This window comes from Peromyscus maniculatus, chromosome 7 (genome assembly GCF_049852395.1).
Source record: "Peromyscus maniculatus bairdii isolate BWxNUB_F1_BW_parent chromosome 7, HU_Pman_BW_mat_3.1, whole genome shotgun sequence".
Lineage (NCBI taxonomy): Eukaryota > Metazoa > Chordata > Mammalia > Rodentia > Cricetidae > Peromyscus > Peromyscus maniculatus.
The window spans coordinates 33,612,614-33,684,702 of NC_134858.1; the positions used below are offsets into that span (position 1 = coordinate 33,612,614).

General features: G+C 41.1%; 2 protein-coding genes and 2 pseudogenes across 2 annotated transcripts; 1 reads left to right on the plus strand and 3 right to left on the minus strand.

Moving 5' to 3' along the window:
* Positions 1 to 12,061: 12,061 nt before the first annotated feature.
* LOC102909907 (prostate and testis expressed protein 14-like) lies at positions 12,062 to 17,918 on the minus strand. Its single transcript, XM_076576006.1, has 3 exons — positions 17,810 to 17,918; positions 13,096 to 13,209; positions 12,062 to 12,615 (listed from the first exon to the last, which is right to left on the minus strand). The coding sequence occupies exons 1-3, from the start codon at positions 17,868 to 17,870 to the stop codon at positions 12,491 to 12,493; spliced, it is 300 nt and encodes a 99-aa protein (XP_076432121.1). The 5' UTR covers positions 17,871 to 17,918; the 3' UTR covers positions 12,062 to 12,490.
* Positions 17,919 to 20,410: 2,492 nt separating this feature from the next.
* On the minus strand, positions 20,411 to 29,119 carry LOC143274393 (prostate and testis expressed protein 14-like; annotated as a pseudogene).
* Positions 29,120 to 29,881: 762 nt separating this feature from the next.
* Positions 29,882 to 35,224, plus strand: LOC102904702 (cholinephosphotransferase 1 pseudogene; annotated as a pseudogene).
* Positions 35,225 to 37,714: 2,490 nt separating this feature from the next.
* On the minus strand, positions 37,715 to 56,538 carry LOC143274106 (prostate and testis expressed protein 14-like). Its single transcript, XM_076575557.1, has 4 exons — positions 56,433 to 56,538; positions 41,017 to 41,130; positions 39,056 to 39,212; positions 37,715 to 37,877 (listed from the first exon to the last, which is right to left on the minus strand). Exons 1-3 carry the CDS (start codon positions 56,497 to 56,499, stop codon positions 39,088 to 39,090), a joined length of 306 nt encoding a protein of 101 aa, XP_076431672.1. The 5' UTR covers positions 56,500 to 56,538; the 3' UTR covers positions 37,715 to 37,877; positions 39,056 to 39,087.
* Positions 56,539 to 72,089: the final 15,551 nt, after the last annotated feature.

Consider the following 72,089-nt stretch of genomic DNA (forward strand, 5'->3'; position numbering starts at 1 on the left):
CCTTTTACACAACCTGCTGCAAGAGTCAACTGATGCTCAATGGGAAACACATCAAATCTGGGCCTCTTTCTGCTGTTCTGCATATAAACTGGTAAATGTTTGGGTGGTGGTTTGATAATGGCTGAAGGGTTACTTTAGAGTGAACCCTGACATGTTTTTAAGTAGGCCCTGTGTGTTCAACAAGTTTGGATTTGTGAGCTTGAACTGGGCTTCAGAGGGATAATGTCTGGTTTGACATAAAGTGAAACTCCTCTCTGGAATACAAGACTGCTTCATTGTTTTTAATTTTATAGATCTTTCCATAAACCTATCTGGAGACCTGGCATGGCCTCTAGGTTTATTATATTCCACCAAATGTGGTTTATATGTGGAGTAAGTGGCAGAGATTTCCAGTAACCCTAAGGAATGATGCCTAATCATAACCTAGACATTTAATCCAGACTCAGGTAACTTGGGAGAGGTTCTGTGCTTTTCTTTCTACCTATAGTAAGTAACAGTGGTAAGGTAGAATGTGAACCAAGGGCAATGTGGTACTGTGCAAAATACTGTCCCCCCTGCCTGATCATTTTTTCCCCTGGCTCCTTTTGGGAAAGGATTAGATCATCAATTTGCTTCTGTGCTGTCTGTGCTATTAAGATATGCTGTTGCCTGGAAGATAAGCATAAGGCAACAAACCTGGAAGAAATCAAGTTGCCTGGAAATTTGGATTTTTCTTTGATCATCTCAGCATTCTCTTTTTTTATATACCTTTCTCTCTAAAGTGTAGAGATGTAAATTATATGTATATATTGTATATATAAGAGATGTGATTATGGCATTCAAAATATGCATTGCAAAAGATAGTGTGCATATTTTGAATCTTGTATGACTGCTAAATTCTGCATTTCACCATTCAGGAGTAAGTGTGTTCAGTTAACATTGGATTGACCAGTAGACATGCCCCTTTCCTGTCAGGTTTCAAACTGTTTTCCTATCACACAGTCACTATATAAATAGAATGAGTTGAGGTCACAAGTTCCACAGAGCCTTGAGCCCAGCAAATGTTAAACAAGTTCTTTGCATCTGCCAGCCTCAGAAGGAGAAGCTGTTTTTTGCTTGTAAATATACCATCTCTAGAGCTTTGGGGTCAATGGAAAGTATAGAAGAAAATTTTGTTTCGTTTAACCTACCATTTTTCTATTCTTATTTGGATTTGTCACTTATATCAATCAAAGCAATGTATTGATTCTACTTTCATCTTCCATAGTGAATGATCCAATGGAGGCATTTTCTATGTGCATGAAAAATTGCACATCTGATGATTATGATTATGGTGAGCATGTGACAATGATAAGCTATTGTGATATGGTAGTCTTAGTGATGATACAGGTCTTCTTCCTGTGACAGTACAGGTTATTCTTACTGTTTCTCTTTTAATCAACATAAACATAGATGACCTTTGCTTTCAATAAATCCTTTCACTACTCCAAGAACAGATGCTCCTATGGATGATGAGAGAAAAGATACTTCAACTGTGCAGAGCATGAAGACAGCTGCTAACGGGGATAAGAAGACTTTGTACACATGTTTGGGAACCTAGGATTCAACACACTGTGTGCATATTGAATGGGATGATGTAGAAGGCAAGGGTAAATATGATACATATGGTAATGAGAGTGAGAAAAACAGCTGGATTAGTTATTTAGAAACCAGGTACTAGAGAAAGTATTAATGTGCATGACTGTAATTGGACATGTCCTGTCCCAACTGCCTGCTCCCAAATACCCAGCAGCCACTTCCTAAATTACCATACAGAGGCTTATATTAATTATAAATGTTCACTGACAGCTCAGGTTTATTACTAACCAGCTTCTACATTTTAAGTTAACTCATATTCCTTATTTACACTCTGCCACATGGCAGTACCTTTATTAGGATGGTACATTCATCTCCTGCTCCCTCTGCCTCTTGCTGGTGTCTCCTGACTCCACCTGTCTCCTTCCCATCATTCTGAGTTTGATCACCCAACCTACACTTCCTGTTTGGATACTGGCCGATCAATGTTTTATTAAACCAATTTGAATGACAAATCTTTACAGTGTTCAAGAGGAATGTTCTACAGCATTTCCCCCTTTTTGTCTAATTAAAAAGGAAGGTTTTAACTTTAACATAGTAAGATTATATACAACAAAAACAGTTATTAATTAAGAATTACAGTAACACTATCTAAGCCATTTGCATTTGGCAAAATTAGAGAAAATACTTAATTATCTGTCTTGTCTTGGTGAGTCTAAAGTTTTGTATCTAATTTGCTTTCTATTATAACTAATGAAAACTATAATTATAACTATTTAGTCTTCAACTCCATCAAAGACCCCAGAAGGATGAAATGTTATTAATGACAGGGACATCATGCTGTCTGGATAGTCACTCAAAGTTCCTCTGCAATGTTGGAGCAACCAACTCTGGCCTAAAGGCCTAGCATATCTGACAGACTTTCCTGTGAAGCAGGTAATTTTGAAGGACTGTCCTACCTTGACTTGGAAAAGTTCAGCAATTGCCTTTCTTGTTCCTGCTGGTCTAGTTTGGATAGCAACTATCAGCAACTGAAGCAAGAACAGTTTCTTTGCCCACATAGCTAGATTTTTGTCATGAAGAAAGCAAACTCCATATGGAGTTTTTTCAATGTCCAATATCTTTTCTGAAGTAGATTAGTGCTGCCAGAGTAGATATGTCTCATTGTCATGAAAAGTCTAAGTTATTAAAACATTTTAAATGCCTTATTCTGCAGGTCTTTGAAGCATTTAAAGATTTCCTATCTATCTGAAATACATCTCTACATGATCTTGAAAATATACCTAATGTGACTATAAGTTTGTTATTATAGATGACTATTAATCTGTATTTCTTAATTATACACATTTTTAAATGAGTTGCATAAACATAATATCTTAAACAAAAGTAGAAATATACATATAACAAAATTAACTTTAAATTTGTATCAATAAACCAAAATCCATACCAATGTAAATTATTTTGAGATTAAAAGTTGATTTTTGGATTAAAGTAGATTCAATAATCTACCCTTTTCTCCCCATCATTTCTGTATCATATCCCCTTTTCTTCATTTAGAAAGAGATTGACCATGACAAACAACAATTTGTAACCAATCCCCTTAAATTAAAACAAGTATTCATAACCAATATTTTGGGAATGTGGGCATAGTTTTCTAGACTGCTTTCTACTGATTGTGGAGAGGGTACTGGTAATCTTTGAGGGGCCCTAAAAATTCAGGATAATTGTTAAGTCTTGGCTGGAGTATTTCATGAGGCTGGATCATCTCAGTCAGCAGCCTTGAAGCTGTTTTGGATGTTGGATCATCTAGGTCATTTTTATTGGTATTTGGTTCCCTTGTTCTGAAAATACATAAACTTTAAAAGGTAACATACACATCTGTATTCATATAAATATAAACTGTGCATTATATAGAAGCCAGCCAAAGATAATATTTTGTTTTATGTTTGAGCAGGTAAAATATACATTATGTGTCTTGTAGTTACTTTAGGTTTATGTTTCCATGTCTATAGTCAGGATTTCAGGGAGTCTTCCTTGATCAAACCTGATCATCTTTAACTTTGAATGAATCCACAGTCTTTCATTTCCTGTGGAAAGAAAAGCAAAAGCTCTCCCCTAAAGCAACATATCTTTTGACTTAAATTTGGAGTCAAGATATTTTTTAAATATATAGGTTGGTTTAATTTAGTAGCTTTTACAATCAAATGTCTCTTAGCAGGTATCATTCACCCATTAACAGTCAAAAAATCCAGACAAAACAGTAATATATAGAATCCAGACTCTCTATGTATTTCCCATCTTTACGTGGCTTATTATAATTTTTTATTACTCTATTCCTTTTTAAGGACTTTTTCTTTTCTCTCCCAAGCCTACATATATTATATTCTTAACACACTGTAAATCATTTACAGGGTTGTTGTTTTTTTTTTTTTATCTGAATCCGGTCTTGACTGCATATATCTATCTTTTTCAGAGCACATGAGACTTTAAACTACAAAGTGGCATGGCTAGGACCAAAGTGATGGCTTTGGAACCTGGCTCTGTTCTACTCCTTTGTTCCCTGAGTGCCTAGCTTCATGGTAGAGGAGCCATATTTATCACTGCAAATCTGAGAAGTTTCTGTGGCCATGCCACCAAGTATTATGCCACCCACTGCTCATAAACTCCATTTAAATATTTGGCAGTAGGGCCTCTCAAAAGAGTGATGCAGCTTTTCTGCTAATACTGAGTCAGGAAGCTGTCTCTTAAAGGAGCCATGCCTCTGCGTGCCATTGGCAAACATAGCCTACCCAAGAAAAAGTGGTTACCGAGAAGCTGAGTTTGACTCAGCTTTTGTGTGTTTAGAATACCTTTTAAAGCTTTTTCCAGGCTTTCTGTGAAAATTCTTGCTGAACATTTGGGCACCATATGTAATATGTTTTGATTATATGCTTTTCCTTCTCCCAATTCCTCCTAGATCCTCTGCACCTTTCTACTCAACAAACTTTCTGTTCCCTCCCTCTCACCCTCCCTCCCTCCCTCCCCCTCTCTCTCTCTCTCTCTCTCTCTCTCTCTCTCTCTCTCCCAATCTTTCTCCACCCATCTTTCTCTCCATGTCCCCTCTCAAAAGAAAGAAGAAAAAAAAACTAAAAAAATGAAAATCATAAGACAAAAATTACCAAAAGAAAAGACAAGCACATGGAAAAAAACCCAAAGTCCATTCTTTTTGTTGGCCAACTTCTCCCAGGCAGTGGGTCTGTGGTTGATATATATGGTGACACTCCATTGGAAAGAATTGGTTTTCCTTTTCCCATCAAGTATTAATTGCAGATAGCTTCTTGGTTAGGGGTGGGAATTTAGTTTCTACTTCCTCTTTCAGTGCTGAATTTTTGTTTGGTGTGAACATCTATAGGCTTTTTGAATCCTATCACTGTCCCTGTGAGTGCATATATGTGTCATTCTGTTGTGTCTGGAAGATAGTTTACTTAGAGTCGTGCACTGTCACTCCCTCTTGCAGTCTTTCTAGCTCCTCTTCCAAATACATCCCTGAGCCTTGAGGGGAGATTGGGGTTGAAAGAGATGTCCCATTTAGGGCTGAATGCCACATAGTCTGACACTTTCTACACACTGTTCAGTTGTGGATCTCTTTGTTAATTACCATCAACTGCAAGAAGAAATTTCTCTAGTGACTTTGGCTGGTGTTCTGGTATATAAGTATAGCATTGCATTATTAGGAAACATTTTATTGCTATGTTCCTTTGTCAAAATAATAGTATTAGATTTTCTGCTAGGCCAGTGACTCACCTAAACTCAAGTTTTTGGCCAATTTAGTTGTGTCATTTATTGGTCCTATATCATAGAGTAGGCCTTAAATCCAATCAGAAAGTTGCTGGTTATGCCCATAAAATTTTTGCTACTATTGCACCTGTATATCTTGTAGGCAAGTGACTGTTATAGTTCTCAGGGTTTGTGGCTGGATGATATTGATGATTATGTTTTCTTCCAGTAGTATGCAAAGTACCTTCCTGCACCATGAACGCTAGTTAGATAGGGGTCAAGCTACTAGTTTTGCCCCAGCTTAATTTATCCATGTTTGTTACATAAGTAAGTTGTGTCTTCAGGAACAGGAGTTACCCCTGGGTTAGGGAGAGTAAATAATAGCCTTAGCAATAGCCAGTTATGTCTGGAGCAGGACTATAGAACTCCTTGAGCCAATGACTCAACAAGATGGAACCCATTCCTAGCACTGGAAGTTTTATATGATGGTGTGTGACATGTAATTGGTACACTGTCTCCTCCTTTATAAGATAACTCCATTTAAGTTTCTTTCATATGTGTGTGTGTGTGTGTGTGTGTGTGTGTGTGTGTGTGTGTGTATGCTTCTACAGTATTGGGTTCCCACATTGCTTTTCAAAAGGCCTCCCCCATATTCCCTCTTTTGCCCCCTCTCCCTTACCATTTAATCCTCTTTTATCTCCTTATAACACTATACTCAATTTCTTCTTCATTGTAAGATCTCTTCCTCCACCCTGGCCCCTTAATAAGTACCTAACCTCTGTACTTATTTTAATTATAGTACACATATTGAAAATTTAAAAGCCAATTTTCATATATAAGAGAAAACATGCCTCTTCCCACAGTAACTAAACATAAAGCTGAATTCTTTCTGGACTGGGTTAGATTAATTATCTGTTTAATTGCCTGTTATTCACATAAAGTCCAGTACTGAAGGTAAACAGTTAGTAAACTGAGTTTAAAATCTAGGATCATAAACTGAGGTTAGAATGTTCGTACAAGGTGTTGGTTGTTATAAGATCAGAGTGAGTAAATGCTGTGGGTCCCTTTATCGGCTGCCTGTGGGGGATGCTCAGGGCATATTAGGCTGCTTTTATTTTCTGAAGGACTTTGATTCAACAAGGGCAGACACTTGCAATTCTGCTCATGGGTAAAATCTGTGAAAATTCCACTTGTGATCTATCCACAAAGACACTTCATCTAGCCATATTGCCCTGTCAGTAAGGCTAATGATAGAGAACAGACCCCAAGTGTCTTACAGTCCACATGGAACAATAAATCTAGTTATGAAGTATATTTTAGTATGTTTCTATTCATCAAAATTACACAGCTTAATGAAAAGTCATCTTCCTGACCATCCCCAAATATATGTGCCCATAAGACTGAGATGTAATCATAGGATTACATATACACATTACATGAAAATGCATGGTAATGGGAGATATCATAGGTGTTTTTGCACATGTGAAATTACAGACAGGAGCAACAGGTCATTTACAGTCAGTGACCCCATGGCCTTACCAAGTGGGGCTTCCCATCAGAGAGTCATTCATCTGGTGGGTTGACCTGCTGAACACTAGTTGTCACCTGCTGTATACTCCCACAGCCTCTGGTAAAAACATTGCTATCAGCAGCTCTCTGCACATTTCCAGCCCTAAACCTGATTTATTGTTACATTAGCACTCTGATTTGAACATATTTCTGTGGCAATGCATTGTGAATTAAAAAAAAAAAAACTCTTACATTCTAAGAGATGGGAACTTTGCTGGACCTCACAGCCAGAGTTAATGATACATTTTGAGGTCACTTAAGAGTGCTATTCCATGGTGGGTTGGAGGACTGAGAAGAGAGAAAGAAGGGGTACAAAATAAATAAATATTTTTTTAAAAAAAATAAAAAGACTGCTACCCTCCTGTGTGCTCAGCCTGTTTGTTTAAACTGACTCTAAGGGAACTACATAACAAGCAGTTTCACCTTATATGCCCCATGGAATCAACTTTTAAAACCTAAACAAATGTATGGCTTTAATTTCAAGTGATTTACTCTTCTATGCTCATGAATCAGAGAACAATGCATGTATGTTTCTATATACATTATGATAATAAATAGGGAAATGGCAAATAGGCTGAAAGCCCTTATAAAAATGAATATCCTGGGGCTGGAAAGATGGCTCAGATGTTAAGAGCACAGGCTGCCCTTCCAGAGGTCCTGAGTTCAATTCCCAGCAACCACATGGTGGCTCACAACTATCTGGCGCCCTCTTCTGACATGAAAGCATACATTCGGACAGAGTACTGTATACAAAATAAATAAATCTTAAAAAAAAAAAGTTTAAAAAAAAAGAAAATTGCCTTAAAAATAATTGATTTTAAAAAAATGAATACCCACAACAAATGTTGGATAAAACATATGGATAGTGCTTGATACACAGTGAGTGATGTTTATAAATTGTTTGTTATCTGGGTCAGTTGGGTTCATTTGGAGTCAGTGAATTAAACCTTTTAAAACTGTTAAAGGTTCCTGTAAAGTATCCTTCATTCTTTCCCCCATGTGATGTTTTCTGTGTTATTCAATAAAAGAGAGAATAAACCTTTTCATTTAATGGGACACACACAGAGAGAGACACAGGGTGGGATAGACTCACATGACAGCCTGCAGACAGGCATAGATTCACACAATGGACAGAGATGACACAAGACACAAGGAAAGAAGTAGAGAATTCAAATCTGGGCGCACTGTTGGTTAAATGACACCAAGGGGAAGTGTTGTGATTTGTTTCCTTCATGTGACAGTGAACAATTATTAATGCATTCGAACCAATGCATATTTCTATATTAAAAAATATATAGTCTCAATGTTGGCCAGCCACAGCAAATATTGTTGATTATTTTAGAATCAAGTATTCTTAGCATAAAGAGGTTTCAACATAAAAATAAAAGGGTGGGGTCCTAGAGATACATTTCAGTTAGTAGAGCCCTTGATTGGCATATACAAACCACAAAATTCCACCCCCAGCACCACATAATGTTAAGTATGGTGAGGTGTATTTGTAATTCCAGCACAAAGGAGTGGGATGACAGAGAGTCAGAAGTTCAAGGTCACCCTTAGCTACATCACAAGCTAGAAGGCAACCAGAGAAACTTGAGACATTGTATTACCAACTAAATAAGCACAAGTAAATCATTTCACAGCAGAACATAAACAGAAAAGCAGGAAGAAAGAAGCAGTCGATATCTAAGAGCTATAGACACCAAACAACTCTGTATATATGATTCATTGTCTGGAATAGAAGAAGACATGGACATAAAATGCACTTGTAGACATAGTAGCCATCATTTTTCCAAAAAATAATACAACATATAAAACATAGATCCAGCAAAATTGACAGAATCCATGATAGGATAAACATTGAACACTAAAATACCACCTTCAGTGTTCTGCAAAATAACCAATGATAAAAAGAAAGGAGCACTTTGTTACTGATCATCAAAGATGGGAACTAGGATATTCATCAGAAACTTTGTTATACAGGAGACAATGGAGTCACATTTTTCAAATGCTAGTAGAAAACACACACACACACACACACACACACATACACACACACACACACACACACACACACACACACACACACACATATCCTGGCCTGAATTCTACACCCCAAAATACAGTTTTTAAACTAAAAGTAAAATTTTTCTAAGCAGATAAAACATCATATCATTGATTCTTTGACAACAGAGTACCACAAATGTCTAAAAGTTCTGAACAGATTTTGTCTTGGCCACCAACTCCCACAGGCTCTCCCTAGAAATTTACTGGGCAAGCCAGCTGGGGAAGAAGTTAGACAATCTTCAGACCTTCACTCTACTGCAAATCCAACACTCCAGTCTCATGGCCAGTTTTGTAGTAGGCCACCTGCTGCGACCTTCTCTTTCTCTCTACCCCACCCTACCCAGTCTCCAAGTGTATCCTTTCCTGCAGCCCCCTCACTACACCATCCTTTGACTCTGCCTTGAACTTTGGTAGGCACTCCCTAGGAATCCACCAGCCATACTGGTGAGGGAAGCAGATAGGTGATCATCAGATCTTCCTCCTCTCCTCCAAACCCAGTTCCCCCCACCTCCTCCACTCCTGTCTCATCCCCAGCTCTGTAGCAGATTACTGGCTGTGGCCTCTCCTCCCTCTCCTGCCCTTTTCCCAGGGGTATAAGCAGATCCTGGTGGCACACCCTGAATTCCTCTCTCTTGTGGACTCCAACAGCACCCTCTCCTCTTCTATCCATTTCATCATTAAGTGTCAGCTCCCAATGCCAAGAAGCACATCTAACCAGAACCCCCTGTAGCCACACGTGGCAAGATTTTACAAGCATTCTCCACCAGGCAACCCATAGCCACCACACTCTCCTAAGAACCAGAGAGGGAGGTTAACAGAAACCAAGGAATGAAACACCCACCCAACAAACACAAGACCAGATATCAGCACCTAGAATTACAATCATCCCAAACCCAGATGCCTAGGTGAAACCATAAAAACACAGTAACAGCCAGAACAATAAAGTTCACTAAAACCCAGCCACCCCACCACAGTAGGCCCTGAGAAATGCAACATAACTGAAGCAGCAGACAAGGACTTCAAAACTCCTTTATGAATATGCTAGAGGTCTTTAAAAAGTAAATAAATAAATATCTTAAAGAAATCTGAGAAAACACAAATACACAGCTGAAGGAAAATGAAGAAAACAGTTCAACTTGCAAATAGAAATAGAATCAACATGCCAGGTGGAGGTGGGGGCACATCTTTAATCCAAGCACTCAGGAAGCAGAGACAGGCAGATCTCTGAATTTGAGGACAGCCTGGTCTACAGAATGAGCTCAAGGACTACACAGAAAAAAACATTGTCTCAAAAAAAGAAAACAAAAAGAAAAGAAAGAAAAAAGAATTACAATCATTTATCACCAGGCATACACAAATATTCTCCTAAGAAAACTAGGAACATATGCCCTGTAAAGAACTGCAGGTACCCCTTCCCTTTGATAGCGTGTGTGACAATACATTCATTCTTGGCTGAAAATCGCCATTAGCACACCCATCCTACCAAATATCATAGCTGGGCCTGGCCTAAGTTACAAGAGCCTGAACTATGCACACCTACAGTTGAGGGAACTATGGACCATGAAGGCCATTTGATGTATCATTACCTCAAAATAGCATAGCTGCCTGGAAGCTGGGGTCACTGCATCTACTCAGCATTCAGAGAGCCACACGGTACTCACTGGAAGCCAGGGAAAAGAACAAATTTTGAATATGGTTTCGGGATGGCTAATTGTCATTGTGAACTTGACACAATTTAGAATCACCTGAGAAATATACTGTTGGGGTGTGTGGAGGAAGATGTTTCCAGACAGATTCAACTGAGGAGATCCAGTAAGAATGTGAACAGATCCCTGCCATGGGATGGGTTCTTGGTCTGAACAAAAAATGAAAACTAAGGCAGACAAGGCAACTGGGCACTGGCCTCCATCTCTGTGCTTCCTGACTATGAACACAGTGTGACTAACCTCCTCCCACTCCCGCCACCAAGCCTGTCCTCCCAGGAAGGACTATACCCCCCTACACTGTAAGCCAAAGTAAACCCTTCCTTCCTAAAGTTGCTTTCGTCTGGTGTTTGGTATCATGACAAGATAGAAAAGACAGAAAAGTAACTGAATCGGGTTTCTACAAGAAGGCAAAAACTCAAATTATACCACTTCAGTTGGGGATTGTCTTATACTCCGAAATGTTTGCAGAAGTTGTTCCCACAATCACAGCAAATTTATAGCAATCTAACTATCCTTCAAATAGGAAATGGATAAATTGTGTAGTGATCACATAATAAAATACTATTAAGCAATAATGAAAAGTACCCATGAATGCAGTAAGATACATTAATCTAAATGGCATTCTGGAGGTGATACAAATACTCTGAATCTCAGTTGTGGTGGTTGGAGAAGATATATTTGCTAAATTATAAAAATTGCTTTAAAAAAACCAAAAATGTCACTGCATATAAATAATACTGAAACTAACTGATTTTATTTTTATTACAGTGTGTGTGTGTGTGTGTGTGTGTGTGTGTGTGTGTGTGTGTGTGTGTGTGTACCACACTGCAATGGTCATTATGTGGAGGTCAGAGAAAAAAATCTATACTCACCTTCATCAGGCTTGGCAGCCTGGAGCTTTACATACTAAGCCATCCCATCAGCCACCTGATTATCTAATTTTAAAATTTGAAAGCTAATGAGATGACTCAGAGTACAAGGGCACTGACTGCCAAGCCTGACCACTGAGTTCAATTTTCAGAACCAGCATGGTGGAAAGAAAATATGACTCTTACAAGTTGATTCTGACATCTGTACACAAGCCATTGTGTGTAAACATCAACCCACACACACAAAATGAATTAATATAAATAAATAAATAAATAAATAAATAAATAAATAAATAAATAAATAGATGTGAAAATTTTTACATTGAAAATATTCTGAACAACTGGCTATACAGAACTAGTAAAATAAATTTCATGAAGCGTATATTACACAGCACCCAACAGCATATGATAATATACATGTAGACAGAAAAAGCATCTACAATACATGATGCAGAAAGCAGGATGAGAGCTCCAGATATAATCAGTAGAAAATGCTTTCTGGCATGCTCCACGGCCATGACTCAATGAACAACACTGAAAAAATAAAAGCTATAATGATTTTAATATTTTAATTTTATGTAACTTTTTATATTTCAATACATACAAACACATATCATGACCTATTCAAAATTCTAAAAGACTTTAGTTTGTGATGCCTGATCCTAGTCACTTGATGGTACAAAGGATGTCTAACAGATTCATCAAGCACAAGTCTGAGTGTGCCTGTGAGACCACTTGCAGAGATGATTGGGGTAGACATCTTTGGCCTAACCATTGGTTTAAGCTGCTAACCCATTTGAAATTTGAATGGATTATCAAGACAAGTATGCCCTGGTTGGAGGAAGTAGAACATTGTGATGTCAACAGCTGGTGTCAAGTACATGCAGGTGTCAGGACTTGAGCGGCGAGGCTGCAGGAGCACAGGGAAGGGGTGAGGGCTCACTTAAAGTACAATAGTGTAAAGCATCAGGTTTACAGGCTATTGCAGTAAGACTTGTCATTGCAACAGTTCATTTTCATTGTCTTATTTCCATTCTTAACAATCCCATTGAAGCAAATGTTAGCACATCTCTGGACTCCAAACTTGACTTTGCCACCTGGAGAGGAAGAAGGGCAAGAGGCAAAATATAAATATTAGTGGAAGAGCCAAAGTCTCAGTAAATTAGAGCCAGGCTCCTAGATGAAAGGTACATCTACCACACAGACATAACGGAGGTGGCCTCTCTGCGGCCATCATCCCTCAACTCCTAATATAACCCACAGGTAGAACTTCATTCCCAAAGTGCTGAATGGAATTTTAGAATCCAGTTCCTATCATGCCAGAGTGTGTTCACCCAGAAAGGCCCTGAGAATCACCCAGACACCTTTCAAAAATAGTTTTAATTCATAATCTGTTTGTTGATCTGACCAACAGGCAGTGGCAGCCATTACCAGAAGCAAAGGGCCTTTTCCTTTCCCTATTCCTATAGGCAAATGTATCCTCCTTCAGTCTCTGAGTTTGCCAAGAGCATTCTGGAGATGGATTCATTACTGTAGGGCAAACAGGATGGTCCCTGGAGCTCCCAGACTTTACCTACCTTCGAGCACTAGAAGTGAGGCGCACTTCTCACCAGGGTTAGCCTTACAGCAACTTTCTTCTTTCTCACAAATCCTCTCAGAATTGAGCCTAGCGCACTTGAAACATGTCAAAGCTGAAAAGACAAAAGTGAGTGTTAGGGGCTCATTCAGGGCCCAGCCTTAACCATCAATGGTAGCTGAGCCTGTGGCTCTGGTTAATGAGAAATAAACAATAGCCAGAGAAAGAGCTGGCTGTGTGCTGAGCTAACTCCTTCAGGAAGGGTCATGACCATGAACTCTGCAAAGGGAAAGCTGGAGGAGAGTTGGAAGGTTCCCCAGCCCCATATCCTGAGAATGGACCAGGTTATCAGGATGAAAAATCAAAACTCTGATGTGGGGTGCCTAACCCACCACACAGTGTTATATTTCTGAGACAGCATAAAGAGACAGGAGGCAGAAAGAGACCAGAGTCTGACCTCTCCAGACAGGGATGTATTTATTAATACACACAGCAGAGGGAAGCCTCTCTCCTACAGGAAATGGAGGGGACTACTAGGAGGAAAAGCTGGCTGGAACCCTTTACAGGGGTAGGGTGAGAGTATCGGGGGTGATGAAATTGCTGTGGTTTAGGGGACGATGCTGGGTTGCAGTCTGCCCTTCCTGGAAGTATTTGCCCAGGGTTGAAAAAAGACTGTCTTGGGAAAAAGACTGTCTCAACAGCCATTCCTTCCTGTGCTGACTGGTGAGGGCTGAGCAAGGTCAACTGCGGTCTCAATCTTGAAAAGGAGAGAAAGAGGTAGGGAGCAAGCCCATACACAGGAGGCTTGTGGCTGAATTTTTTGTCCGATCCCTGTGTCTTTGGGCCCATTTCAGTTAGATGTGCTTGGTGCTGAAGCAACATCATTGGTAGAAGATGATGCAAACCCCCTTCTCAGCAGCAGTCAGATCCAGTGTTTTTCAATCTAGAAGTCGTGCAGCAGCCAAAGAATAGACTTCGTTCTGAGGGATATTAAGCTGATCTGAAGTTCTTTAAGGTTTCTGAGAGTTCTAAAGACAGAGAGGTTAACTGATGCAAAGAAGTCTTCAGTCCAGCTGTTTTAGTTCTGAGTCCTTAAACACACCCAGAGTGACAAGAAGAGGGGTGATTTGGGTGACCTGTGGCCCATTCGTCCCCACTTCAGAGGTCACTGAACTGCTTTCAGGGGCTTATGGTAAAGAGGAGATCCCTTTTTAAGAGATAAGATTTAAGTTTAAGATCCTCTCTTAAACTGCTTCACGCTGACAGAAGGGCCAATGTAGAAGGGGCATCAGCTAGCATGCCTCAGAGGAGGGTCCATCCAAGGGATCACAATAAAACCTAACAAATGGCAAAGTCCCAGAGCGTAAGTCAGGAGGTAATAACTGTACAACCTTGTGGGAACAATAAGAGACAAAGTTAATGAGGAAAATATTTTACATCAAGATTGAGTTAAGTTTTGTTTAGTGGCTTTAAATGCAATTGTAGGACTGGCTATATCATGTACCAGAGATCTTGGAAGGATAAGAGGTAACTGCAATTAGCTGTTTGTTTAATCAGACTTCTGCGTAAGGAACAAGCACCTGGAAGCTTTGTAAAGAAGTCAGTTAAAGTCAGTATCTTAGTCAGGGTTTCTATTGCTGTGATAAAATACCATGACCAAAAGCAAGTTGGGGTAAAAGGCTTACACTTCCACATAGTAGACCATCATTGAAGGAAGTTGAACAGGAACTCAAATAGAGCAGGAACCTGGGGGCAGGAGCTGATGCAGAAGCCATGGAGGGGTGCTGCATACTAGCTTGCTCCCCATGGCTTGCTCAGCCTGCTTACTTATAGAACGTAGGACCAGAAGCCCAGAAGTGGCATGGCCCCACAATGGGCTGGACTCTCCCCCATTAATCACTGATTAGGAAAATGTCCTAGAGGCTTGCCTCTAGCCCAATCTTTCAGGGGATGTTTCTCAGTTGAGGCCCCCTCCACTCTGATAACTCTAACTTGTATGAAGTTGGCATAAAACTAGCCATCATAGTGAGAATCTAGTTGATAATTTAAAATAGAATTCTATTGAGTCACTTTATAGGATTGCCTAGGAAAATATCCAAAGACACTGTTTGGATATTCTGGATAAGTTTCAAAAACTATGAGTTTGGTGGCAGAGTATCTGACAGCCTTTTTTAATTGGGGAACATGGGAGTAGGGGTTAGAATATGCACCCTGGAATTAGCTTTTTCTAAGAGAATTGAAAGTCAAGATAAAGAGCATATCTAACTGAACTAGCATGCCCACCCCATACCAATCAGTGGTGTAATGAGGGCTTTTAAGTGCCAGCCTCAAAAACCTTCTTTTCAGGGTTCTAAAAAGATGCTACAACAAGTGAGGAAGAACTAATATCTGAGAGTGAGGCAATGAATTTGCTCACGCTATGTGCTTTCTACCCATGTCTCTTTATTGTTCTGAATTCAGTTCTCTCCTGTTGTTCTCTTTTTGTTCTGACTGGAGTCTCTGAAGTTTCCAGTTTTTATACATATACAATCAGCAATTATATATGTATACAATCAGATAAGAACTGCACAAGATGATAACTGTCAGGCTTTCTTTATGACTCAAGGTGGGAGAGGTTTGCAGGAAAATATTTGGAACTAGAAAAAATCATCCTGAGTGAGGTAACCCAGACTCAGAAAGACAAACATGGTATGTACTCTCTCATAAGTGCATACTAGATGTAAAGCAAAGGATAACCAGACTTCAACTCACAACTCCAGGGAGGCAACCTAGTAAAGAGGACCCTACGAAAGACACAGGGATTGCTCAATGACAGAGAAATGGATGAGATCTACATGAGCAAACTGGACGTGACGGGGGGGGCGGTAATGGAGGACAAGGGTTGGGGGAAAGGGAGCTTAGGGGAATGGGAGGTCCCAGCTGGATCAGGAACAGAGTGGGAAAACAAGGAAAGAGATACCATGATAAATGAAGACCCCATGGGAATAGGAAGAAGCAGAGTGCTAGAGAGGGTCCCAGAAATCCACAAAGATACCTCCACAATAGACTACTGGCAATGGTCAAGAGGGTACCTGAGTTGACCTACTCTGGTGATCAGATGGCCAAATACCCTAACTGTCATGATAGAACTCTCATCCAGTGACTGATGGAAGCAGATGCAGAGATCCACCACGGCCAAGCCCCGGGTGGAGCTCCAGGAGTTCAATGGGGATGGGGGGAGGGAGAGAGAGAGAGATGAGGGATTATATGAGCAAGAGGTATTGAGACCATGATTGGAAAAAGCACAGGGACAAATAGCCAAACTAGTGGGAACACATGAACTATGAACCAATTACTGAGGAGCCCCCATAAACTGAATCAGACCCTCTGCATAAGTGAGGCAGTTGATTAGCTTGAACTGTTTGGGAGGCCCCCAGGCAGTGGGACCAAGACCTGTCCTTAGTGCATGAGCTGGCTTTTTGGAACCTGGGGCCTATGCTGAGACACTTTGCTCAGCCTTGGTGTAGGGAGGAGGGGACTGGATCTGCCTCAACTGAATCTACCAGGCTGAGCTGAATCCCCAGGGGAGACCTTGCCTTGGAGGAGGTGGGAATGGGGGTGGATGGGGGGGAATGCTGGGGGGTGGGAAGAGGGAGGATAGGGGATCTGTGGCTGATATGTAAAATTAAATTAATTATAAAATTTAAAAAAGCATCAATGAACTCTTAAAGGGAACAGGGTCAAATGAAAGGGAGAGAGACCTTAAACTAATAGGGAAGTCTAAGAAAGGGGGCAGGGGAAATTAGTGTGTAATACTACATCCTGAAGCATGGGTAGATAATAAGCTAATCAATAGACCAAGGTGAAAGTAAGTGCAAAGAGTTAAGAATTAGTGGAGGTTAGTTTGGGTCAGCATCTTCTTGTCTGCTGGCAGGGTGAAACCAGGACACGCTTGTTCCCTATCTATCTGAGTGGCTACGAATCAACAGTTTCAGACATGTAGTAATTCTATGTCCTTGAATGTCAGTGAATGTCTCAAGTGAGATTCTTTTACCTGGACACTAACACTGACCAAACACCTCCAATAAAGATAATCCAGGAGGACTCAGGAACATGGAAATGAGGAAAATAATTGCAGCTACAGGGGGCTATGTGGATTTGCAATGCCTCCTTCCTGGACATTTTTCCCCAAGACAGACAGACAGACAATCTTGGTAAACAGGCTGTCCGAACAGTCTTTCTTTTCTGTGCTGACTGATAAGGGCTGAGCCGGATCAACTGTAATCTCGCAGGAATCCTTTAATAAAACTGAGGCATTCTATCACACAGGACTGCACAAATTCATGCTTTCGTTGTCTTTATCTTGTCAATGACCTACCTTCCCCACTCCAATCCAAATTTAGGCCCATTCACATTTAAGCTTGAGGAATTGAGGATGCTTGAATATTCGAGAGAATAGAAGTGAAGGAAGATGGAGAGGCTGGGGAAGAGAGCAGGGTAGCAAGGAGCAGGAGGAAGAGCACCAGGACCATGACAAAGAGGAGGAAAGGGGAGCATCCTTGACTGTGCACAGCAGAGGCAAAGGGACAAGTGAAATGTGGACACAGGAATGAAGCAGAGATCAGTTCCAATGTTAGCCAGGTCCTATTCCTTGCTCCTCATACCCTCTAATGGTCCCTAATCAGTGGCATGTCTGCCTGGCCTGCACCAAACCCTACCATCTGCCAGAGTCTCACCTTGCAGGGAGCTCACCAGCAAGGAGAGGCCCAGCAGGAGCAGCACGATGCGTTTCCCCATTGCAGTGAGATCTTCAGACCAGAGAGCAGCAGGAAACAGGACAGCACTCAGCAAGCCAGGCTTATATGATAAGCCTAGGTTGGGAGGGGCAGCCAGGATGATCCCAGGAAATGGACTGAGCTTATAGCCAGGGGGAAGCCCAGATATCATGGATTTTTACTGACTTTCTGCTGCTGTGACACATGGCCTGTAACGCTTTCATTAAGGACAAAATTTAATTCAAGGTAAACCTGTGACTCCATTAATTCTTCCCTTGGTGCTCTCATGTCTTTTTGGAAAAATTCAGTGCAATCTGATGGTCAGAAGGAAAATGCCCTCAGGTGCTCCTTTTGGGGGAAATATGTTCAGGAAGGAGCTTTGAGCCCTGGCGACCTCTAAAACCCTGACACCAGGCAACCCTGCTCTCCACTTTGATATGCCAAATTAAAATAAAGTTGTTCTCTTTATTTTAGTTGTCCTGCAAGGATAGCCAGAGCATCTGTGTATCTCTCTGTGCTTGGTTATTGCTCTTCTCTTCCAAGAACTTTATGTCTTAGCTTTTGCTGGGCTCACCACGGCACCTTTCAAATGGGGATTCATGGCTGTGAGACTCGGTTCTAAGAGCTGGTGGCTTTGAGCCTGGAGCGTGTTACACCCATGCCCTGACATTCTGTGCAGAAGGAAACCACTTCTCTCAACCTGATACATCCATAAACCTGTGTACATGGAAATGGGATATGTACCTGGATATTTCTTCAGTTGCTCAACAAGACAGGAAAGGCAAAGAGTAAATTCAGGCCTGTCTTCCATGAAGGCCACAGTCATCCTCCTTACATAGGATACAGAGATAGGAAAAGTTAAAGGACTTTGACAGAAGCCTGGGAAGGAAAACCAGCCCTTCATTGTGGGTCTGGATCCCTGTCCTGCTGATGAATCAAGAAACTTCAGGCACCATAGGTAAAGCCATAGAGATTACAGATACTCCTTAATACACATCAAACAGATGTCTGATCAGATGTTAATGTCAACTTGACACACCTTGAAAAAGGGAAACTTAGCTGAAGAATTGCCTGAATCAGATTGGCCTGTGAGCATGACTGTGAGTCATTGCTGCTGTTCTTGTTGGCTAATTGATATCGGAGTGTACAGTCCAATATGGACAGTGTCAACACAAGGCAGAGGAAATCTAGCTGAGCAGAAATGAGTGAGCCAGCCAGAATGCATTGAGGAGTTGTTTTGTAGGTGTATCTGTTGGGACTGGACTCCATAACTCACTTTGCTTGGTTGTAGTTTTCTGTCTTGAACAGAAAAACTTTTTCTCATGTCTGAAGGCTGAGAAGTACAACATGGACTTTCAGTCAGATTCAGTGACCTGGTGAGGGCATTACCTGGTTCATAAATGACCCTCTGCTGTGTATTAACACATGGGAGAAGAAATAAGGAGTTTCTGGGTCTGTATCTTTAACAAGGGGTGAATCTCATTTGTAAGGGCTTTACATTGGGAAAGTATGTACATATAAGGAAAGACATTGTTGGACATCTGAAAAGCTAGTGACCAGTGGAAAATATTCATAGCATAAGTTATTGACAAAGAAGTTAAATGAGAATATGTGAAGAATTTCCTCAACTCAAGTAGTCTCTAGGAATGGGGATAGTAGGACACAGGCTATGGAGGAAACAACGGGAGAGGCAGTCTTTTGGGATGGGGGAAAGGAGAGCAGTAGTGAAGGGGGTGGAGGAAAGAATCAAATACATTATTCCTCCCTTGTGTTATTTCTTGAGACAGTCTCACTAAATAGAACAATCTGTTCTTAATTAATTCATAAAAATCTTCCTGCCTCTGCCTCTCTAGTGCTGGGGTTTAAGGCAAGTGACACCATACCTAGGTATCCCTTATGTTGCTCTACTCAGGCCACAGATGTGCAAAAGTACCCAAGATGCACCTGAAGTTCTTTGAGTAAGAATGCAGTAAGAGGCTGGAGCTATTGTAAGGGGATGGTGTAGCAGAAAAGGCACCACTGCACTGGTCATCGGGGGAAGGTGTCGGGTCTGCCATTCACTGTTGGAGAAACAGTGCCTACCCACAGTGCTTACCAGTCTGGACACAGTTGTTGGAAAGATTGGAATGAAGAGAGGAAGAGGAAGAGTGTGAGTGTGTCAGTCAGTGCTGAAGGGATAGAGGGAGAGAAGGAAGGAAATCAGGATCTACAGAAGGGAAGAAGTACTGGGGTGGTGGGAGGCAGAGAGCATCTCTCTAGGCCTAGTTGAACTATCTAACTATCCACATCTGCTGCTGAAGACAAGCATGTGTCAGTCTTGGGCAGTGCTCGAGATGAATGGTATAGAGCTGGGAGGGCACAGCTCTCCTTAGAATAGGGCTCTCCTTCTATAGGGCTCTCCTTAGAATAGGACTCTTCTTATACAGGGCTCTCCTTAGAATAGGGCTCTCCTTCTATAGGGCTCTCCTTAGAATAGGGCTCTCTTTATATAGGGCTCTCCTTAGAATAGGGCTCTTCTTATATAGGGCTCTCCTTAGAATAGGCCAAGAAAGGGCTAGGCCTCTAAAAATTGTTACAGAAAGATTTGTCCTTGCAGCATTTCATTTCCAGTGTCGGATTCCCTAAGGAGGTTTGATTCCAGCACATGTGAGAATGTTCCTGGAGACCGTATAGTATCCTGCCACCTGGAGAAGAAATAAGGCCAGAGGCAAATATAAGTGTCTGGAGAAGCAGTGACTCAGTAAATGAGAAGAGACAGGATCCTAGGTGGAAGGTCCATCAGCCCGACTGAGCTGGGCCATCATCCCTCAAGTCCTAATTTGGCTCACAGGGAGGACTTCAATCCCAAAATTGCTGAATGGAGTTGGAGGGTCCAAATCTTGCCTTCCTGAGTATTTCACCTAGAAGTCTCCTGAAATACACCCAGGGAGCCCCCCAAAAGCATATTTTTCTCTTAATAGGTTTCATCCTTCAGTAAGAGCCAGCTACAGTCAGTACAGGAACACTTTTCTTACTTTAACAGGAAAATGCACCCTCCCATAGTCTCTACTTCTATCTCTAGGGCTCTAGAGAGGTATGTAGCCCTCCAGGGAAAGCAGAATTCATCATCCTGAGACTTCCTGCCACACAGACCTGCAGAAGCTGTCCAAAGGACACATGTTTGGTCTCACAGGAACCTTTCCAGTACAAACATATTCCCTTACTATTGAACAAGTGCACTGGAAACATGTCAGAGCTGAAAAGGGAAAAGCAAGAGTAAGAGGCTCCTTTAGGACCCAGACTCAAGCGTCAGACAACAGCTGAGTCTGTAGCTATGACAAATGAATGAAAAGCAACAGCTGGAGAAGGAGCTTGCTGCATAAAGAGTGAGAAGGAAGGGAACTTCTGATGAAGAGGTTGGAGCACATCCCACCATGATGGGACAGCTCTTCCCAGCATCTCACTGTCTTTATCCCATCAACAGCATGAGCTGGTAGGAATGGGAGTATTGGAATATGAAGGCTAATAGAAGAGGAGAAAAAATACAAGGAACTTGGGGAATGGCATTAGAGGCAGGAGAAGGAAGAGGAAGAGGGCTATAGCATAAGCATCCTTCTGACGGGATGTGGGAATGTGGATATTAGTGACACAAAGCTCAACTCCGAAAGAGTCAGATCCTTCCATGGCTCTCATCTCCCCAAAGCACAAGAATCTGTGGCAATCAGAATATCTGGTCACAGGTACCAGCCTCTACCAGCTGCCAGGCCCTTACTTTGCAGGAAGCCCACCAGCAAGGAGACACACAGCATGGGCAGTAGGGGATGGTTCCCATTGCAGTGAGATCTAGGACCAGAGTAGGACAAAGCAAGCAGGGTCCAGCCCCAATAAGACCCATACTCTGAGCTGGGAAGGGTGACCAGTGGGATTTCAGACCATGGACTTACCATATATCCTGGGAAGAGCCCATACCCTACCTAAGTGGTCTACTTGCCTTGCCTTCCTTACTCAGTTACCCAGGTACTTCCAACTTTCAAATAGGAATTCTTGACCCAATGTGCAGTGATATTATAGTCCTGTCAGGCAAACTGTGATAAATTAAAGATGTGCACCCTGAGCCCTCAATAAAGCTGGAGACAGCTTAGATAGCAGTTATATTCAACTGACCCAACAAAAGAAAATAATATAATAATAAAAAGTTTATGATTATTATTCTACTTAAAAAATGGCAAAACGATAGCAAGAAAGAGATTTTATTTTGTTTTTTTGAACCTCTTTATCTTATTCTTTGACAATTTTGTGTGTGCATATAATGTATCTTGATCTCAACCACCCCAACTCCTCCTTCCCATTCTCCCAGAAGTCCCTCTGCCAACCCAGGTTGCCACAAATAAACAGAAATGTGAATAAAAATGAAAACACTACATATAAAAATATATAAGACACAGCAAAGCAGAGGTCATAGGAAATGTATAGTATAGGTCAAAATGAAAGACTGATAAACTATTTTTCTTAGATATCAATCACCTGAACTAAAAATCCGCTAATATACAGAGAACCTCAAATGTCCAAAAACTAACTTTAAGATGGAATAAAGTTGTATGACACACATTGTTTGACTTCAAGATTTCTAAATATCTACAGTAGTTAGTGTTTGTAGTCAAAGGACAAAAGGACAACTCTGAAATAAAACTAAGTGAATATGACCACTAGATAATTGCAATGGCAACAAGAAACTTCCAAATTAAGGATGGTGTTTCAAACAAAATTCGATAGGAAAAAGAAACTAAACATTCATAAGCAAAAATATTAATTAATAAAAGATCAATGACTCACCCTTTAAACCCACTTAGAAATTCACTCAAATGTTTCAAAGACAATTATATAACTTGAAAGTGAAATTTTTGAGGAGTTAATGACTATTGATATTCTTAATAATTGAATTCAGCAAGTGATTCTAAAATTATACACAAAGTCATTGCCTTATTCCACCCTCTAGAGAAGGGTCTGGAAGTTTCCTATGAAGTTAGTCACATACGTATTAGACATGCAAAAATAACTTTCCAAGAGAACTGGAAACATGTGCCCCAGGAAGAAACGTAGCTACTCCTTAACTTCGAATGGAGGATGGAGTATGTGCCAATAAACCACAGTTAATGCACATAGCCTACCAAGCAGCACAGCTGAGCATAGCTTGAGTGTGCCTGAACTACATCCAGCTACAGTCAGGGAAATCACAGAACATAAAGATCATTTGATGTACAGTAACCATGAGACAGATAGTGCAGCTGACTGGGGCCAGAGACCATCATACCTGCTCCGCCTCCTGAAAGAGTCTCATGGCACTTATTGTCAGAGGGTGATTCCAGGGAGACTTGATGGAGGAGATCCACTCAGAATGTTGGAACCATCCCATGGATTGGAGTCTCGGTCTAAATAAAATAGGGTAAACGATGCCAGCTGAGCATTCATCTCTCTTTGCTTCCTGACTGTGGTTATAGTTCAACCAGCTTCTTCACACTCCTGTCACCGTGCCTTCCCTCTTTGGTGAAGGATTTCCCTAGAACTATAATCCCAAATAAACCCTTCCTTCTTTAAGTTGCATTTGTCAAGTATTTGATCATGGCAATGAGGAAAGTCACTAACACAGGCTCCCACTGAATGTGAATCAGATTTGCAGAACAGGAAGTAAAAAAAATCAAATTACACCATTGTTATGTTCTGAAACATCTTAGATACAGAAATCTTCATAGAAATGTTTTCACATCATAGAACATTTAAAGCCACTTGCCCTGGTTAATGTTATGTAGATTGTATACAAACCAGTTATTTGAGAAGAGGGAATCTCAATTTAAAAACATCCCCACCATACTGGCCTGGGGGTATTTTCTTCACTAATGGCTGATGTGAGAGGGCCCAGATGACAATGGCCACTGCCAGGCCACTGGTGGTCCCTATGGTATAAGAAAACAAACAAAGCAAGCAACTGGGACCAAGCACCCGTAAGCAGTGTTCCTCCACAGCTTCTGCTTCAGTTCCTGCCTCCAGATTCCTGCCTTGCTTCAGGTCCTGATCTGACTTCCTCAGAGGTGGACTGTAACCTGGAAGTGTAAGATGCTTGTTGCCATGGTGTTTCATCACAGCAATAGAAACCCTAAGACACCACCCAAATATCCATCAAACAGTAAATGCTTAAACTGTGTTCTAATCATAGGGTACTACCCAGCTGTTAAAAAAAAAATCCACATAAATGCAGCAACACATATAAATCGAAATAGAACTGGCCTTGCCTAAGAGAAATAATGTAGATACAAAACATGATCAGTTAATTAGTTCAATGAGAGAGGGCTTACCTGCGATTAACAGTCCCTGCAAGTGACTCTGGTGCCACATATACACAAGTAAGCAAAGCCCTTTCAACTATCTTGAATGTTACCTCTGTGGTAGAGCAGTTGCCTAGCAAGCATAGAGCCATGTATTTACTCCCTAATATCAAAAAAGCAAAGAAAGGGGAGAAAAAGTAGAAGAAAAAAATGAAAAAGAAACAAGGAGAAGGCATTTGTTGTATGATCCAAGGACATAGCAAAATGGATAGGTAGTGTTTATCAGGGGCTGACATGAGGGTATAATTACAGGACAGGAAAGAAGCGAAGGGATTTCTGGAAATGATGCAAATGTTCTGAATCTCAAGAGTGGTGATTAGGAGACGGTAAATGTCTGCCAAATTACAGAACATGGAACACCTAAAAAAGGCTAAGTTTACAGCATGGAAATGATACTGCAATTATCTGATTTCATTTTTATTAATCTCTTTATAGCATGTGCGTGTGTGTGTGTGTGTGTGTGTGTGTGTGTGTGTGTGTGTGTGTGTGTGTGTGTATCCCCACAGGTATGTGGAAGTGAGGAAAATTGGGGAAGTCAAAGTTCTCCTTCCACCACGTGGTGCTTGCCAACAATTGAAAGAGGTCGTAAGTCTTGGCAGCAAGCACTTTTACCCACTAACCCATCTCCGTGGTTCCCTATTCATCTGATTTTAAAAGCTGAAGACTGAGGCTGGATAGATGGCTCAGCAGTTAAGTGTTGGGGAATAGTATTTTAAGGTGTGTTACTTTTGTTTATGTTACATTTGTTTAACTCTGTGAAGCTGTGTTACTGTGCCTGTCTAAGACACCTGATAGTCTGAAAAAGAACTGAAAGGCCAATAGTGAGGCAAAGATAATCAGGGCTGGCAAGCAGAGAGGATATATAGAAGAAGAAATCTGGGAGGAGAGAGGAGCAAGGAGCCAGAGAAAGAGGTGGACCTCAGGGGCCAGCCATCCAGCTATGCAGCAAGCCATGGAGTATGAGTAAGATTTACAGATGTAAGAGAACAGGAAAGCCCAGAGGCCAAAGGTAGTTGGGATAACTTAAGTAAAGGAAAGCTAGCTAGAAACTAAGCCAAGCTAAGGCTGAGCATTCATACGTAAGAATTTGTCTCCATGTGATTTATTGGGGAGCTGGGTGGCAGACCCCACAAAAAGAGAAATAAACAACAGCCTACAACAGTTCAGAATGCTTACTGCTCTTGCAATGAGGTCATGGAAACTCATCATCATCAGTGGCTCCAGTTCTAGGGCATCTGTCACCCCTCTAGTGTCTAGGTCTTGCACTCATATGATGAGCAAATAGCATGCAGGCAAAACATTCATGTACCTAAAAATAAAAATAATAAATAATTTTAAAAGCTGAGGCCAGATGAGATGACTCAACTGTTATTATACAGTTAGAGTAAGCAGGAACTCTAAAATGTATAATGTATAAAAAGGGGTAGGGTTCTGATACACTCAGTAGAGAATGCTACTGGGCATGAATCAATGAGTGGCACTATAAAAATGGTTATTGTGATTTTTAATATTTATAAGTATATAAATATTTATGTTTAAATATGTACAAACACTTACTATAACATATTCATGATTCTGAAAGCTTTGATAGTTACCTGAAACAGTAAATAGACTTGTGAATCTGCAGCATGGGGTATGACCACTAGCAGGTTTTCTCGGGTGCAATGTTGTCTACTTTTTCTAAGAAAATCCATTGGAAAAACATAAAAATAAAAATTCCAGGGGCTGGTGAGGTGGCTCAGAGGTTAAGTGCACTGGCCATTCTTCTAGAGTTTTTTTTTTCTTTTTTTCAGTATAAATTAAAGTCATTTATTTAGAAGGTGATCACTTTTTTGTCTGAAAGCATGGATTCTCCAATTAAATGTTTAACGACACTTTTCTTCTTTTTTTAACCTTTTTTATTTAAGTTTTTTTTCATTTTACATACCAAACACAGTTCCCCCTCTCTCCCCTTCTCCAGCTCCCCTCTTCTTCCCCCACTCCCTCATCTACTCCTCGTAGAGGGTAAGGCCTCCCTTGGGGAGTGAACACAAACTGGCAACCCATGCTGGGGCAGGACCAAGCCCCTCCCTGCTGCATCTAGGCTGAGCAAGGCATGGCACCATAGAGAATGGGCTCTAAAATGCCAGTTCACATGGTGGCTCACAACCATCTATAATGAGTTCTGGTACCCTCTTCTGGCCTGCAGGCATACGTACGGGAGGAACACTGTATACATAACAAATAAATAAATCTTAAAAAAATAAAAATTCCAGACAACCCTAATTTCAGAAGCTATTGAACTTATTAGGACTAATACTAAACAGTAGAACTTTCCAGAAGGACAATGAAGCCCATGTGCATTGAGCACAGCCTGGAAATGTTCACTGTGGTGCAGGGAAGAGCACCTTCAGCCTGTGATATCTAATTCTAGTTACTTGATGATACTGACGATGTCTGAGAGATTCATCAAGCTCTAAGCCATTGTAGCTTTCAAAGTTGGGACAGATTGTTGCCAGGTTGCAGAATTGTGGCAGGTAGAGCCTGGTTGGAGTAAATAGGTGACTGGGGAGTGATAGCTTGTATTGGTCCCTTCCTATTACATTCACCTATGTTTCCTGCATTTGAAGATGAGTTGAACACTTTGATTATACTATATTCTTACCATCATGATAAAAAATAGTCTCTTGATTCATTAGCTAAAATAAACCCTTCCTTCCTCACATTTCATTGCTTTCCTCAGGTCACAGCAGTAAGAAACTATCTAACACAGGCCCTGGAGTCCATGACAGGGAGAAAAGATGCTGAAGCTCTTGTTCGCTGGTCAGCCTGGCAGAAAATGCATCACTAAAGTGAAGGGTTGGGTTTTGGGTCTGTCATAAGTACTGCTGGAGGACTTACCCCTAACTTCAGTGTCTGTCAGTCAGGACACATTTGCTGGAAATGGGTAAGAATAAAGAGAGGAGGTGGGAAAACACTCGATACACTAGTCAGTGCTGCAGATGTGGAGGGAGAGAAGGAAGGAAGCCAGAATCTGAGCAAATGGAGAGCATCAGGATGGAAAGAAGCACAGAGCATCTCTCTATCCCCAGCTGAGACACTGAAGCATCAACACATGCTGAGGATGAGGACAGATGGGTGTCAAGTGTTGGAAGGCTACGGGAGTACAGGGAGACACTGAGGGCTTACCTAAAGTAGAACAGGACACAGTGACCAGGCCTCTAAAGCCTGTTACAGAAAGATTTGTCTTGGTAATACACATGTACATTCCTTTGTCACACTTAGTGACAGTCTCAGTGAATCATCCATTGGCACAGCTCTGTAACACAAACTGTATCCTGTCACCTAGAGAATTAGAGGAAGAGGCACACAAAGACCCGTGGGAAGAATGGCTGACTCAGTAAATGCGCAGGGTCACAGCTCCCAGGTGGGAGGTCCATCAGCCACACGGAGATGACTAAGTTGACCTCTTTGCACAGCAGTTCCTCAACCCCCTAGTCTTTCCGAGAGCCATAAATTCCAAAAAGGGCTAAGTGGAACTTTAGAGTCCACATCCTGTTGTCCTCGAGTACATCCATCCAAAGGTCCCCTGAGGAACACCCAAAGACTCCTCAAAGGGTCTCTGTTCCTTGTCATGGTTTTATTGACCTGACCAAGGGCCAATAGCAACCAGTATAGACACAGAGGAGCTTTCTCCTACTGTTACAGGGAGACACATTCTCTGCTTTCTTGAGAAATTAAGAGGATCACCCTGAGATGTCCCAAGTCTTATAGACCTGCAGAGATTGCCCACAACTCACATTCTTAGTCACTTTTAACCTCATAGCAGTTTCCCCCTTTCTCACAAATCCCTTAAGTATTGAAAGGAACACTGAATACATGTCAGAGGTGAAAATACACAAGCAAGTAAGCACAAGAGGCTCCTTCTGGGATGAGCTTTTAGCATCAGACAGGAGCTGAGCCAATGAATCTGATCCACCCATAAGAAACAATGGCTAAAACCTGAGCCGCACAAATGCTCTGCTGACCCTAGGGAGGCTCATGACCTTACAATCCGGAATCAGAATGTCTGTCCACCAGCACCAGCTCCACTAACTGCCCTAATGACTTGGATATTTCAGTGCTTGGTCCTCAGTAGGTAGAACTGTTGGAAATGGATTAGGAGACATGGTCTTATTTCACTGAGGATGAGCTCTGGGGTTTACAAAGCCTATGACATTCCTAATCTTTTTCTTTCTTTCTTTCTTTCTTTCTTTCTTTCTTTCTTTCTTTCTTTCTTTCTTTCTTTCTTTCTTTCTTTCTTTGTGTGTGTGTATGTGTGTGTGTATGTGTGTGTATGTGTGTGTGTGTGCATCTCATAAATATAACTCAAGATTTAAGTTCTCAACTACAATTAGAATGCCATGCCTGCCTGTGATGCTGCCATGCTCCCCACAATGATGGTCATGGACTTTTACCCCTCTGAAACTGATCCCACCCAAAATTTAATGCTTTAAAAAAAAATAAGTTTCCTTGATCATGGTGTATTTTCATGGTAATAAAAAGTAATTAAGACAGATTCTAAATAGCAGGGATGTTTGTTGTCTTAGGACTGATGAATATATCAATACAATGATGGGCAGAAGCCTGATTCACTCAAGATACGCTTTAGCTTTAGCATTCTCCAGTTATTGACCCCAGTACAAGGTTCCTTATATCACACCTGGATATTGGTTGACTCTTCCCTCAGGTACAATGTCTTAGAGATGATGGTTTGACTCCTGAAGGAGAAACAAAAATTCTACAGATTATATAGCATATACTCACTTTCAGGTGCATACCAGGTTCTATGGATCATATGAGTTTCACCAGGTTGTGTAATGCACATCTGCTTCCCATGAACACAGTCCTGATTTTTGTAAGAATCTTCAAGCCAGCCCAGACATATTGCCATGTTCCAAGCAGTGTATTTTTAACTCTTAATGGTCACAGTGCCCAAGAAATTCCTCAAGCCAAAGCTTCTGCAGTTATTATTCAAATTCTGGCATAATATCATGTTTATATTTTATATCTGTATAGAATTTGTTTATATATCTAATATAAACATTCCGGCATTCTGTTGTTCATTGGTTGTAAGACATCACAGTGACTCTGCATGTGCTAACTTTTCAAAGAGAGGGAGGTCCTGACATCTCAATCTTTAGCATCTTTCCACTCCATTCTTTGCTCATCAATATAAGTCTCTGTGTAAGGCAGAGGTAACTTCAGCTAATCTAACTTGGTTGTTGTATATGCCACATAATTGCCCAAGTATGTATAGTGGGAATAGACTTGCAATCTGAACTGTGGCCATGTCTTCTAGCACACTAAATCTTGTTGACCATTTTAAGTTTACTTTTTTTTGAATATCTTGTTCCTGGTACAAGGACAGATGTTTCAAGAATGTCTCAGAGCCTCATAAAGAGACCTCTGGCTTCTTTATGTGTATCAACAACCTCCAAGGTATAAAGAAGACCTTCAAGTAGATAAGGATATCTCCCTAAAAACAGGAGGATAGTATGTTCAGGAATTTTCTGGGGAAGCTTAGAAACAATACTTCAGGGAGAAGGCATAAATGATTCATAAGAAATTTTTCATCAATCCAATATCCCCAAATTGTACAAATATTAAAAGTCCCCCAAGTATGCAATAGGTGGAGATGAAAACCAAAGGTGGCATGGCGGACGTCATGCAGCTCAGCTTAGCTGGATCTTTGTCAAGCAGCTGTGCTGGCTTTATGACTTTTGTCACTCATATCAGATATGGCTGTGCCAATCGTGTAGGACCTGGGGATTGAACTCAGGCTATCTGAACTGATAGCAAGTGTCTTTCCCCAATGAACCATCTTAGTGGTGATCTCATTGTCACCTTAAAAACTGTGCCAATGCATTCAAGACTATTTCCTACTTTCTCTTCTAGCAGGTTCAGAGTAGCTGGATTTATGTTGAGGTCCTTGATCCACTTGGACTTAAGTTTTGTGCACGGTGACAGATATGGATCTATTTGCAGCCTTCTACATGTTGATATCCAGTTATGCCAGCACCATTTGTTGAAGATGCTTTCTTTTTTCCATTGTACACTTTTGGCTTCTTTGTCAAAAATCATATGTTCATAGGTGTGTAGATTAATGTCAGGGTCTTCAATTCGATTCCATTGGTCCACATGTCGGTTTTTATGCCAATACCAATCTGTTTTTATTACTGGAGAGATCAGGAATACAGGGAACACACCTAAACATAATAAAGGCAATTTACAGCAAGCCAACAGCCAACATCAAATTAAATGGAGAGAAACTCAAAGAAATTCCACTAAAATCAGGAACAAGGCAAGGCTGTCCACTCTCCCCTTACTTATTCAATATAGTACTTGAAGTTCTAGCCAGAGAAATAAGACAACATAAGGAGATTAAGGGGATACAAATTGGAAAGAAAGAAGTCAAGCTTTCCCTATTTGCAGATGACATGATAGTATACTTGAGTGACCCCAAAGATTCAACCAAGGAACTGATACAGCTTATAAACACCTTCAGCAACATAGCAGGATACAAGATCAACTCAAAAAAATCAGTAGCCCTCCTATGTACAATTGACAAAGAAGCTGAGAAGGAAATCAGAGATACATCACCCTTTACAATAGCCACAAATGACATAAAATACCTTGGGGTAACACTAACCAAGCAAGTGAAGGACCTATATGACAAGAACTTTAAGTCCCTGAAAAAAGAAATTGAAGAAGATGTCAGAAAATGGGAAGATCTCCCATGCTCATGGATAGGCAGGACCAACATAGTAAAAATGGCAATTTTACCAAAAGCAATTTACAGATTCAATGCAATTCCCATCAAAATACCAACACAATTCTTCACAGACATGGAAAAAATAATACTCAACTTCATATGGAAAAACAAAAAACCCAGGATAGCCAAAAGAATCCTGTACAATAAAATAACCTCTGGAGGCATCATGATCCCTGACTTCAAGTTCTACTATAGATTTTGTTTTGTTCTAGCATCCTTGATGCAACCAGAACTACCAGCCTAAGAACAGTCTGTCATATGCCTTTAGATTCTTAAAAATTGGGTTATGGGTTAATGAGTAAAAATGATAACTCTGTTTATCAATGATGTCAAAACTTGAGGCGAAATGATTGGAAATGATAACTGTTTTGTCATAATTTACTAATCATGACTAAAAGGTGAGCAAGAGGAAGTGAAACACATGTCTACAACCAAACATGATATGATCTATGTTTTGAAACAACATGAATGTATCCCTGTTTACTAAATTCAATATAAATAAAGAAGCATTCTGGCTAGCAGTCAGTTAGGCTATAAGATTCTTCACACCACCATGGCCTGGCTCACCTCCTTCCCTTGCCAACTCCTTACATCCTCTGCTGGGACCTGTCTACTACTGGGGATGGCTCCCAGTACATGATGGAAGAGGAGATCTGACTTCTGCAAGTTTACCTCTGATTTCCACAGTCCTGAAGTAGCAATTCTGTGCTCACTCCCCACATACGCACACTCAATATCTTACTATGATAAAAATACAATGAAAGCAGGTAATCACATCATTTACACAGAGTAAAATTGATGGACTTTTAGCCACACCACCTTCTACAACTCAGCATGTATAAGCCTGCTGCTAATAATCACCACCAGCTCATGGATCACACCACACAGAGTGGACAAGCCCTCCCATATATATATATATATATATATATATATATATATATATATATATATATATATGTCATTCATTAAGGAAATGTCCTTCAGACTTGCCTACACCCAGATCTCATGTAAGCATTTTCTCAATAGAGGTTCTGTCCTTCCAGATAACTAATTCGTGCTAAACTGACATAAAAATAGTCAGCATATCTACTATTAAAGTAGAACTTAATCTGTGATTTAACTCTAGTAGCATGCTTTTCATGAAGCTGAGTGTACCACCGTTTGGTGCATATATGTTTATCTTAAACATGACTAGCTTAGTAATGTCTTCCTGGTTAATTGTTGCCATGGTTAGAAAGAAGTGCCCTTAATATTTTCTCATTAGTTTTATTATGCACTCTATTTTTCTTGAAGGTGAATCTCTGTGAGCTCCAGGACAATCTAGTTGACATATAGAGTTCTAGGCCAGACAGGGCTACCTAGAGAGACACTGTCCCAGGAAAAAAAGGTTATTAAAAACTGTTGATGCGATCTTTGGCAGCAATTAACCATTCAGCTCACACACGATTGAGCCAGTATGATAATGAGTATTCAGAGATGGGTAATTCCTGGGGGGCACTCACCAACCTAAGACAGAGCACCTGTGTGGCCTGGGCAGGCGTCTCCATGACAGGTAAGGTGACCTGCTGACATCCCATGCAACCCAAGTCAGAAGCTCATTTTTTAATAAAAGGGGGACCTACAGGGCCCTGGCCCCCATTTTGGGTAACTGTTGCCTTGCTTGTGGACCTTAACCTTGATATCCTCCCAATGCTAATTCCCTGCCAGGTTCCACCCTCCTGAATGCCTAAGGGAAGTTCCTTGTCTGTGTATCCTGAATAATGGGCATTAACAGCTTAGATGCAAGATTGTAAAACATCAGTAGCGAACTTCTGCCCTCCGGGGTCCTCCCATTGTGCTCTAAGCCTGTAATTAAGACCTCCTATCTCCTTCAAGAAATGACATTCAACATTTAAAATTAAATATATATATTCTGTGCTCACTCCCCACATACGCACACTCAATATCTTACTATGATAAAAATACAATGAAAGCAGGTAATCACATCATTTACACACAGTGTCATTGCCCAATGACAGAGAAATGGATGAGATCTACATGAACAGCCTGGACATGAGTGGGGGTGATGAAGGGTGAGGGTGGAGGGAAAGAGAGTTTGGGGGAGCGGGAGATCCCAGCTGGATCAAGAACAGAGAGGAAGAACAAGGAATAGGAGACCATGGTAAATGAAGACCACATGAGAATAGGAAGAAACAAAGTGCTAGAGAGGCCCACAGAAATCCACAAAAATACCCCCACAATAGACTGCTGGCAATGGTCGAGAGACAGCCGGGACTGACATACTATGGTGGTGACATGGTCAAACACCCTAATAGTTGTGCCAGAAACCCCATCTAATGACTGAGGGATCTGGATGCAGAGATCCACGGCTAGGCCCGGGGTGGAGCTCCAGGAGTCTAATTAGCGAGAAAGAGGAGGATTTATATGAGCAAGAATTGTTGAGACCAAGGTTGGATAAAGCACAGGGACAAATAGCCAAACGAATAGAAACACATGAACTATGAACCAAAGGCTGAGGGGCCCCCATCTGGATCAGGCCCTCTGAATGGGTGAGACAGTTAATTGGCTTGATCTGTTTGGGAGGCATCCAAGCAGTGGTACCAGGTCCTGTGCTCATTGCATGAGTTGGCTGTTTGAAACCTGGGGCTTATGCAGGGTCGCTAGGCTCGGCCTGGAAGGAGGGGACTGGACCTGCCTGGACTGAGTCTACCAGGTTGATCTCAGTCCTCCAGTCCTTGGGGGAGGAGGCTTTGCCCTGGAGGAGGTGAGAATGGGGAGTGGTCTGGGGGGAAGGGGAGGGGGGCGGGAGGTGGGAGAACAAGGGAATCCGTGGCTGATATGTAGAACTGAATTGTATTGTAAAATAAAATTAAAAAACTGAGGGCTGGAGTCCCACTGGTGGGGCTGGCCCGGGGCGCTGTGCCCTTCCTAGGCTCTCTCCAACCCCTGCGCGCTGGCCAAGGGCTGAGCTGGGTCCTCACCCAGTGGTGAGCCCTGCTGGGTGAAGGCTCTGGATGAGCCGCTGAGCGCCGGCAGCTGCGAAGGCTGGAGGAGCCCCACTACACCGGGGTGGGAGAGTCGCTGTTCGAGCTGCAGCTGCAGCTTTTCTGGACATGGCTGCTCCAATGGATCCCGCTCTGGATGGCCCCCAACACCATCACCCTCATCGGCCTCGCCATCAACCTGGTCACCACACTAGTGCTCATCTTTTACTGCCCCTACAGTCACGGAGGAGGCACCATACTGGACTTACTTTTTATGTGCCCTGGGACTCTTCATCCACCAGTCACTGGATGCCATTGGTGGGAAGCAAGCCAGAAGGATAAACTCTTGTTCTCCTTTAGAGCTGTTTGATCATGGCTGTGACTCTCTTTCCACAGTATTTATGGCCATTGGAGCTGCGGTTGCTGTCCGCCTGGGAACACATCCTGATTTGTTGTTTTTCTGCTCCTTTATCGGGATGTTCATGTTTTACTGTGCTCACTGGCAGACTTACGTCTCAGGGGTGCTGAGATTTGGAAGAGTGGATGTAACTGAGATTCAGGTAGCTTTGGTAATCATCTTTATATTGTCTACATTTGGAGGAGCAACAATGTGGGACTATACGATACCTATTCTAGAAATTAAACTGAAGATCTTTCCAGTTCTTGGAGTAGTAGGGGGAGCAATATTTTCCTGTTCAAATTATTTCCATGTAATCCTCCATGGTTGTGTTGGCAAGAAAGGATCTGCTATTGCAGGTTCCAGTGTCTTATCACCTGGACTCCACATAGGATTAATCATTATATTAGCAATAATGATCTATAAAAAGTCTGCAACAAATGTGTTTGAAAAACACCCTTGCCTTTATACCTTAATGTTCGGATGTGTCTTTGCTAAAGTTGCACAAAAATTGGTGATAGCTCACATGACGAAAAGTGAACTCTATCTTCAAGATACTGTCTTTGTTGGTCCGGGTCTCATGTTTTTAGACCAATACTTTAATAATTTTGTAGATGAATATGTTGTTCTATGGATAGCAATGGTCCTTTTTTCATTTGATATGATAATATACTTTAGTTCTTTGTGCCTGCAAATTTCAAGACACCTTCATCTAAAAATCTTCAAGATTTCATATCAACAAGCACCTGAACAGGTTCACAAGCATATTGACTGACTAGTAGCCCAAGGAAAAGAGGAGGAGCAGTTAGGGGAACCTATGTGTGAAGGAAATCCCCCTATGCAGGAGTCTTGTATATTATCTATAAGGTTATGTTTAAATGTAAAACATAAATCTAGTAGTTTCCATTATGTCTGTCAGTAATGAATCCCTCTTGTCATTAACATATTTTATCACTGACATCAATATAATATAATGTCTGTATTAGAAACAAGAACAAAAAATATATTTGAATACTACAGACAATAAGAAATTGAACCCCAATAATTTAAATAAGCACTGTGTCTACAAAATATCTATAGGACTTGGGGTTTTGACTGCCAAAGGATTATACAAATATTCAGAACTTAAAAATAGTTCTAGCTTTCTTGGCAGTGACATTTGATTGATGAAAGTTGAAAAGTGAGCTCAAATATTAAGTATATAGCAATAATACTATAATTGAGTCAAGTGATACACTGAGAAATATTTTTATATAACAGCCATTATTTAAAAGAGGTATGCTAATTATAGAAAGATATAATTGAGTCTACTATCTAGAATTTAAAACAGTGGTTATGGGAATTTTGTTGTAATTTGTACTTAGTAAAAGGAATCTGTTCTATCAGTTCGGCATAATGTGAAACTTTGAGGGTAACTGTAGCTAGAGTTTTCCTGCCTTGTCCACAGTTAGGACAAATCTCTGTCACCCGCCAGTCCCACAGCAAGTAAACCAAGTAAACACAGAGACTTATAATGCTTACAAACTGTATGGCCGTGGCAGGCTTCTTGCTAACTGTTCTTATAGCTTAAATTAATCCATTCCCATAAATCTATACCCTGCCATGTGGTTCATGGCTTACTGGCGTCTTCACATGCTGCTTGTCATGTTGGTGGCTGGCAGTCTCCTTCCGCCTTCCTATTCTTTCTTTTCATCTCTGTTAGTCCTACCTATACTTCCTGCCTAGCCACTGGCCAATCAGTGTTTTATTTACTGACCAATCAGACAACAGATTTGACATACAGACCATCCCACAGCAGGTAACCTTGTGCCTTAGTAGTCCAAGTAAAAAAATTCACTTCCATGAAAAAAAAATGGACCTTAAGTCCCCAAAGGAAGACAAAAAGTAGCTAAAATAATTGACAGGAAATTAGTAACTTAGAAAAAAAACAAGTGTCAGTTATTCAACACTAAGCACATTAAGTACTGATTGTTTTTTCTATTCTAGTTGAAAAATGCTTAAGATTTTCTTTATAAATACTAGAATTATCTTAACACTCTTCAGACCTTATGACCCATATGACCTTATTTCTAATTTCATACAAAAGTTCCATAGGGTATATGCCATATGATGAAATAATCAAATACACATGTACTTTAAGTATTCCAAACAAGAAAAGATTTTTTTAAGTATATATTTCTGAAAAGGTAAAAATATGTGAATACAGAGAAAACACTCTGAAGTACTTACATTGCCTCTCTAACACCTGGTAAACTTCTGAAAGATCTTAGAAGTTTGAATGATACTTAAGGTTTATGTTTCATGTTGCAGACATAGCTAAGTGGAAGAATGAATGCTTAACATGGGTGAGGCCCTGGCTTGACCCACCAGCAACACTGTGTGCCCCCCCAAAAGTATTTATAAAGAATTGAACTGTCCTTTTAATGTCAAAGCTAATGGTACAAGGGTAATTGCCTCCTAGAAGATAAAAAGATACTGTTATATAGACTGTTTAAAAGGGTGGGTTATGAATAAAAGTAAATTGTTGCTTTCCTTCAAATGGGATGTTTTGTTGTTCTGAATGATTCATTGAAGGCAGTTTCAGCAAAACTAGTAAGTTTAACTGACTTCAAAGAAATGTTGAAGCAATTCAACATGTATGAAATTGAGTTTAAGTTTCTCTGTATAAATGCCTATTTTAAAAGTTAAAAAGTTGAAGTTTGGAAATGAATGTGAAATCAAGCTTCAATATATTTACTAAATTTACAATGGAAAAGGCAACTAGGTAATTCATATTTGAAAACAAATATGAAATACTTAGACCACAAATAACTTTAGCTGTGTTTGTGATAATACTTTTAATCATTACTAAGGGCATGTGTCATTTAAGTACAGACCAGCCCAATTAAGTGGTATCTTGTTGACCTTGAAATATTCATAAATATATGTATTAAAAATTAATACTTATATTTTCAGGTGTATTAATGATTTTAGCATTTATAATTAATTGCAAGACACACTAAAATTCTTTTTAATAAACTGTATAGTAGATTCATATTTTAGAATTGGCGATCTATTGTTTTAGTAAACATAAAGATGTACACATAAAAAAAAACTGAGGGCTGATGAGATGATTCAATGTGTAAGGGAACTACTTTCTAAGCCTGACCACCTAGTGTCAGTTTCTCAGAACTAACATGGTGGAAGGGTTGCATTAGCTCCTAGAACTTCTCTTTGGAACTCTACACATGGGCAGGTGAATGGGCACATTCTCACACATGAATAAATAAGGGTAAAATAAATTTAATTGAACAGAATCTAAGAACACATAGTGAACAGTGAAATCAATTTTATAAGGCAATCAATGTTTTGCACAACATCCAATGTAAAATAAATGTATGCATGTAGAAGAGGAACAGTATCCAATGAATGCTATGTAAACATCAGGGTCTGAGGCTGGAGGTATGATTCAACAGGAGAAGGCTTGATGACATGTTCCAGAAGTCAATGGACAGCTCTGAAAAAAAAAATGATTTCCAATATTTGTAATATATAATTGTCTTTAAATATACAAACACATGTCATGACCTATTCATGTTTCTAAGGCTTTGAAATGTCCACTGACAGTGTAAGAAGCTCTGTCTTGAGGATGGGACCACTAGCAGTGTTTCCTCTAGACAGCAAGGCCTACATTTTCTAGGCTGAGCATAAAATCTATGGAAATTAGAAAAATAAACATCCCAAACAACCCCAACTTCAAAAACTATGGAGTGTACTAAAGTAAAGCTGAGGAGCAGAGCTTTCCAGAAGGACAATGAAGCACATGTGTGAGTGAACAGAGAGTGGAGATGGACACTGTGCTGCAGGAGCTCCTTCACCCAGGATGTCTCACCCTAGTCACCCTATGGCAGTGAGGATGTCTGAGGGATTCCACACCTCTGAGTGTGTCTGTGAGGAAATTTCCTGAGATGATTAGCATGTGAGGTCTCTGATCTAACAATGCATTTTAACATTTTACAGAATGTTAAAACATGGGGGAATTTTCTTGAGGAGTCTGGTTGGAGGAAGTAGGTAACCAGGGCTGTTTCCTTGGGTGCTGTTATCTTTTCTTGATTTCTTCCTATTTTACTCCGCTGTGCTTCCCACAGGCCATGAGTTCAAAAGCTCTGTTCTACTGCACCCTCCCACCATGATGGAGGAAACCTCTGAAATCAAGAGATAAAATGAATCCTCCATCCTTCCATTGTTTTACTCAGGTCACAGCAGTGAGAAACGTCATTATATATGCCCTATATTCTCCGAAGAAGAACAGAGTAAGATGCTGGAGGTCTTGTTTGCTGGCCAGCCTGGCAGAAAAGGCATCACTGAAGTGAAGCTTCACTAATGGTAGGTGTCGGGGCTGTCATAGTCACAGGGAAACCAGCCCCTAACCACAGCATTTATCAGTTAGGACAGATGTTGTAAGAAGGTAACAATCAAGAGAGGAGAGGGAGAGTGTGTTACATGTCAGTCAATGCTGAAAGGATGGAGGGGGAAAGGAAAGAAATCAGAATCCTAGAAATGGAGACAATTCAACTGTCAAAATGTCAACACCTGATGCTAAGAAAAGACAGATGTCAGGGTCTTGGCAGCACTGGACATTGATGGTCCAGTGTTGTGAGGCTACAAGAGGCCAGGGAAGGGATAAGGGCTTACCTAAGTAGAACAGGCCAAGAAAGGACGATGCCTTATAGCTTGTTACACGAAGAATGCGAATCGCAGCATGAAAGATGCAAATGAATATTTTTTGTGTAGTAGTCAATAGCATTGCTGCAGTGACTACTACATTTCTGAACTGCAATATGATAGTTACCTGCAGAGGAAGAAAGGCAAAAGGGAAACCATAAATATTTTGGAATGAATCATAACTTCATCAATGAGAAGATACAAGATCCCTGGAAAATGGTCAATCATTCATCTGTTAATTTTTCACATGGACAGTACTCTATTCACAAAGGTGCTGAGCAGAATTTTAGTGAATATATCCTTTCATCAGTGAGTATATTCACCTATGAATACCTGAAGATCATCAAGAACACTCCTCCACTGTTGGTGGGAGTGCAAATTTTACAGCCACTTTAGAAATCAGTATGGCAGTTTCTCAGAAAATTTCTCAGAATCAACCTACCTTAAGACCCAAAGATACCACTCTTGGGCATGTAGCCAAGGGGTGCTCAATCATATGACAAGGACACATGCTCAACTATGTTCATAACAGCATTATTTGTAATAGCCAGAACCTAGAAGCAACCTATATGCCCTTCAACTGATAAATGAAAAAAGAAAATGTGATACATATACACAGTGGAGTATTACTCAGCTGTAAAAAATGACATCATGAAATTTGCAGGCAAATGGTGAAACTTGAAAATATCATCCTGAGTGAGGTAACCCAGACTTAGAAAGACAAACATGGTATGTACTCACTCCAAGTGAATACTAGATGTAAAGCAAAGGATAACCAGACTACAACCTACAGCTCCAGAGAATCTAGGAAACAAGGAGGACCCTAAAAGGGATGTACAGATCACCTAGGGAAGGGGAAGCAGAGGAGATCCACATGAGTAAACTGGGGATGGGGAGGCATTCGAGGGTAGGGAATGGGGATGAGAATGCAAGGAAACGGGATGGTTGAGCTGGGGGACATAGGGAGTGGGAGAGCAATGAAAATGATATCTTGATAGAGGGAGACATTATGGGGTAAGGGAGAAACCTGGTGCTTGGGAGATTCCCAGGAATCCACAACGATGACGCCAGATTAGACTACTAGCAATAGTGGAGAGGGTGCCTGAAATGGCCTACCCTGGTCATCAGATTGGTGAATACCCTGTCATCATGGAGTCTTCATCCAGTAACTGATGGAAGTAGATGCAGAGATCCACAAAGAAACACCAGGCTGAGCTCTGGGAGTAGTCCAGTCAAAGAGAGAGTGGGAAGAGGGATTATATGAGCAAGGGGTGGGGGGTCAAGATCATGATGGGGAAAATCTACAGAAACAACTGAACCAAGCTCATAGGAACTCACGAACTTCAGACCACCAGCTGTGGAACCTGCATGGAATCGAACTAGACCCTCTACATAGAGAAGCAGTTGTGTAGCTGGGTCTGTTTGAGGGGCCCCTGGGGCAGTGGAATCAGGATCTATCCCTGGTGCATGAGCTGGCTTTCTGGATCCCATTACCAATGATCAGACACCTTGCTCACCCTTGATGCAGAAGGGAGGGGCTTGGCCCTGCATCAACTGAATGTACCAGATTTATCTGTCTCTCCATGGGAGAACTTACCCTGTTGGAGGAGAGGAGGAGGAGGGGGCAGGGGGCAGCGAAGGCCAGGGTGGGGGTAGCGGGATGAGGGATGAGAGGGGGATCTGTGGTTGGTATGTAAAATGAATTTTAAAAAATTTTTTAAAAGAGAGCCTTCAAAAATTATTTATCTTAATTGATTTATTTATTTAAACTATCATTATTGGCAAAAAATGCCTGAAGCAGACCAGCCCTTTCCTACTTTTATACAGAAATACATTCTCCCACACTTTCAATCTCTGCTCATGAATCTGAGGAAGGCTACATTCCTCAAGGGCAAGCAAGATCAATCTGAAACCTCCAAGTTCTCACGTACCTGTAGAGAGTTTCAGTAGGAGACACTTCTCGCCTTCTTTTGTTTCACAGGTTGCTTTTGATGACTTACACCTCTTGAGGGGTAGAAATTGTGTACACTTGACACATTTCAGAGCTGAAAAGGCAAAACCAGGTGTAAGAGGTTTATTCAATGGTAGAGAAAAAGCCCGAGCTGACATACTCTGATAATCAGATGGCCGAACACCCTAACTGCTATGATAGAACTCTCATCCAGTGACTGGTGGAAGCAGATGCAGAGATCCACAACTAAGACCCAGGTGGAGTTCCAGGAGTCCAATTGGCGAGAGAGAGGTGGGATTATATGAGCAAGAGATATTGAGACCATGATTGGAAAAAGCACCGGGATGAATAGCCAAACTAGTGGAAACACATGAACTGTGAACCAGTTGCTGAGGAGCCCCCATGGAACTGGATCAGGCCCTCTGCATAAGTGAGACAGTTGATTAGCTTGAACTATTTAGGAGGCCCCCAGGCAGTGGGACCAGGACCTGTCCTTAGTGCATGAGCTGGCTTTTTGGAACCTGGGGCCTATGCTGAGACATTTTGCTCAGCCTTGGTGTAGGGAGGAGGGGACTGGACCTGCCTCAACTGAATCTACCAGGCTGAGCTGAATCCCCAGGGGAGACCTTGCCTTGGAGGAGGTGGGAATAGAGGGTGTATTAGGGGGAAATGCTAGAGGTTGGGAGGAGGGAGGACAGGGGAATCCATGGCTGATATGTAAAATTAAATTAATTATAAAATAAAAATATAAAAAAGAGGTTTATTCAGGGTCAGCTTCAAGCATTGTACTGTGGCCCAAAAGAAGAAACAATGAGCAGGGCAAGACTGGGTTGTATGTTGTGATGACCCCTGCATGACTCTGGAAAGGGATGCCTTCAGGACAGCAAAAAGGTCTCTCCACTCTAAATCCTGAGAATGGACAGATCAGAATGATGACTATCAAAGATCTGATGTGGGCTGCCTGTGCCAACCCCATGGAGTTGGACAGACTCTCCCAGTTTCTCATTGTTATCCTATCAAGAACGGTACAACTGAACTTTCAACCTACATTTAGGACCATGAACAATTAAGCAAGAGAAACTGAAAATGTTGCAGTATAAAGAAAGTGAAAATAAAGAAGAAAAAGACAAGTAATTTGAGGAAGGACCAGGACCAGGAAAGTAGGAAATAGGAGGAAGAGAAAAGGACCACGGTGGTCACATCAGAGGCAAGGACGCAGGGGAATGTACAGGTATGGGAATGAAGGATTCACATCTAAACACAGTCAGGTCCTATCTCCTGCTGCTCCTTTCCCCAAGGCACAGCACACTGAGGTAATCAGATGTCTGCTCACCAGCCTTGGCCCCGACCATCTGCCAGGATTTCACATTGCAGCAAACCCACCAGCAAAGAAGGGCCTGGCAGGAGCAGAGGGAGGTACTCTCCCATTGCAGTGGGATCCTAGGATCAGAGGCCAGCAGAGAGGCCCATGCCATTTTCTGCCTAGATGTGATACCCACTTCACAAGGCAGAATTCATTCCTAGTACTACTATCCTAGCCAAAACTCTGTGACTGGCTAGATTAAAAGTCCTATAGAGAACCCAATATCATTCTGCTAAATGAACATAGTGATGTACTGTCCCCTAAATTATTATATTTTTGCCAATAAATTAGTGTTTCTCTTAACCCTTATCAGCAAAGCTTGCTTTTTTCGATGAATGGCAGTTAGTATAGAGACACAAAACTGGTCAACATGCAGGGAATAAGAGACTATGGGGTGCTCAACTCTAGGTGATACATCTGTATCACACCTGTTACCCTACAAGACTCAGAGGTCATCACAGAGGAAGTGCCAGAAAGCTTACAGGCACAGAGAGTGGACATCTGCAGAAAAACAGAGTTGGCAGACATGGCAGCTCTCTGCACATGTGAACTCACAGAGGCTCTACCTGCTGCACAAGACATGCACAAGATTAAGACGCCCAAACTACTGGCATGGATGACAGGGGGTCATGATGTTCCACTCCTAGAAGAGAAGCTACTGGCAATTGATGGAATGGGAGAGACTTCTATTTTTTCAGGCATGGGATCCACAAGAAGCTACCCATGCTCCAGTAGACGGCATTACCCCCCTTGTCAAATAGTCAATGTTGTGTGGACTCAGTGGACTTAAATACACAGCACTCGCAGTTGGGAGGAGAAACTGGTGAGGTTAGATGTGAAACAAAATGAAGGAGACAGAAGGAGGTGATTTGATAAAAATGCATACACATGTACGAAAGTCTCAATTACTCAAAAAGAAAATAAAGCTCACAAACTTGGTAGCATTCATTTTTCAATGCTCTTTTATGGAAAAATCAATACTAATTGGAAATTCCAAATACTAAATTTGGAAATTCTAAAATCAATTGGAATTTGCCTTCAAGATTCTTCAGATGCAGACCTTCTTCTACAGCCTTCCTCCACCACCCATCCCTTTGTGGTGGAGGCCACAAACTCACCTCAGCCACCAACTCCAGGAGGCATTTTCTGGAAATGCTCCAGCACTGCCAGCCCAAAGTTCAAGTAGGTGATCTTCACTCTCCCTCTGTTCTCCAATGCCAACCCCCAGTCGTATCCCCAGCTTGTAGCAGAACACCTGCTATGTATGCTCTGTCCTCTCTGCCCCCATTCCCAGGGGTGTATGTATGCAGATCCTGGTGGCAACCCAATTTCCTCCCTCCTGTGGACCCTCTCAATGACCCCTCCTTCTAGCCCATCCTTATTCCTTAGGGTCAGCTCCCAATACCTAGAAATACATTCATCCATGGATCACCAGTGCCCATGGATGACAGGATCTCAGGAGCATTTTTTTAAAATCAGGCAATACACAGACACCATTTTCTCAAAGGAACCACAGAGGGCAACTGGATGGAACACCTACCCAACAAACACAAGACCAGATATCAGCACCTAGAATTACAATTATCCCAAACCCAGATAACTAAACACACACACACACACACACACACACACACACACACACACACACACACGCACGCACAAACACACAAAAACAACCAGGACAATATGTCTCCACTAGAGCCCAACCCCCCTCTACAGTAGGCCCAGAGAAATGTAATATACTTGATGCACAAGAGAAAGAACTCAAAATAACTACTGAGATATGTTCAAGGAAGTCAAAGAGGATATTAAAAATCTTTCCTGAAGTCTCTCAAATGACAAACAGTTGAATGAAATGAAGAAAACAGTTCAAATCATGAACTTGAACACAGAATCAATAAAGAAAATCCAAACTGAGGGAAAACTGGAAACAAAAATTGAGAAACTGAAACAGGAAGCTCAGAGGCAGCCTTCACGAACAGGATACAAGAGATGGAAGAGAGGATCTCAGGCATTGAAGACAATATAGAGGAGAGGGATACTTCAGTCAAAGAAAAAATTATTACAGGCACAAAAAAATCCAAAAGGTCTAGGACACCATGAAAGGACCAAATCTACAAATAATAGGAATAAAGAAAGGAGAGACCCCAGTCAAAGGCACATAAAACTTTTTCTTTTTTCTTAATATCTTGACTTTTTTATTTGTGTAAATAAGATATAGAAAAATTTTACTTTATTTTTCCTTTTATTGAAAATAATTTTTTAAATATGCTATATCCTGATGAGGTTTCTCCTAACTTTAATCTTCCCATTTCCTCATGAACCCCCTCCCCTCCAGTTCCACTCACATTCTGTCTATTAGAGAACACACAGGCTTCTAAGGGATAATAATAAAATATAATATAATAACAAAACTCACACATCAAAATTCGACAAAACAAACAGCAGGAAAGGAGCCAGGAGAAGACACGAGAAACAGAGGCCCACTCATTCTCACACTCAAGAATCCAATAAACAAACTAATCTGGGAGCCATAATATATACGCCAAAGACCCGGTACAGACTGGTGCAGGCCCTGAGCATGCCGCCACATTAGTCTCTGTGAATCCATATGAGCTTTGCTCGCATTGATTTAGAGGGTGTCTTAGGGTTTCGTTTGCTGCAACAAAACACCATGACAAAAAGGCAAGTTGGGGAGGAAAGGGTTTATTTGTTTTACACTTCAGCATTGCTGTTCATCACTGAAGGAAGTCAGGACAAGAACTCAGACAGAGCAGGATCCTGGAGACAGGAGCTGATGCAGAGGCCATGGAGGAGGATGCTTACTGGCTTGCTTTCTCTGGGTTGCTCAGCCCATCTTCTAATATTACCCAGGACCAGCAGCCTGGGGATGGCACCACCTATCATGGGCTGGCCTTCCCTCATTGATCACTAATTGAGAAAATGCCTTACAGCTGCATCTCATCCAGGCATTTCCTCACCTGAGGCTCCCTCCTCTGAGGACTCTAACTTGTGTCAAGTTGACACACAAAACCAGCCAGTAGAGAGGGCCTCGTGTACTTGGTGTCTTCCATCTTCTCTGGCTTTTGCACACTTTCTGCCTCCTCTTTCTCAGATTTAACTGAGCCCTGAGGATAGGGATTTGATGAAGACATCTTACTTAGGGCTGAGTGTTCCAGGGTCTCTCAATCTCTGCATAATATCTGAATGTGTATGGGTCTCTATATTTATTCACATCTGCTGCAGATGATGACTGAGCAAGGCACCAATCTAGCAGAATGTCATTAAAAGTCATTTCACATGCCGGGCGGTGGTGGTGCATGCCTTTAGTCCCAGAACTCAGGAGGCAGAGGCAGGCGGATCTCTGTGAGTTCGAGGCCAACCTGGGCTATCAAGTGAGTTCCAGGAAAGGCACAAAGCTACACAGAGAAAACCTGTCTCAAAAAACCAAAAAAAAAAAAAAAAAAAAAGTCATTTCACTGCTAAACGTCTTTTGTTTGTTTTAGGATGGCAGTATTTGGTTTTATGAAGTCCCTGGGCTATCTAGACTCAGGTTCTTGGTCTTCCAAGCAGTGTCATGTCTGAGTTCCAACTTGTGAAGTGGACATGCTGTGTAAAACCCGATCTTCCACAATGGGAAGGCCCAGAAGACATGTCCTTTAGTAATCCTACAAGACACAAAGCAGTGAGAGGGGCTCCAGCACATTGGAAGAGTTTTGTTGTTGCCCCTTTCTAGGTGACAGACTTCAGTTGGCAAGGCCAGTGTATTACTCAAGGATATATTAATCTGCAGCCCTGTGTCCAGCTTTGGCCTGGAAGTACTACTCCCATTGAGACTTCTAGAAATGCCTATCTATGGCCTGCCCCAGTGGTAGGCCCGAGAAGAGAGCCTTAAGACCCAAGATCCAGATGTGCCGCTCTCTTGGTTCCTGGTAATCCTGGATGTTGGATGGTAACCCAAGCAGAATTCTCCAGAGAACACAACTGAACTGCACTTCACCTCTCCTGAACCCTGAAACCTATCCCTTTACCTGTTGTAAGTTTCCCCTACAAAATAAAACTCCCTTTTAACTATTGGAGTTGCCTTAAAAAATCCCCTAATACGGTCCTTCCTGACATTGTTCCGTAACTATCTTTTCTATTTCCCGTTGCTAAGGAGATCTATAGGTCCCTCCTAGTCCCTTACTCTAACTTCTCTTTTTCTACAGATTGAAGCTTGGATAGCATTGACTTAACAGCTAATATCCACATCTAAGCAAACATATACCACATTTACATTTCTTGGTCCTGGATACCTCACTCAGGATGATTTTTTTCTAGTTCTACTCATTTACCTATCAATTCCATTTTTAGGATACATTCTATATATTTTATACTATATTTTCTATATACAGTCTTCTGTTGACATCTAGGTTTTTTTCCAATTTCTGGATATTATGAATAGAGTAACAATGAACATGGCTGAGCAGGTGTCTCTGTGGTAGGATGAAGAATCCTTGGAATAAATGCCCAAATGGTGTAGCTGGATCTTGAGGTTGATCAATTCCCATTTTCCTGAGGAACTGCCATATCTGTTTCAATATAGTAATTGAAGTCCTTGCTAGAACAGCAAGGAAACTGAAGGACACCAGAGGGATACAAGTATGAAAGGAAAGATGAAAGCATCTTTATTTGTATCTTTGTTGTGATTGCATACATATAAGAGACCCTAAAATTTCACCAGTAAAATTCTACAGCTGATAAATACTTTCAAGTAGTGTTTCATAGTAGCAAGATACAAAATCAATACACAAAAATCAGTAGCTCTTCTATATACAAATGAAAATTGGAATGAGAAAGAAATGAAAGAAACACTATCTTTAACAATAGGCTTAAAAAATATCTTGGGCTGACTATCACCCAGCAATTGGAAGACTTTTACAACAAATCTTTAACACATGGTAAAAAAAAAAAATTGAAGACTAATCAGAAGATGAAAAGATCTTCAAAGCTCATGGATGAGTAGGCTTAATATAGTAAAAATGACCATCTAACCAAAAGCAATTTACACATTCAATGCAAAATCAATCAAAACTCCAGCACAATCCTTCACAGACCCTGAAAAGATGATTTTCTGCTTCATATAAAAATGCAAACAAAACAAAACAGGGGATAGCTAAAATAATCCTAAACAATAAAAAACTTCTTAAGGTATCAGCATCCATGATTTCAAGGTGTACTATCAAGCAATACTAATAAAAATACATAGCAGTGGCACAAACATGTTAATCAATGGAAGTGAATTGAAGACTCAGACATATACACACACAGAGACACACACAGACACACAGACACAAACACACACACACACACACACACACACACACACAACTATGGACACCTAAATTTTTAGTAAAGAAACCAGAAATGCACACTGGGAAAAAGACAGCACCTTCAACAGATGGTGCTGGTCAAATGGATGGCTGCGTGTAGAAGATGCAAATAGATCCATAATTGTCACCCTGTACAAAATTCTACTTCAAATAGATCAAAGACCTCAACCAAAGTCCAGATACCTTGGACCTGGTAGAAGAGAAAATGGGGAATAGTCTTGAACTCATTAGCACAGGAAAAGACCTTCTCAACACAACACTGATAGCACAGGCACTAAGATCAACAATTCATTAATGGGACCAGCTGAGACTGAAAATTTTTACATGGCAAAGGACACCATTTTGGACAAAGCAGTAGCTTACAGAATGGAAAAACATGTTACCAACTCCACACCCAATAGAGGACTAACTATATATTCAAAACATATAAAGAACTTTAAAACATGGACCTCAAGAAAACCAATAACACAATTAAAAACTGGAGTACACATTAAACAGAGTATTCTCAAAGTGGAAACTCTTTTGAGTTTCCTGTGAAAATATGTACAGAAATGTTCAACATATTTATCCATCTAGGAAATGCAAATCAAAACTATTTTGAGATTTCATCTTATACCCATAAGAACGGCTAAGATCAATAAAACAAGTGACAACTTATGTGGTGAGGATTTGGAGTTTAAAGAATACTGGTCCATTCCCAATGAGAGTTCCGATGTATCTAGTCACTATGGAAATCAGTGTGGCAGTTCCTCAGGAAAATGGGAATCAATCTACATCAAAATTCAGCTTTATCATTTGGGTGTCTATCCAAAGGGTGCTTCATCCTACCACAGAGACACCTGCTCAGCCTTGTTCATTGTTCTTCTATTCATAATAGCCAGAAGTTGGCAGAAATGTAGATGTCCCTCAATAGAAGAAAGGATAAAAAAATATGGTACATTCACACAATGGAATATTACTCAGCTGTTAATAAAATGAAATAGGCAGGTAAATGGATGGAACTTTAAAAAATCATCCTGAGTTAGGTAACCCAGACCCAGAAAGACAAATGTGGCATATATTCACTGATATGTGGGTTTTGGACGTTAAATGTTTTATTATAAGGCTTCAATCTGCATAAACATATAAGTTAGGTATACAGTAGTGGTTCTCAACCTTCCTAATGTTGTGACCCCTTAATACAGTTTCTCATGTTGTGGTGACACCAAACCATAAAATTTTTTGTTGCTGCTTAGTTATAAAGCAGTAATTTTGTTAATCATAATGTTAATATCTGAGATGCAGGTTATCTGATATGAAAGAGTGAAAGAGTGGTTTGACCCCAAAGGTGTCATGACTCACAGATGTAGAGGAGGGGAAGGGTGGGAGATTATGGATCTCCCTGTGAAGGGGAAGTAGAATAAATAGTTACGAGTGCATGGGGGGATTAATTGGGATTGGGAAGGGAGAGAAGAATGAGCAGAAGAAAGGAATACAGGAGAACAGGGAGAGGCAGTTAAAGCTCAAGGCCATTAGAGGGGTTTATGGAAACCTAATATAACAGATGCTTCTTAAAATATATAATGCATGAAAGTAATCAAAAAAGATGCCAGAAGGGAAGCTTTTGTAGAGCAAAGGATATGGTCCACAAGGCAAAGTGACAGCCTACAGAATGGGAAAAGGTCTTCACCAACCCCACATCTGACAGAGGACTGATATCCAGAATATATAAGGAACTCAAGAAATTAGACATCAAAACAACCAACAGTCCAATTAAGAAATACGCTATAGAACTAAACAGAGAATTCTCAACAGAGGAAACTCAAATGGCTGAAAGACATTTAAGGAATTGCTCAACATCCCTAATCATCAGGGAAATGCAAATCAAAACAACTCTGAGATACCACCTTATGCCTGTCAGAATGGCTAAGATCATAAACACTGAAGACACCTTATGCTAGAGAGGATGTGGAGCTAGGGGAACTCTCCTCCACTGCTGGTGGGAATGCAAGCTTGTACAACCACTTTGGAAATCAATATGGCGCTTTCTTAGGAAATTGGGAATCAATCTCCCCCAAGATCCAGCTATAGCACTCTTGGGCATATACCCAAGAAATGCTCAATCATACCACAAGAGCACTTGCTCAGCTATGTTCATATCAGCATTATTTGTAATAGCCAGAACCTGGAAACAACCTAAATGCCCCTCAACTGAAGAATGGATAAATAAATTGTGGCACATATACAAAATGGAATACTACGCAGCAGAGAAAAACAATGACATCATGAGGTTTGCAGGCAAATGGATGGATCTAGAAAAAAATCATCCTGAGTGAGGTAACCCAGACTCAGAAAGACAAATATGGTATGTACTCACTCATAGGAGGATACTAGATGTGGAACAAGGATGACTGGACTGATACTCACATCACCAGGGATGCTACCTGGAAAACAGGACCCCAAGAAAGACACGGGGATCACCCAATGACAGAGAAATGGATGAGATCTACATGAACAGCCTGGACATAAGTGGGAGTAATGAAGTACAAGGGTCGAGGGAAAGAGCCTTTGGGAGCGGGAGATCCCAGCTAGATCAAGAACAGAGAGGGAGAACAAGGAATAGGAGACCATGGTAAATGAAGACCACATGAGAAAAGGAAGAAACAAAGTGCTAGAGAGGCCCACAGAAATCCACAAAGATACCCCCACAATAGACTGCTGGCAATGGTCGAGAGACCGCCTGAACTGACCTATTCTGGTGATGGGATGGCCAAACACTCTAATAGTCGTGCCAGAAAACCCATCCAACGACTGAGGGATCTGGATGCAGACATCCACGACTAGGCCCTGGGTGGAGCTCCAGGAGTCTAATTAGCGAGAAAGAGGAGGGTTTATATGAGCAAGAATTGTTGAAACCAAGGTTGGATAAAGCACAGGGACAGATAGCCAAACGAATGGAAACAAATGAAATATGAACCATAGGCTGAGGGGCCCCCAACTGGATCAGGCCCTCTGAATGGGTGAGACAGTTAATTGGCTTGATCTGTTTGGGAGGCATGTATGCAGTGGTACCAGGTCCTGTGCTCATTGCATGAGTTGGCTGTTTGAAACCTGGGGCTTACTCAGGGATGCTTGGCTCAGTCTGAGAGGAGGGGACTGGACTTGCCTGGACTGAGTCTACCAGGTTGATCTCAGTCCTCGGCTGAGTCTTTGCCCTGGAAGAGGTGGGAATGGGGGATAGGCTGGGGGAAGGGGAGGGGAGCAGGAGGGGGGAGAACAAGGGAATCCGTGGCTGATATGTAGAACTGAATGGCATTGTAAAATAAAATAAAAGGGAAAAAAAGAAACTCCAAAAATGGGGGACATGGATCCCCCACTAAACATCTCTCGTCATCAACTGAAGCTTCCAGTACCAGAAATGGGTTACATCTAATTGAGCTCTTGGCCAAAGTTGGCCCATGCAAACCCCCAAACAACCCAGACTGCTCACCACAAACTGAAAAAAGTTCTATTGCAGAAAAACACCAACTACACAACTCACTAAACATGAAGAAGCTGATGCCTACCTAGAACCTTCATCCCTATGGACTAGATTACATGGCATTGTAAGGTACTCGGCATGCTACAAAAATAAACACCAACCCAGCTACAAAGGCTTTGACCAGTAGTAATGATCTGCTTACAAGATTCAACAGGACAACATTACAACAGTGACTCAAATAGTGTGGGAGTAACCAACCAATACCTGATTGGATTTAAGGCTGACTCCATGAGATGGAACCCAGTCCTCACATTGCTCAGAGGCCAAGAACATGAGACTAGATAGGCGAAAACCAAATATGACTGTGCTGTGAAATAAATGTAACAATAAAATGACTCCTAACAACAGTCTCCTGTACTCATAGATAGGTCCCTTGCTCATCAAAGAAGCTTCCTCCTGTAGTAGATAGGAACAAATACAGAGACTCCCGGTCATACAATGCACAGAGTGTCAAAGACCTTGGCAACACTCATCTTAAATGGATGTCTTCATCAAATCTCTCCCCTCAGAGCTCAAGGAACCTTGAAAAAAAAGGAGGTAAATGGATTGTAAGAGCCAGAGGAGTTGGAGGACACCAAGGAAACAAGGCTTTCTAAACACAACAGGACCAACACATATCACATATATGAACTCACAGAGACAGTGGCAGCGTTTACAGGGCCCATATGGGTCTGCATCAGATGGGGTCCCAGCACTGAAAAGGAAATGGACACAACCTCCATCCCTAACCCAGAAGCTACCTCCAACCAACAGCCACTGTCAGTTCTGTTTCTCTATAGAACCCTGAGTAATACAGATTTTAGTGTCAAGAGTGGTTCTGGAGCAACAAAAATGTTACCGTGACATTTCTAAGTAACTGGAACAGGCTTCCAATTTGCCAACACCTACTTTTGCAGAAGCTTCTCCTAGAAGCCTAGAAAGCACTGAAAACCTACAGTATGGACTATTTGACAAAGTTATCAAGACAAATGCACTTGATTACCCTAATCCACCTACTGTGATAAACAAGGAATTTAAAGATTCTACAAATAAAAATTTGACAATTTGTGGACATATGAGGTAAATAATGAGGCTGGTTGGTTCCTAGCATCTCTGGATAAGTTGACAAAGGAAAAAAGTGAACTCTGTGATCAAATTACCCAGCTTCTAACATCTCAGAACATGGTGACAAATGATAAAAATGAACTCAGTGATAAAACTGACCAGCTCCAGATGCACAGACAGTCCAAAGGTTTCCAAGTGTGCTCTGAAAGAGAATTTTCTCTCCAGCAGCCACAGGGATCAAGTTGCAGAAGATCAAACCAAAGCCCTCATGAAAAGATTTGTTGAGTTATAATGAAAATTCAAGTCCCAGCCTTGGAGGTTGTCTGAAGCTAAAGTAAGGGCCTTCATTGGTAAAGAATGGGATCCTGAAACTTGAGAGTGAGGTGTGTGGGAGGACCTTACTGAGGCTAAGAATTTTGAACTTTCAGATTCTCAAGTGTTTATCTGACCTAAGGAAGAAGCTTTTCATCCTTAGCAGAAGATACAATCTCACCAATAACCACCTGAAGTATTGCCTTGTCTACCTTTGTCTGAGGAAATTAATCCTTCATTGTCTGCTGAACCAGAAGTGACTTTCCATGAAGGAAATGTGTGCCTGGATAGTTTTATGTCAGCTTGATATAAGATAGAGTTATCTGAAAGGAAAGAACCTCACTTGAGAAGATGTCTCCATAAATTCTGGCTGTAAGGCATTTTCTTAATTAGTGGTCAATGGGGGAGGGCAAGGCCCATTGTGGGTAGTGTCATCTCTGGGTTGGTGGTCCTGGTTTCTATAAGAAGGCAGGCTGAGCAAACCATTTGGAACCAGCAAGTAAGCAGCACTTCTCCATGGCCTCTGCATCAGCCCCAGCCTCCAGGACCTGCTGTTTGATTTCTTCTCCTAACATACTTCAATGATGAAGAATGGTGTGGAAATATAACCCTTAATGTAAATCCTTTCTTCCCAAGTGGCTTTTTGGTCATGGTGTTTCATTGCAACAGTAGAAACCCTAAGACAGGTGCCAGGCAAAAAATACCAACATCTCTCAGGGGCCACCAATAGTTGCCTCCAGACCTGTAACCAGACCTAAGGCTAAGCAGATGCCTAGAGAGCTGAGAGCAGCTTGTAGCAATGGTTTTACCAGAGGCCATAATAATATAGAGCAGATGACAATTTATAGTTCAGATGTGAATCCACCAGATAAAATTCTCTAATAGAGGAACCACGGCAGACAAGGCTTATGGGGCCACAGATCCTGGACACTGTTGCTTCTGTCTGTAATTTCACGTGTGCAAAAACAGCTATTGTGTCTCCCCAATACCTGCACTGTAATGTGTAATCTCATGTGATGTGTATATGTAGTCTCATGAGTACATCTCTCTCTAATGGGAAAATATATATGTGGATCGTCAGGAAGATGACTTCTCCCTAAGCTGTATAATTTGATGAATAGAAATATAATAGCACATTCTTCATAACTAGATCTATTGTTCCATGAGGACTATAAGACACTTAGAAGCCAGTTTTGTTTCTTTATTCAGACTAACATAAAACAACAAATTTTCCCCAGTCTAAGTTTTATACTTAACTCTCCAGCCCAGGTTTTAGACTGCCCTTAAAAAATGTTCTATTACTAATTATACAAATCTGCCATTGATCCTGAAATGTGTATTTTATCAACCTTGGTGCGAATTCTTGCTTGGTAAGTCTGGCTGATGAAGACCTGACTCCCTATGTAGATTCCTCAGCAACATGTCTCACTGGGCACTGTGCCCCCAGCCTTAGGTCACATCAGGAACTTTGAAACTGGGCATTGTCATGGTTACTCACTCCCCTCAGATGTGGCCTTTATAACATTTTTATGGCCTCTGCCCTCCTGTTGTGTGTGTGTGTGTGTGTGTGTGTGTGTGTGTGTGTGTGTGTGTATGTATATATGTGTGTGTATATACATATATATACAAAAATTGTAAATAAAATTGTAAATATTATATAGAAACAAAAAAATCTCAGCATAGCAGAAATACTCCAGAAAAACAAAAGAACTGCTGTATACATCATCATCCTAGATTTCATGTTGTACTACAGAGTGCTAGCAGAATAACGACATGATACTAGCATAAAAGCTAACATGTTTGCCGATGGAATCTGAAGAACCTGAAATAACTCCACACACCTATGGACAAATTATTTGTGACAAAGAAGCCAAAAATACACAACAGTAAAAAAGAAAACAAATGGTTCTGGTCAAAGTGGTGGCTGATTTGTAGAAGAATTAAAAGAGATCCATTTCTATCACCCTGTACAAAACTGACCTCCAAATGGATCAAGAACCTCAACATAAGACCAGATACCCTGAATCTGACGAAAGAGAAAGCGACAGGTGGTGGTAGTGCATGACTTTAATCCCAACACTTAGGAGGCAGAGGCAGGCAGACCTCTCTGAGTTAGAGGCCAGCCTGGTCTACAAAGGAATTTCCAAGACAGTCAGGGATGTTACATAGAGGAACCCTGCCTTGAAAAGCAGAGAGAGAGAGAGAGAGAGAGAGAGAGAGAGAGAGAGAGAGAGAGAGAGAGAATGAGGACCAAACTCAAATCACTGGCACAGGAAGAGACTTTCTGAACAGGAAATTCAATACCACAGGCACTATGAACAACAAATAATTAATGGGACTTCACAGAGCTGAAAAGTTTCTGCATACCAAAGGACACCATCATTCAACCAAAGCTACAGCCTACAGAATGGGTGAAGATCTTTTCTTTACCAATTATACATCTGATAGATGGTTAGCATCTAGATTATATAAAGAACTGAAAAAACTGAACATCAAGAAAACAGATAACCCAGTTGGAAAATGGGGTATAGAACCAAACAGAGAGTTCTCTTAAACAGAAACACAAATGGCTGCAAAAACTTAAAAAAAAAATGTTTAGCAGCCTAGCCATCTGGGAAATATGAATTAAAACAACTTTGAGACTTCATTTTACCCTAATGAAAATGGCAAAGATCAATAAACAAATGGTAGTACATGCTGATGACGATACAGGAAAGGGGATGACTTATGCATTGTTGGTAGCAGAGCAAACTAGTGCAGCCAGTATTGCAGTTAATGTGAAGTTTCCCAGTGAAGCTGAGAGTCGATCCAACTATACTTCTCTTTGACACACAATGAAAAGACTTCTACATGTTACTACGGAGATTTTGTTCATGCACGTTCATTGCTGCTGTATTCATAATAGACAGAAATTGGAAACAGCCTAGATGTCCATCAACTGATGAATGAATAACAAAAATGTGGTACGTTTAAACAATGGAATAGTTGTTGGGCTGTTAAAAAAATGAAATTATAAAATTGGCTGGTGAATGGATGGAGCAAGAAACAATCATCCTGAGTGAGGTGACCCAGACTCCAAAGGGCAAATGTTGCACGTTTTCTCTTATATGTTGATATTACCTGTTAAGCTTTTGATATGTATGCTACAGTCAAAATGACCTTTGCAATTAGGTACCAAATGAGGAACCGGAGGGGAGGAGAGGATTTCCCAAGCAAAGAGAAATAGAATATAACGTTATAAAGAGAGATAAAGGCTAAACCAGACTAGGACTAAATGAGGGAGGGGGATGAAAGTGAAGAGTAAAGGAGAAAATATAGGGAGGGAAAGCTATCACTAAAGGCCTTTGGAAAAACTATATGGAAACCTACTACTGTAGAAGCTTCCTAAAATGTATACATACATGAAAGAAATTTAAATGGAGTTGTATGGTGGGAGAGACAATGACCCAACTATACACCTTATGCCACCAAGTACAACCTCCATTGCAAGAAATGGGTTACATCTTGTTGAGTCTAAAGACAAAGGTATCCCATGGAAGCCCTCCACCAACGTTATAGACTATTACCAAGGCTGTTGGTTGCTCTCCACACCCTAATGCTAAGGCCCATTGCTGAAGACAACACTTGCTTAGTCATGAACCATGGATAAGTACAGTTGTTACCCAACTAGAAGAATCACCCTTACTGACTTGCATTCATGCTACTTGAGGAACTGTGTACACTACTGAAGGAGAAAGGTACTCACCAATATCACCCACCTACAAACACTGTGACCTACAACTTACCCTCTACAGAGCAGAGAAGAGATATGGTCACGATGAGCAGAATGATGATTTTTGTCACTTTAGTCATGTTGGATGACAGACAGTGGCCTGAGGTAAAGGATGGCTGCTCGCTCCCTTTATACAGATGGAGAACAGGAAGAAATCTCCAGCATCAGTGCAAGGAGGAAATGCCCTTTTCTTTTTCAAGAAATCAGATGTACGATAATGTTGGAAGTACAGGCTGCCCAGCAGTGTAGCTGCAGCTGAGTCAGAGAGCTTCCCTCCCTTATCTCATCTTCTCTGTGTGCAAGTGTGTGAGAGGTAGTTTTCAGGTTTTTCAGAAACTTCTCTAGAAAATTCTTGTTCATCCTTGGATTAGAAAATGGGAAACAGTGACTGAGAATCCCAAGGCTTCCAGAGAAAGGACATGTAACATGAAGGTTTCCTGAACAGCTTATTCTAATGTTGGAAAATTCTCCAGTTTGAGTCATACCAAAGGAGGAGGTTTAAACATAAGAGACTACATGTAACTACCTAGCTTGTAGCGTCTTCCAACATTTCCATCTTCCCTCCTTAGGAAGTTCTAGTACTTATCACTCTGGAAGTCTGGTATATCTGGAAGTCTGGGATATCTCAGGTTCCCAGCAAATGTTATGGTTGGGAAGTTCAGGGGTGAAGGCAGAAATGAGGGTGCTTCTCAGAGGCATTTCCAGTGAGCTCCTTCTTGAAGACTAAGCACAGTTTCTGAGTATTTCCTACCCTGGCCCTTCTGGAATTAAAGCTAGGACCATGCCTTCACCACACTCAGCCCTGTCTCACACAGTGTCCCCGCTGTGGACTCTAGGGAAATGAAATACCACGGTCCCAACCTCACTCTGAGCCATTCAGATACATTCTAGAACAAACATCTAGAAGAAAATTTCTTGCTTGTCCTTGTGGCCTCCCTAACTCCTCAGGGAGATTTACTTCCTTCATGAGAGTAGCCATCTCTGGTGGGGTGCATTCTCTCCACCCCATTCTAGTTGTTACCAGGTCTCATTACCCTTTCTCTTCCAGGTGACCTTGTCTTTGTGTAGCTCCATTGTCTGGGCTTCATTTAAAACCAGTAACCATGAAGGTATTTTCTGTTTCCTTGTTGGCCTTGTCCTCTGTGGGGATTAGGTGTGTGACACGTTCTAAGACCTTAACAGACAGGGCTCTCTCCCTTTCCTTCTGCACCTTTCACATACTGAATCCTAAAAACAACTCTAGGAGATATGTATAATTATCATTTCTTGAAATGAAATAATAATTTCAGAAAAGTTCAGTAACCTATCTAAGGTCACACTCCAGCTAGCAAGCTGCAGAGGATGTGACACCGTGATTGTCTGCAACGAAGCTGTATTTGAGATAAAAATGTCCTACTTAGAGATTATAATTTTTTCTGATTAGTGGGATTTTTATGTATTTCTCAACTCTTGACAAACAGATTAATTTTTAATTAAAGTCCCATAATTCAACCAAATAAAACAAGAAATTTGATTCTATTTTCTTGTTATTATTTACATTTATTAGTTTCCTACTGCTATGGAAAACATAAACTACAGACAGTGTCTTATGATGACAGATTACTCTCTTAAGTTGCAGCTGCAGGGGACAGTCATCTATCTCATGGGGCTACAATAAAAAGTCAGCAGCAGGATGGCTCCTTCTACACACACTGAAGGAGAAAATACATCTCCTTGACTTTTTGTTCAGCTTCCAATGGCCTCTAATATCCCTGGCTTATGACAGATTTCTATAACATCAAAATCTGCTCTAATCATTCTATCACATTCCTCATTCTATACTCAAACCTCTCTCCATCTCCTATTCCCTCTCCCTCTCTCTGTCTCTCTGATGCTCTCCTCTCTCTCCTTTCTTCTCTCTCTCTTCCTCTCTCTCTCTCTCTGTCTCTCTCTATATATCTCTATCTCTATCTCTATCTCTATCTCCTCTATCTCTATCTCTATCTCTATCTCTATCTCTATCCCAACCTTCCATACTCTCCTCATATCTCTCTCCCTACATTTGAACTATTGCCCAGCTTTGTTCTTTTATAAGGTTATTTGTGACTATATTTCATGGCCCGATAACATAAAACATGATAACATTTCATTCAAGATCTTTAACTTAATCAGATATTAAAACTTCTTTGGGGCATATGCAGTGACATTTCCAGATAGCAGAGATTGGGATATAAAGATCTTTAAAGGTTATTATGCCCAAGGTAGTGCTGCCAGTGAGACACAGACTACATCATCTGAGACAGTTGTGTAGCTGGGTCTCCTTAAGGGGCAGTGGGATCAGGATCTATCCCTGGTGCATGAGCTGGCTAATTGGAGCCCATTACCTATGGTGGGATGCCTTGCACAGCTTGGATGCAGCAGGAAGGGCTTGGACCTGCCTCAGCAGAATGTACCACGTTTTGCTGATTCCCCATGGAAGGTCTTACCTATTGGAGGAGGAAATGGGAGGTTGTTGGAGGAGAGGGTGGGAGAGAGCAAGAGGAAAGAAGATCTATTGTTGGTATGTAAAATGAATTAAAAAATTCTTAATAAAGACAAAAGATTATATCATATGAGTGTCAACTGGATAACTGTTTTTATCAGGTTAGTCTGCAAGCATGACTGTGGGAGACTGTCTTGGTTATTAATTGATGAAGGAGGGTCCAGCCCACTGTGAGTGGCACCATCTTTATGCAGGTCATCCTGGGCTGGATAAGGAAGCTAGTTCAGCATGAGCCTCTGAGCAAGCAAGGAGAGCTTGTGAGTGGGATAGAAAGCAGTATTCTTTACAGAATTTCTCCAGATTCCTGCCTTGACCTTTCCTCAATAATTGGTCATGACCTGGAAGTGTAAGCCACATAAATCCTTTCTTCTCTAAGTTGATTTTAGTCAGAGTGTTTCATCACAGCAACAGAAGGAAACTAAAACACTGTCCACTGCTCACTCTCAGTACCGAGACCATGACACCATCTCCATGGCCCATTCTGTTTGCCCAAATGCTGCTCACCATCAAGATGTTTCTCTCTCTGCCTGGCCTTCTAGCACACTCACATCTTTATGTCCATTTCGTTTATGCAGTAGCAAACTACTTCTTTAACAGCCTGGCCAATTATGTAAAACCTCTTTACTTGGACAATTTTGTCTTTATTAACTGTCTTTTTCACTCAATTACTTCCTTACTTGCTTTCAAAGTCCTCTTTTCTCACTATTTTTAGAAGTTTATTGTACCTTTATTAAAATACTATCATTCCCTTTCTTTCTTCCCTCCAGCACCTCCTATGTTCTCTCCATCACTCCATCTCAAATTGATCTACTCTTTTTTAATATGTGTGTGTGTAGTGTGTGTATTCAAATATATTCACAAGTGCCATGGCTTTATAAAAAAATCCTAAATTATGTTTCAAAGTGATTGTCCTATTTTGCACATTCACGAGCAATGTGTGAGAGCTCCTGTCTCTCCATATACTTATGGACATTTAGTATGGCCATGTTTCACATTGGTGTTACTCTGAAAGATGTTGAAGTTGTATCATGCTCTTGGTTTGATTTGTGTTTTTTCTTGATGGAATATGACATGGCTGTGTTTCACATGTTTATTTGTGGTGTGGTGTGGTGTGTGTGTGTGTGTGTGTGTGTGTGTGTGTGTGTGTGTGTGTGTGTTACTAAGGTGCATGTAGAGTTCTTTGGTCATTTGAAACCACCTTTTTCTAGCCCCTTAGGTGATCGATATTGGATCTTCCTTTTCACACATGTATTTGATGATATAAATGTCTCAATTAATAATACTTTATCTGCATTCTGCAAATTTTGATAAGTTGTATTCTTAATCACTTCAAAACACTTTTGCATTTCTTTTGAAGTTCATCTTCAGTTCATGTGTTATTGGAACACACTTTATTTCCATGTATGTTCGGATTTCTCAGTTGCTATTTTAAGTTTAATTCCATTGTGATCTGAGGGCATTGTGTAGTTTTTATTTTTTAATTTGGCAAACTGTGTTTTATGGTCTAGAATGTAGTCTGATTGGGTATGTGTTCCATGTGAACTTAAGAAAAAAGCGGGAAGAATGGGCGGTAGTGGCTCACACCTTTAATCCCAGCACTCAGGAGGCAGAGGCGGGTTGATCTCTATAAGTTCAAGGCCAGCCTGGTCTACACAGCGAGTTCCAGAACAGGCTCCAAAGCTACATAGATAAACCCTGTTTCAAAAAAAATGAAGAGAAGAAGAAGAAGAAGAAGAAGAAGAAGAAGAAGAAGAAGAAGAAGAAGAAGAAGAAGAAGAAGAAGAATGTGTAATACCTTGATTTGCATTTTATTAGCTGTGAGGTAACGTATGTGAAGGAATGTTTTGTCACATTGTAAAATTGACTTCTTTATCTTTATATAAAACTCTATCGTGGATGACTTTCCTTGTTTATTGTTTGCTGTGTCTGAAATTCAAACACATACTCCTGTTTGGTTCTGGTCACTGTTAACATGGCTATATTTCTACACACATTAACCCTATATGTCTATGTGATTTCTTTGGTTAGGTAGTGTATCCCAGTGGTAGTGTTTGCATAACATAAGTGAAGGATTGACCTCTAGCTTCGCAATCAATCATCAATCAATTAATCAACCAGTAAGATTATAAAGAGATGTCATACAGACAACATACAATTGAGCTTTGTCTTTAGATCCTTTCTGGAAATCTTTCAGTTCACTGACCATCGATAGTTGGGGTGACTGTTGACAGAATTGATTAAGATACATCACATTTTTGTTATTTTCTATTCATTGTGCTGTGCTTTGTTCTTAGTTTTCTTTCATTCTTTTTATGTCTATTGTGGTTGGAGTCAAAGCATTTTGTATCATTTTCTTTTCACTCTTAGCATATCAGCTATATCCCATTTTACATTTTTTAACTTTTAAAATTGGTTGCCTTCCATGCATACTGGGTGGTGACCAACAGCTTTCTAATTGGACTAAAGACCCACTCATCAAGAGGGAAATCATCCCTGATCTAGAAACCTGGCCAACTACCCAGAGCTAAGTGAAGTCATGGATATTAGAGCACAATTTAAATCTTTTGCTTTACTAAACCGGTATAACCTGTAACTACTCTAAATATTTGTCCTAATAGCCACATATAAGTGCACTTGCCCCACACCCCAATTAAGAAAACTTCCCTTAGCTACAGACTCAGACAGTTACAAAAAACCAAAACCAATCAAAATGCAGAGCTCTGGAGCCCTTGCCAGGGGATACATCCATAAAACAACTCTAACACCTAAGGCTCATGGATCACTGGGGAAGAGAGGGCTGAAAAATTCTAAAAGCCAGACGATAAGGGAGTTCCTGTGAGTTTGTGTCTCCTGTGGTTGTCAGGAGCTATCCCCATAAAGTTCCACAAACAGGACTGCCTAAGCAAGAGTTGGTGAGGACAACAGTAGACATGCCAAAGTTGACAGGGAGAGCCCAGGAAAACTCAACTCTAACGAAGATCTATGGGCAGCTAAGGAACGCTGAGAAGGGGAGAAATAGTCTTCCCAGGGAAGAGCACATTAGTGAGTTATACTACACCAAATGCTCAGCTCTGAAAGCATAGCCATTCAAGACACATGGTGGTCAGGTTCCCAATGCCTTTCAGAGTTCTCTCTTTCGTCACCATGATAGACACTGTGTTTCTGTCGTTTACAATAACACCCAAAAATACCCTTTCAGGAGAACTCTGAAAGACAGAGCCAGTCATCAGATGGCAACTACTCCAAAGGAAATGAACCCCAAAATTGAAAAACAAAACAAAGTCCAGAGGCAAACAGAACATCAAAGCCTGGGGTGTACCGATCAGGAAGAGATTTGTCTAGAGTCAGATGTTATCTAAAACAAAGTCCAAACGCATTTTTCTGCTTCACTAAGCTGAGTTAAAAAAAAAAAAAAAAAAAAAAACACCTGATGTTGCTGACTTAGAAAAATAAGGAAATGTCCCTGGAGTAAAATGACTTCAACAGCTGCTAGAAATTTCCATCTTTGCTCTTCGTGAACTCACTGTGAGTGGCATACACCCCCAAAATGTGTCCTTGTCCCATGGTGCCCGCCACTTTGCTGTCAAACTTGGGGATCACAACATGTGCCCCAAGTCAAGCCAGGACCTTCATCACCCAATAAAAGAGAGAAATTCAAAGTGGAGAGCAGAAAAAGGACTGTCAGTGTCTCAGGTCAAGAGCCTCATTCAAGTTCACCTCAGGCTGTCTGCAGCGTCCTTCTTGCCATCCCATTTCCCACCTTGTGTCTGACCTGAATCCTCGTGGTTGTCAGGTGAAATGTTCTGAGCTGTATCAACTTAGTAGACTACCAGAAGTACCAATCAAAAAGCTAAGAGTGGCCCCAACTTTCCTTCAGGACCAGAGGTGAGTATCTGGGCCCATCCCGGACCCCATTCCTGGGCACCAGCCACTTCTGGGAACACCTGCCCAACTTGGCCCCAGGTTCTGGCCACCGGACAGATCCCCTTCTAGCCCCACCAGGAAGGATCCCCCTGCCCAAGCCCCCGGCAGCCTCTGAAATCTCCACGCCCTGCCTCCATGCCCATCTGCCCAAGACCCCAGCCACTTCCTGAGACTTAGAGTCCGGCCCCCAGCTCCCATCCTGCCCCCGACTTCCCTTCTGGACCAGAGAGGGCTCCCATCCTGCCCTGGACTTCCCTTCTGGACAAGAGCGCACATCCTGCCCTGAACTTCCCTTCAGGATAAGAGTGCCCATCCTACCACTGACTTCCTGTCTGGACAAAAGCTCCCATCCTGCCCCAGTTTCCAATCCACATAAGAGCTTCCATCCTGCCCTCAAGTTCCCATTTGGACAAGGGAGCTCCTATCTTGACAAGAGAGAGAGAATTCCTGAATCTTCCAGCTCTGTCTGAAACAAGTGCACTAATAAGGCCAAGAACAAACCATAAGGAGATGGGCAGATGTCAAGGCAGAAGTACATATAACAAAATGAAGAGCAACACAGCATCACCAGAACCTAGCCCGCCTCCAACATCTAGAACTGAACATCAAAAATTGGAAGAAGCAGAAGAAAACAGCCTTATGAATAACATCATGAAGAAGGTAGAGGCTTGTGTAGAGGAAAAGACAAAAAAAATGGGAAGAATGCTGTAAACAACTAGAGGAAAGGGCAAACAAATTAGAAGAAAACAATAAAGTACTGGAAGAAAACAATAAAGTACTGAAAGAAAATCATGAAAAAGCAATGAAACAAATAAAGAAAACAGTCCAAGATCTGAAAAGGGAAATAGAAAAAATGAAGAAGATACAAACAGAGGGAATGCTGAAATAGAAAATCTGAGTAAAAGATCGGGAACTTCAGATGCAAGTATAACCAACAGAATGCAAGAGATGGAAGAGAGGATCTCTGGCATTGAAGATACAGTAGAAGAAATAGATTCATCAGTCAAAGAAAACACTAAAGCCAACAAAGTCATGAACCAAAATGTCCAAGAAATTTGGGACACCATGAAAAGACCAAACCTACGAATTATAGGGATAGAAGAAGGTGAACAATACCAACTAAAAGGCACAGAAAATATATTCAACAAAATCATAGAAGAAAACTTTCCCAACTTAAAGAAGGAAATGCCTATAAAGATACAAGAAGTCTATAGAACACCAATCAGACTAGACTCCGAAAAAAAGTTCCCTCGACACATAATAATTAAACAACTAAATGTACAGAATAAAGAAAGAATATTAAGAGCAGCAAAGGAAAAAGGCCAAGTGACCTATAAAGGCAAACCCATCAGAATAACACCAGATTTCTCAATGGAGACTTTGAAAGCCAGAAGGACCTGGACAGATGTAATACAGACACTAAGAGACCATGGATGTCAGCCCAGACTAATATACCCAGCAAAACTTTTAATCATCATAGATGGAATGAACAAGACATACCAAGACAAAGCCAGATTCAAACAATACTTATCCACAAACCCAGCCCTATAGAAAGCACTAGAAGGAAAATTCCAACCAAAGGAAATCAGATACACACTTGAAAACACAGGCAATAGATAAAGCCACAGCAGTAAACCCTAAAGAAGAGAAGTACACACACGCTACCACCAAAAAAACAGGGATGAACAATTACAGGTGATTAATATCCCTTAATATCAATGACTTAATTCACCTATAAAAAGACATAGGCTTGCCGGGCGGTGGTGGTGCACGCCTTTAATCCCAGCACTCGGGAGGCAGAGGCAGGCGGATCTCTTGTGAGTTCAAGGCCAGCCTGGGCTACCAAGTGAGTTCCAGGAAAAGGCGCAAAGCTACACAGAGAAACCCTGTCTCGAAAAAAACAAAGAAAAAATAAAAATAAAAATAAAAAAAAAGACATAGGCTTACAGAATGGATAAGAAAGCAGGACCCATCTTTCTGCTGCATACAAGAAACACATCTCAAATTCAAAGACAGACACTACCTAAGAATAAAAGGCTGGGAAAAGACTATCCAATCAAATGGTCTTAAGAAACAAGCGGGGATAGCCATCCTGATATCCAACAAAATAGACTTCAAACTAAAATCAATCAAAAGAGATCAAGAAGGGCATTACATACTCATCACAGGAAAGATGCACCAAGATGAAGTTTCAATTCTGAACATTTATGCCCCAAACACAAGGACACCCACATATGTAAAAGAAACATTACTAAAGCTTAAACCACATATAAAACCCCACACATTAATAGAGGGAGATCTCAACATCCCACTTTCACCACTGGACAGATCTCCCAAATCGAAACTTAACAGAGAAATAAAGGACTTAACTGATGTCATGACCCAAATGGACCTAATAGATATCTACAGAACATTCCATCCTAACAAAAAAGAATATACCTTCTTCTCAGCACCCCATGGAACTTTCTCTAAAATCGACCAATTTGGCCACAAAGCAAAACTCAACAGATACAAAACAATTGGAATAACCTCCTGTGTTCTATCAGACCACCATGGTTTAAAGTTAGATTTCAACAACAACAAATCTACAGAAAACCTACAATCTCATGGAAACTGAATAATGCTCAACTGAATCACCAATGGGTTAAGGAAGAAATAAAAAAAGAAATTAAAGACTTCCTAGAGATCAACAACAATGAAGACACCACATACCCAAACTTATGGGACACTATGAAAGCAGTGCTAAGAGGGAAATTCATAGCACTAAATGCCCACATAAAGAAGTTGGAGAAATCTCACACTACTGACTTAACAGCACACCTCAAAGCTCTAGAACAAGAAGAAGCAAAGTCTCCCAGGAAGAATAGACGCCAGGAAATTATCAAAGTGAGAGGTGAAATCAATAAAATAGAAACTAAGAGAATAATACAAAAAATTAATGAAACAAAGAGTTGGTTCTTTAAGAAAATCAACAAGATAGACAAGCCCTTTTTCAAACTAACCAAAACACAGAAAGAGAGAGAATCCAAATCAACAAAATCAGAAATGAAAAGGGGGACATAACAACAGACATTGAGGAAATCCAGAGAATTATCAGGTCATATTTCAATAACCTCTACTCCACAAAACTGGAAAACCTAAAAGAAATGGACAAATTTCTGGATAGGTACCACATACCTAAGTTAAATCAAGACCAGATGAACTATTTAAATAGTCCAATAACCCCTAAGGAAATAGAAACAGTCAGTAAAAGTCTCCCAACCAAAAAAAGCCCAGGACCAGATGGTTTCAGCGTCAAATTCTACCAGATCTTCAAAGAAGAGTTAATACCAATACTCTCTAAATTGTTCCACATAATAGAAACAGAAGGGACATTACCAAACTCCTTCTATTCAGCTACAATAACCCTGATTCCCAAACCAAACAAGGATACAACAAAAAAAGAGAACTACAGACCGATCTCCCTCATGAACATTGATGCAAAAATACTCAATAAAATACTGGCAAACAGACTCCAAGAACACATCAGAACAATTATCCAACATGATCAAGTAGGCTTCATCCCAGGGATGCAAGGGTGGTTCAACATACGAAAGTCTGTCAATGTAATACACCATATAAACAAACTCAAAGAAAAAAACACATGATCATCTCACTAGATGCAGAAAAGGCATTTGACAAAATCCAACACCCCTTCATGATAAAAGTCTTGGCGTGATCAGGAATACAGGGAACATACCTAAACATAATAAAGGCAATTTACAGCAAGCCAACAGCCAACATCAAATTAAATGGAGAGAAACTCAAAGCGATTCCACTAAAATCAGGAACAAGGCAAGGCTGTCCACTCTCCCCATACTTATTCAATATAGTACTTGAAGTTCTAGCCAGAGCAATAAGACAACATAAGGAGATTAAGGGGATACAAATTGGAAAGAAAGAAGTCAAGCTTTCCCTATTTGCAGATGACATGATAGTATGCTTGAGTGACCCCAAAGATTCCACCCAGGAACTGATAAAGCTTGTAAACACCTTCAGCAACATAGCAGGATACAAGATCAACTCAAAAAAATCAGTAGCCCTCCTATATACAATGGACAAAGAAGCTGAGAAGGAAATCAGAGATACATCACCCTTTACAATAGCCACAAATGACTTAAAATACCTTGGGGTAACACTAACCAAGCAAGTGAAGGACCAATATGACAAGAACTTTACGTCCCTGAAAAAAGAAATTGAAGAAGGTGTCAGAAAATGGAAGGATCTCCCATGCTCATAGATAGGCAGGACCAACATAGTAAAAATGGCTATTTTACCAAAAACAATCTACAGATTCAATGCAATCCCCATCAAAATACCAACACAATTCACAGACCTGGAAAGAATAATACTCAACTTCATATGGAAAAACAAAAAACCCAGGATAGCCAAAAGAATCCTGTACAATAAAACAACCTCTGGAGGCAGCACAATCCCTGACTTCAAACTGTACTATAGAGCTACAGTAATAAAAACAGATTGGTATTGGCATAAAAACCGACATGTGGAACAATGGAATCGAATTGAAGACCCTGACATTAACCCACACACCTATGAACATATAATTTTTGACAAAGAAGCCAAAAGTGTACAATGGAAAAAAGAAAGCATCTTCAACAAATGGTGCTGGCATAACTGGATATCAACATGTAGAAGGCTGCAAATAGATCCATATCTGTCACCGTGCACAAAACTTAAGTCCAAGTGGATCAAGGACCTCAACATAAATCCAGCTACTCTGAACCTGCTAGAAAAGAAAGTAGGAAGTAGTCTTGAACACATTGGCATAGGAGATCACTTCCTAAATATAACACCAGTAGCACAGGCACTGAGAGAAACAGTCAATCAATGGGACCTCTTGAAACTGAGAAGCTTTTGTAGAGCAAAGGATACGGTCAACAAGGCAAAGCGACAGCTTACAGAATGGGAAAAGATCTTGACCAACCCCACATCTGACAGAGGACTGATATCCAGACTATATAAGGAACTCAAGAAATTAGACATCAAAACAACCAACAGTCCAATTAAGAAGTGGGCAATAGAACTAAACACCGAATTCTCAACAGAGGAAACTCAAATGGCTGAAAGACATTTAAGGAATTGCTCAACATCCCTAATCATCAGGGAAATGCAAATCAAAACAACTCTGAGATACCACCTTATGCCTGTCAGAATGGCTAAGATCAAAAACACTGAGGACACTTTATGCTGGAGAGGATGTGGAGCTAGGGGAACAGTCCTCCACTGCTGGTGGCAATGCAAGCTTGTACAACCACTTTGGAAATCAATATGGCACTTTCTTGGGAAATTGGGAATCAATCTCCCCCAAGATCCAGCTATAGCATTCTTGGGCATATATCCAAGAAATGCTCAATCATACCACAAGAGCACTTGCTCAGCTATGTTCATATCAGCATTATTTGTAATAGCCAAAACCTGGAAACAACCTAGATGCCCTTCAACTGAAGAATGAATAAATAAATTGTGGAACATATACACAATGGAATACTACTCAGCAGAGAAAAACAATGACATCATGAGGTTTGCAGCCAAATGCATGGATCTAGAAAAAATCATCCTGAGTGAGGTAACCCAGACTCAGAAAAACAAATATGATATGTACTCACTCATAGGAGGATACTAGATGTGGAACAAGGATGACTGGACTGCTACTCACATCACCAGTGAGGCTACCTGGGAAACAGGACCCCAAGAAAGACACGGGGATCACCCAATGATGGAGAAATGTATGAGATCTACATGAACAGCCTGGACATGAGTGGGAGCAATGAACGGCGAGGGTCGAGGGAAAGAGAGCAGGAGATCCCACCTGGATCAAGAACAGAGAGGGAGAACAAGGAATAGGAGACCATGGTAAATGAAGACCACATGAGAAAAGGAAGAAACAAAGTGCTAAAGAGACCCACAGAAATCCACAAAGATACCCCCACAAAAGACTGCTGGCAATGGCCTAGAGACAGCCGGGACTGACCTACTCTGGTGATGGGATGGCCAAACACCCTAATAGTTGTACCAGAAACCCCATCCAAGTACTGAGGAATCTGGATGCAGAAATCCATGGCTAGGCCCCAGGTGGAACGCTGGGAGTCTAATTAGCGAGAAAGAGGAGGGTTTATATGAGCAAGAATTGTTGAAACCAAGGTTGGATAAAGCACAGGGACAAATAGCCAAACGAATGGAAACACATGAACTATGAACCAAAGACTGAGGGGCCCCCAACTGGATCAGGCCCTCTGAATAGGTGAGACAGTTGATTGGCTTGATCTGTTTTAGGAGGCCTCTGGGCAGTGGTACCACATCCTGGGCTCGCTGCATGAGATAGCTGTTTGAAACCTGGGACTTATACAGGGACGTTTGGCTCAATCTGAGAGGAGAGGACTGGACCTGCCTGGACTGAATCTATCAGGTCGATCTCAGTCCTCGGGGGTGGCCTTGATCTGGAGGTGGTGGGAATGGGGGGTGGGCTGGGGGGTAGGAGAGGGGGACAGGAGGGGGGAGAACAAGGGAATCTGTGGCTGTTATGTAGAACTGAATGGTATTGTAAAATAAAATAACTTAAATAAATAAAATAAAATAAAAAAAGGTAAGAGTGTCCTTCCACTCTATCTGAGGGCTACAACACAGACTGCTCTGCTCTGTGGCGACCACGCTATCTGATGTTTCCACCAATGTGTTTAAAAAGTGTCTTCAATCATGACACTTTCTTTTCTTTCTATAAAAACTTCATAAAATTGCTGCCTCATTGGAACATGATATTTGGGAAAACCTAAAGCTGTACTTGGGGCTCTGATAACTCATATTTGACACCAGAACAAACAGTCTTTTTATTCTTTTGAAATGAACTTCTTCTCTCAATACATGCTAACCAAACACACACACACACACACACACACACACACACACACACACACACACAGATGCACGCACACATGCATACAAACACCACCACCACCACCACAACCACAACCACCACCAAATGACCTTCATCTTATCCCTAATACACCCAGCCTTTTACTCTAAGAATACCATCTACAAGCATGGACAACAGAAATATTTCAAAATATTACGAAATAAGTCCTGAACAGGGAATTAACTCATTTGTAAACCATTCTTAGAATAAAACTCTAAATAATACTGAAAGACCCTAACCATTCAGGCTTACACCCCCCAAGCCCCAGGAAAGTGAGGAACTAAAAAGCTAGTTCCAAGGGCAAACTGACTCGGCCATTACTGAACCACCCCTGCCACAATGTAACAATGTAAAGAGATTTCTGTTAAGAGATGCACTCAACTGTGGCTGGGATAATTGCAAGTGTTCCAGGAAGGACCACTGTAACCTTTGTGTAACCTTCACTCCCACCCTGATAACCCCCTTGAGGTTTCAGGAAGAATGTGCATGCGGACATGATTATACCCACCCTGTGATCGGGCCATGATCTTGTGAAATTAGACTCTAGATATAAATCAATCAGAATGAAATTGCATGGGAATTGTAATCTTATGACTTTGTATGGGTTTTTTCCTTTAAAAGTACCTATGTGGCTGCAGTAGGGTGCAAATCTTGCTCTTGGGAGGAGAGTAGCCCGACTGTACAGCCTCATCAATAAACCTCTTGCTTTTTTGCATCAACTGGACCGGAGTCTGGGTTCTTGGGGCGCCCACCCGAGAAGGTAGTACCCTGGGTTCGGGGTCTATCAATACTTTTATTTTAAAAAGTTGTTTGGCATGATATTTAGCACATCTGCAATCACAACACTTAGGTTGAGGAAGGAGGATGAAGTCTTGCAGCCTGGTCAATTCATAGTGAGAGTGATCTCAAATTTTCAAAAATAAATTAATTAACTAAATTAGATCATTTCTACTAGTATCTTAGGTGTTAGGGTCCATGAGAAGTCCATTAAAAGACTGTCAGTCACTATGCTAACAGCAAGAGCATTTAATAAAAATTCCAGCATGCTGGGGTCAAATAATCTGACAAAGTGGCAAAATGCTGACCCCGAGAGAAGCTCGCAGGCTCCTTTTAAGCACAGCTGGGGGGATCCTGGCTCTGGTTAAGTGTACTTTGACGTAATCGGGTAGAGACCCTTATGTACAGGAATCACTTTATGATTGGCCCACGACGTCTGGTTAGCAACTGTGTTTGCTGTGTCAGGAGTCTGTTTGACTGAAAATAGCAAAAACAGTTCCTGCTTGTGGCTGGGAAGACCCTGATTAGCTACCATACTGGACAAACTTCCTTAATCCAGACATGAGTCAGCAGAGGATGGTGGGGTACTATGGACCAGAGGTTTTAGCAAACTGGACCCTGTGGGAAAAAACATAAAAACAACTGGCCCTATTAGGGTCAGTCCTATTATAAGAGGAGACATCCACTTCATTAGTTACTGTTCTGTTGCTGTGAAGAGACACCATGACCAAAGCAACTTATAAATGGAAGGATTTAATTGGAGGCTTGCTTACAGTTTCAAAAGAGGTATAGTCCATGGTCTACATAGTAGGGAGCATGGCAGAAGGCAAGTTGGCACTGAGCAGTAGCTGAGAGCTCACATCAGATCCAGAAGTTGAAGGCAGAAACAGAGGAAGACTGGGCCTGGATGGGATTTTGAAACCTCAAAGCCCTGGGGGCACATCTTCTCCCACAAGGCTACACATCTTAATTTGTCCCAAACAGGCCCACTAACTAGCAACCAAATATACAAATACATAAGCCTATTGGGGCAATTGGCATTCAAACCACCACATACCACTCCCTGGCCCACAAAGGCAATAGCCATTTCATAATGCAAAATGCATTTAGTCCAACTTCAAAGATCCCCAGAGTCGTACATGGTCTCAACATTTTTCAAAGTCCAAAGTCTTTTCTGAGACTCGAGGCAATCTCTTAACTGTAACTCCCTGTAAAATCAAGACTCAGATCACATACTTCCAATACACAATGGCACAGAATGTACATTACCATTACAAAGAAGAGGAAAGGGGGAAGAGTGAGGAAATACTGGACCAAAGCAAGACCATTAAGCAGCAGAGCAAACTCAAAATCCATATCTCTATGTCCAATGTCAAATCTTCTCTCCCACTCCTTCCAGTTCTGTTGGGCACAACACATTTCTCTTCCTTGAGCTGGTTCCAACCCTGTCAGTAGCTCTCCTTGGCAGGTATCCCACA

What these genes read in the sequence shown, in the direction of transcription:
- LOC102909907 (XM_076576006.1), bottom strand. Translation starts at nt 17,870, where the DNA reads ATGGGGAAACGCATCGTGCTGCTCCTGCTGGGCCTCTCCTTGCTGGTG. An exon ending in GCTGGTGAGCTCCCTGCAAG is followed by an intron (nt 13,210 to 17,809) that starts GTGAGACTCTGG and finishes TTGTCTTTTCAG; the next exon opens with CTTTGACATGTTTCAAGTGC. An exon ending in CTCACTTCTAGTGCTCGAAG is followed by an intron (nt 12,616 to 13,095) that starts GTAGGTAAAGTC and finishes CTTCCTCTCCAG; the next exon opens with GTGGCAAAGTCAAGTTTGGA.
- LOC143274106 (XM_076575557.1), bottom strand. Translation starts at nt 56,499, where the DNA reads ATGACTAAAGTGACAAAAATCATCATTCTGCTCATCGTGACCATATCT. An exon ending in TCTTCTCTGCTCTGTAGAGG is followed by an intron (nt 41,131 to 56,432) that starts GTAAGTTGTAGG and finishes TTGCCTTTTCAG; the next exon opens with CTCTGAAATGTGTCAAGTGT. An exon ending in CCTACTGAAACTCTCTACAG is followed by an intron (nt 39,213 to 41,016) that starts GTACGTGAGAAC and finishes CTTCCTCTGCAG; the next exon opens with GTAACTATCATATTGCAGTT.